A 67780-nucleotide genomic window follows, 5' to 3' on the forward strand; every position below is an offset into this window, starting at 1 on the left:
TCCAAACTCAGGTTGTCACGCTAGTGTAGCACTTTTCACATGAAGTCCTAACCAACCACCAGGTAACATTTTCCCTTGCTTTTCTTTTTTTTCTTTTTGGGAAGACAGGGTCTTGCTATGTAGCTCAGGCTGGCCTCAAATTTGTGGCAATCCTCCTGTCTTCGCCTCTAATTTTAGAGGGCTTACAAGTGTGAACCACCACAGACAATGTCCAGCAATCTATTTTTGTTTCTTGGAGACCGGGTCTTGCTAGAGACAGCCTGTACTAGCTGTGAAATCCTCTATTTGAAATTGCCGTTAGGCACGTGGCAGTGCGTAAGTACACACGAGTGCTTGTGGCCATGGAGTCCTTTGAAAGAGCAGCCAGTGAGAGCTCTTAACGGCTGAGCCATCTCTTCAGGTTTTTTGTTTGGTGGTTGTTTTTTGTTTGTTTTTTGAGACAGGGTTTCTCTGAGTAGCCCTGGCTGTCCTGGGACTCACTTTGTAGACCAGGCTGGCCTCGAACTCACAGAGATCTGCCTGCCTCTGCCTTGTGAGTGCTGGGGTTAAATGCGTGTGCCACCACTGCTGTGGGATGTTCTGTATGGCAAATGTGTTGCTGATTAGTCAATAAATAAAACACTGATTGGCCATTGGCTAGGCAGGAAGTGTAGGCGGGACAAGGAGGAGAATAAAGCTGGGAAGTGGAAGGCTGAGTCAGAGACACTGCCAGCCGCCACGATGACAACAGTATGTGAAGATGCCAGTAAGCCACGAGCCATGTGGCAAGGTATAGATTAATAGAAATGGATTAATTTAAGTTGTAAGAACAGTTAGCAAGAAGCCTCCATGGCCATACAGTTTGTAACCAATATAAGTCTCTGTGTTTACTTGGTCGGGTCTGAGCGGCTGTAGGACTGGCAGGTGAGAGAGATTTGCCCTGACCGTGGGCCAGGCAAGAAAATTCTAGCAACACACCACTGCCCAGCTCAGCTCCTCATTTTAACACAGAGCCTCACTGTGTAACCGTGGCTGGCCTGGAACTTGCTATGTAGACAAGGCTAGCCTCAAATTCAGACAGATCTACCTCTCTCTGCCTCCCAAGTGTGGACATTAAAGGCGTGCACTACCACACCTGCAAGCCTTTAATTCTGGATCTTCCTGCCTCAGCTTCCCCATGCTGGGACCACAGATGCATGTCAGCACACCAGACTCCAGGAATTCATATTTTGAGATAGGACCTGATATATTCCAGGCTGGCTTCAATTTATGTATACCAGATCTGCCTCTGTTCCTGTGCTGGGATTATAGATACATACTAAAATGCCCAATTAATTCTATGCTAGGGAATTGAACCCAGGGATTTGTGCATGCTAGGCAAGCACTCTAACTGAGCCACACCAGATTCCCCCAGTAACTTTCACTGGTCCTTTACTGTATGCCAACTCTTCTCCATAGAGCTGGATCTACAGCAGTGAATCAACTGGCCAATGTCCAGCCCTGCTGGAACTCACACTTGGGAAGCTGGACAGTCAACATTTGCAGATGATGTTATGCAGAAGAGTGAGTGATGGCAGTGAATCCGACAGAGGAAAAAGTCATGGCACCCTTGTCCTTTACACTGATAGAGCCACAGGAGGACCCTGGGCAGGGAGGGCCACACCCCAACTCAGATGCTCCCAGGGGGCAGAGACAAGGAGTCTTTTGTGAATATCCAGGTGGGAGACCAGAGTGGCCAGTTGAAGAATAGGGCTGAGGAAGGAGGAAGGAGCGGGCAACTGGCAGATCCTGGAACATTCTGAAGGTAAAACTGCAGGTTTGCTAACCCACCGAAGGTGGGAAAACACCGAGGATAGCCCGAAGGGTGGAGCCACTCAAGGTGCTGAGCAAAATCCACCGGGGGAGAGGGAGCAGAGAGCTAATGTTGGCAAAGGGCTTGGAGTGCCTGTGAAGGGTGAGGTGAGCGCAAAGGATTCTGGGGATCAGCTTCCACGAGTGTGACACTCTGGACAACACAGGAGTTGGGGACCATCGGCCAAAGTCACCCTGGGGATCCCCAAGCCACCCAGCATGGGAGCAGTCACCTAGCACCTCTCTCGCTCACAGATCCAGAAGACTCTGCTCTTGGGACCGTTTATTGTGGGTCTTCTGCTCAGTACCAAGGCGGGAGGAGGAAGACGGGATGGTGTCCTCCAGCTCTCTCCAGCTAGCCTTCTTCTTTTTTATTTTTTTTATTTTTTTAAAAGATTTATTTATTATACATACAGTGTTCTGTCTGCATGCCAGAAGAGGGCGCCAGATCTCATTAGAGATGGTTGTGAGCCACCATGTGGTTGCTGGGAATTGAACTCAGGACCTTCGGAAGAGCAAGCAGTCTGGCCTTCTTCTTATCACAGGCTGCGACATGCCTCTGGCTGACAGCCCAGTGACAGTAGGGCCACTGCCAATAATTCAGTGGCAGGGGAGGAAGAGCGGTAGACCAGGAGTTCGGGGGGAGGTGACAAGTACAAAGACTTCAGGGCTGGCTCCAGGGTAAAGGTTCTACGTGTCTGGGGTCTCCAGAGTGCCAATCTCTAGAGCAGACAGTTGTCAGCTGGCAGCAGGCCGGCCAGGGAGCCTGGGCTTCTGGGGCTGGTTGGGGCCGATGTACTGGAGAGGCACATGGGTAGGGGCTGTGATCCGGTCAGTGCCTAGGTAGGGCTGGAGGACAGCGGGCACGAGAACAGAACCATCCTGGGGACAGAGCAGTTATGAGGATGCTGGCCTTCCTCCAGCTCTCCCTCAGCTGCTGGGGGAGTCTCAAATTCTCACCACTCCCATCCATTTAGTACTGCCAGCTGAACCCAGGATCTGTCCCATGACAGGCAACTCTTAACCACTGAGCCACACCCCCAGCCCCTCACTGGGGGATTCTAGGCAGGGGCTCTACCACTGAGCCACAGGCTAGCCCCTCACTGGGGGATTCTAGGCAGGGGCTCTACTATTAAACCTGTTTTACTTTTTTTTTTTTTTTTTTTTGGTTTTTCAAGACAAGGTTTCTCTGTATAGCTTTGCGCCTTTCCTGGAACTCACTTGGTAGCCCAGGCTGGCCTCGAACTCACAGAGATCCGCCTGGCTCTGCCTCCCGAGTGCTGGGATTAAAGGCGTGCGCCACCACCGCTCCTGTTTTACTTTTAAACTGAGATAGTAAAGCTCCCCAGACAGGCCTTGAACCTGAGATTCCAGGCTTGGGGACCTCTCACCTTTTGCTGATTGCTTTCCAGGAGGGCAATGAGGACTCGGGGAACAGCACAAGCCGTGGCATTCACCTGGGAGAAGAGTGTGCTCAGGGCCAGGCTCTGACCCCGTCCTGGCCCTGGGATGGGGGTGAGGTGCTGCAGAGGATGGGAAGGTGGAGATGCAGTGTGGGCCTCACCGTATGTGCAAACTGCAGCTCCCCAGTCTCCGTCTCAAACATGATGAACAGACGGCGGCTCTGGAAGTCTGTGCAGTTGGAGGCGCTGGTGACCTGGAGCAGGGATGATTGAGAGGCTGTCTTGGGGACAGGCCCATCCTCCAGCGTCTTACTGCATGTCCCCACTAGGCCAGGGCTCTCACCTCTCCGTATCGGCCTCGGCCAGGCATCCAGGCCTCAATGTCAAACTTGCGATAGGCAGGAAGGCCCAGTTCCTGGGTGGGCATGTCCAGCACCCTAAGGCCAAGGTCAAAAACAGGGTAAAAATATTGGGCAAGGGTGAAGGATGGTCAGTGGAAGAGGAGGAGGACAAGGAGGACGACAAAAAGGCGGGAAAGAAGGGGATAAGAAGACACAGAGGATGAGGAGAACCCGGTGCTGGGGTGGTGGTACCCAGAGGAGACAGAAGGCAGAGGGTGGGAAGGAAGGACAGCCATGCAGCAGCCTATGGGCTACTCACCCAGCCACTCTTCTGGTCCAGCACAGCACCTCCAGTTTGGGAGTTCTCTCTAACTGCCTTTTTCTTTTTGTATGGCTTTTTGAGGTAGGGTCTCATGTAGCCCAGGCTGGCCTAGAATTCACTATATAGCTGAGAATGGCCTAGAACAGGGTCCTGATCACAAGCGCTGGGATTGTAGGTGTGCACCCCTAGGCCCTGTGTTTGTGTGTGCTCACTGACAGCGCTAGAGGCTGGGCAGAGCGCTCTAGGGATCCACTTGTCTCTGACTCTCCAGCACTGGCGTCACAGATGCACGCCTTCACCCCAGGGGTTATGTGGGTGCTGGAGATCAGAACTGAGGTTCTCTGTTTGCACAGCAGGCACTTTTCTGTTTCCTTTGAAACAGGGTCTCATAGTCCAGGCTGGCCTCAAACTCACAGCAATCCTCCTGCCTCAGACTCCCTAGTGCTAAGATTGTAAATATGAGCCTTTTCAGTTTTATTGACTTAGTTATTTTGAGACAGGACCACACTCTATAGTTCAGGTTGGTCTTGAACTCATGGAAATCCTGCCACAGCCTCTTAAGTGCTGAGATTACAGGCATGTGATTGTATATTCTGTTTTTGTTTTTGTTTTTTGTTTTTTGCAATGAGTCACCTGGGGAAGAGGTGGCCTTCTTCAGCCCTCTGGAAAGCTGTGTGTCCTAAAGGATGAGTGGGCCTTGTGATAGCTGGTGCCTCCCTTTCACATCCTGCTTCACCTTGGAGGACAATGAGGTCTCTTGGCCCTCACTCCAGGGATGAGGAACTGCCCCAGAGGGGTCACGGAACAGCTTTACTATGCATGCTTTTCATACTTCTACATAGCAAGATAAGGCAGACAGAGACTATACTGTCCAGAGGCCTCACCCAGGGAAGGAGGCAGGTGGCAGGACAGCCCAGTCAACCCCACTCCCTTCTTCAACCCCACCAACCCCACCCAGCTCCGCACCGGAAGTGCAAGCCCAGCTCAGTCAAGATCTCCACCTGCAGGGACAGGAACTCATCCAGCAGCTGCGAGCTCTGCTCCAGCCCAGGGGCTGTTACCCCAAACATCTCCACCTGGGACAGGGCAGGGGCACTGGGTCAGGAGGTCCTGGGGGGGGGTGGTGACCTGTGCATGGCCAGCTAGGTCTGCGCCACTCACTTTAGCAAAGTGATGAACTCGGTACAGTCCCCAAGGTTCCTTCCCGGTGTCTGTCTCAGCCCGGTAGCAGGTGCTGGCACAAACCATCCTAGGAGGAGCATGAGAGGTTGGGTCAGGGAGGGTAGGAGATATTACCAACAGGGTCCAGGATTAAAGGAACTGGGCATCACCTGACTGGCAGGTCCCTGAAAGCTACAGAATGGTCCATGAAGTATCCTGGGAGGAGAAAGGCAGGATGAGGTTAGCCAGGGTCGCGCCATCTCCCACAGGAAGTCGGAGAGAGATTTTGTCAGGGTACACGGCTGGCTAGTCACTGTACTTCTGAGCAGTCAACAACCTCCACAGCTGTACGCTTTAGCTCCAGGTTATGATCTGTCACCTGCAGGAAGCTGTCCCTCCACCACCTGGACAGATGCTCACCTGCCAGCCCCACCTCTGCCGTCCCAGCCAGGTTGAGATCTTCGAAGCGGGAGGGGTCGATATTGTAAATTTGGGATGGGTTGGCGTTTGGTGTCATTCCACAGCCTTCCTGGGGGAAGGGTGCAGGGGTCAGGTAACCTTGGCCTCCCCCGTACTGGGGTCACGACCCCAGCGGTTCCTCTAGAAGCATCTGGAAATGCTCCCCCCCGCCCCATTATGGCTGACTTCCATGACCCAGCCCAGGGCAGTCTCCTCAGGGAGAGAGGGCCTGTCACTCAGGCCTCACTCACAAACACAGCTCCTCGCAGAAGGTCTGGAACCGTCATGGGGGTGAAGCCCTGGGGACAGGAGAGGGCATAAGAGAGTCACATAACCCTAAGACAGGCCTGAGGATGGAGTCAGTGGCTGCACCGCCATTCCACAGTCCACCCCACAGCAGAGGCCTGAGCCCTGCGACCCTGTTATCGGGTTCTCCTGCTACAAGCACCCTGCTTTCCTTGCAGCTCATCCAGAGGGCAGCTGGAGATGCCACTGAATCGAACACATGTGAAATCTAACACATCCCTTCCCTGCTTGAAGCCTCCCGTGACTCCCAGTACCCACAGAACACCTTTTATCCCAGAACTTAAAAGGAGGCAGATAGGCAGATCTCTGAGTTTGAGGCCAGACTGGTCTACACATGGAGCTCTAGGCCATCAGCTAAGGTTAAACAGTGAGACCCTGTCTCAAAGAAGAAAGAAAACCTGAAAGCCCGTGATGTCCCCACCATGGCCAGGAATTCATGCTATCAGCTTACGGACTCCTTGCCTTAGTGGACACCGCTCTCCAAATGCCCCCAATGCTGCAGCAGGAAGTGAGGGGTGGCAATTACAAGCGCAGGCTCCTGGCCAAGCTCTGAGACCTTGTACTAGTTACCTCCCCCTCAAGCCTCAGTTTTCCCATCTCAAAGGGGGCATAATAACAGCACCCACTAGCTCAGATGACTTAGAAATTAATGTGTTGATAACATACACTGATGCTGAGAACTGCAACACACCACGCCCGGGGGTTTGAGACAGTTTCACTATGTTGCCTGGGTCAGTCTTGAAGTTTTGATCCTCCTGCCTCTGCTTCCCCAGTGCTGGATAAAGTGTGTGTTACCATCTCTCTGTGTGTGTATGATTCAGGGAATGGAACCCAGGGCCTTCTACATGCCAGGCAAGTGCTCTACCAGTTAACTGAGCTACATTCCTAGTGCTTAGTCACTCTGAGCTTGGTACCCATTCCACCCTGTCCAGGTAGTCCTCAGGTAGGCCATACCCTGCTGATAAGCTTGCTGAGGGTAAAGTTGACCAGGCCATGCTGTAAGAGGGCCCCAGCCCCGCGCAGGTAATAGGACCGGTGGCCAGACACGTGAGACAGACGCCTAGAGACAGACAGGCAGAAAAACTAGCAGTGCCTGTGGGCCAGGGTGGGTGGGGAGAGGACTCGAGTACCCAGGGGGCAGAGGCCCAGATGCTAGGCGGACCTGGCATCAAATATTCATCTTGGGCAGGCCCAGCCCTGGCATTCCAACTTGTACCCTAAGGCTGCAGGCCAGAGCTGGCTACCAGCTGTTAGTGTGGGGTGATGGGGTAAGGGGGGGTGAGACCCAGGGGGTGGGGGTGGGGGGCTCACTTCTGCCGGATAATGTCGAGTCTCTCGCCAATTTCCAGGTGGCCTCGGGGTCGGAAGGAGAAAACTGGTCGTACATAAAAAGCAATGGGGTAAGGAAGGAAGAAATATGAATTGGAGAGGGGGATTAGAGAGCAAGGAGGAAAGAGAGGACCATGGGGGAAGGGAAGAAGAGTGAGAGAGAGGTGAGGGAAGGAGAGAGCAGACAGAGAGAGAGACACAGGAGCTAGGAAGAAAAGCCCCAGAGAGTGGGGACCAAAGCAAAGCAAGTTAGAGAAGAGAGAGACGGCCAGACACACTGTACCCATGCCAGGGGCACCCAGTGAAGTAAGGGTAAAGAGACTCAGCCTCAGCCCAAGCCAGGTGGGCTGCTCCAGCCGCGCCCCAAGGCCCGTCCTGACCCAAGACCACCCATGCCCCACCCCCAGCCTGAGATCCAAGGACACTGATTTGGGCCCTGGGGTGTGACTCACCTGGCTTGTCTCCCACCACATGGAGCACCCTAGCCTGGCTCTCATCCCCAACAGGCTGCAAGAAGAAGAGCGTGTCAGAGGAAGGCAGCAGCTCGGATGCCGTCTCCTCTGCAGCTCCAACGGCCTTTACCGTGTCTGGGTGGGTCTGGTTGGGCAGCCTCAGAGCCTGCAAGTAGAACTGCTCCTCCAACTGGGTCTCTCTGGGGTACAACGGTGTGAGCTGTTTCCGGATTTCCCGGCCACGGGCCCGCAGGCCCTGATATTGGGGGTCCTGGACATGGCAGAGAGGGTTAGCCTTGGGGAGGGTCAGGGATCCCACCACCAGCCTGACTCATCCTTGCTGGCAGGACACCATGTAGACGCTCGCCACCTCTTTCCACCCAGCAACCTGAGTTTCTGCTCAATTGGCAAGTTCATGCAAACAAGGCTCAGGCCTGCCCAAATGGAACTTCTCTTGCTTTGGCTGTGAGGAGACAGGAACCAAGTTGAGCTACCCATAATCAGCCAGAGGATTCTAGAGGGAACTATCAGGAAGGTGTGCGTAGCTCTGACTTCCTCTGCCAGAAAGGAACAAAGCCAGGCTCAGAATAAACCTAGTAATGGAGTCAAGGAGCTGGCTGAAGCCAGTTTTATTTTTACAAAGAGACATGCTGCTTTTGTTTTTAATGTCTATGCGTGTGCCAGAGAGCAAATTTGGGTCCTCTGTAAGAGCAGCACACACTATGACCACTGAGTCATCTCTCCAGCCCCAATGGAAGCTGTTCTTTTTTGTTTTTGTTTTTTTCATTTATATTTTATGTATGAGTGCCCTGTATGCCAGAAGAGGGCATCAGATCTATTATAGATGGTTGTGAGCCACCATGTGGTTGTTGGGAATGGAACTCAGAACCTCTGGAAGAGCAGACAGTGCTCTTAACTGCTGAGCCATCTCTCCATGCCCGGAAGCTGTTCTTTTTATCTGACCTCCTGACCCTGTCTGAATGCTGTCATGGCAGTGGAAGAACTGGAACCGACATGGAACCCTACCTTCTGCACTTGGTCACTGTCTTGGTTTGCCTGGTGGAGAGGAGGAAAGGGGAAGGTGATTAGGTAATGAACTTGGGGATGCGGAGCAGAGACAGAAGTCACAGTTCAAACAGGACCACGGCATCTGAATCTGTCAGTGCTGGCTGGGTCCCTCCACCACTCTGCCTCGGTTTCTCTACTGGTACTCCAGTGGTGGTAACACAATACAACAGTAATGACACCCACCAGTGAGACACCTGCTCCCTCCTCCTGGGCTCTGTGGGGGAGACAGGCTTACCTCTACTTCAGTTATGTCTTTGTGCATCTGAGTTTAAACCTAGGGCTTTGCCCATGTAGACAACATTCTACCACTCAGCTACACTCTTGGCCCTGTTGTTTCTTTATTTTTTATTTATGAGTCTCTGTGTGTGTCTGTACGGTACATGTGTGGATGCCCTTGGAGTCCAGGTGTTAGAACTTCTGGTGCTGGAATTATAGGTTGTTGTGAGCCACCTGACTGGTGCTGAGAACCAAACTCAGACCCTCTGCAAGAATCACGGGGCCATCTCTCCGGCTCGGGTTTGTTTTTAAATGAGGGATCCGTAGGGCCGTCTGGCCTGGAACCTGATATGCAGCTGTGCTGTTTGAAAGAGAAGGGGGCCCCGAGAGGCTCCCGAGTTTACATGCTTAGTCCCCAGGTGACAGCTGTTGGGACGGATGAAGAGGCACAGCCTTTCTGGAGGAGATACGTCACTGTGGTTGGGCTGTGAGGTACCAAAATCGTACACCAGGCCTTGTGTCTTGCTCTCTGCCTGCTGCCTGCACATCACAAGGTAAAGCTCTCGGCTCCTGCTCCAGCACGATGCCTATCGGCTTCCCACCATGATGATAATGGACCATCCCCCGAAACTGTAAGCAAGTTCCCAATGAAATGCTTTCCTTTCTAGGAGTTGCCTTGGTCATGGTGTCTCTTCACAGCAGCTAAGGATGACACTGAACTCTTGGGCCTCCACCTGAGGGGCTGGGATTGCAGCTGTGTGCCACCACACCCTTTGTGACTTCTACTAAGCCATCAGTGCTGGTGCTACTGGTTGTCAAGCTCTATAAATGTTGGATTGTGACTCTTTATGGGGTGCTGTAACTGAATGATGGGGTTAGAAAATATTTGGCAATATAAGGGTTTCTTTCTGTATGCACAATGATGGAAATCAATTACAAATCAAACATGTAACAAATATGAGTGTTTCTGGCAAAAGGGGGCTGGTGAGTGGGAAAAGGTTAAGAAGCCAGGTCTAACCCAGTCCCTCTCCTCCCCACAGGCCTGATTCAGTCCCTCTCTAGGAAAGCCTTCAGTTCAGGACCTCCCTGGGGGCTGGCCCTAAACTAGCAATAGTGACTCTATCTGTCCTGATGACTCTTGTGAGGGTGGGTGTCCCAGCCCTGGCAACAAGAAGGGATTCTACTTAGGGAATGGTCTCTTTGCTCCTGGAAAAGATCTTGAGGCAGAAAAGCTCAATTTTCGTCTCCGATGCAGTGGTAGCCATCTTGGAACTGGGATGGGGTCCAATCTATGTGTTCAAGTTGGGCACACAGAAGAAAAGAATCTGGCTGGGGATGCTGAGGAGAGCTAATTCGGAGCATCAGGACTAGGTGGCTTGTATAACTAGGTAACAACTCTCTACATGATCCAAGCCCCTTTAATTAGATTTCCTGTTACTCCCAGCCAGAGGCATCCTTGTTGCCTCCAGCCGGCCCTGGCCCACAGAGCCCCCACGCTCCCATGCTCACCAGCAGGGCCCGCACCGCCTCTGTCACAGCCGCCTTCTCTGCCTCCAGGCTCCGGATCTGCTCCCGCAGCTGCCTCAACTCCTGCCACGTGGAGATCTGTGGGAGGACACCACGAGGGGGAAGTGAAATGGCCACCTGGATGGCAGCAGGTGAGGTCCAGCGTCCCCTCCCATTAGTGCCACAACACCCAGAAGCCTACCTGTGGGCACAGCTGTCCTGAACCAATCCATTTCCCAGCTCACCCTGCAGCCGCTTCTGTTGGTGTGATCAAAACCAACCAAGGGACAAGTGTGGATGTGCGACTTTTTATATTATTATTATTTTTGATTTTGTGAGACAGTGTATTGAAATGCAGCTCAGGGTAGCCTTGAACTTGTAATCCTCCTGTCCTCCGAGTGGTGGGACTATAGGGGTGCCAGCATGCTTGGCTAAGTCACTTCTTTAAGGTGACTAAACCTTCCTTTTTCTTTCTTGTTTATTTATTTTGTGTGTGGCCACAGCACGGAAGTGAGAAGACACTTTATAGGAGTTGGTTCTCTCCTTCCACTGCGTGGATCCCAGGGACTGAACTCAGGTTGTCAGCTTGGTAGTAAGTACCTTTATCTGCTGAGCCATCTCCCCTGGCTCTTCCTCTTTAAATACAAGGTCTCCTTAAGTATCCCTGGCTAGCCTGGAACTTGCTATGTAGACCAGGCTGGTCTCAAACTCATCACAGCCAGGCAGTGGTGGTGCACGCCTTTAATCCCAGCACTCAGGAGGCAGAGGCAGGTGGATCTCTGTGAGTTTCGAGGCCAGCCTGGTTTACAAATCGGTTCCAGGACAGGCACCAAAGCTACACAGAGAAACCGTGGGGGGGGGGGGGGGGGGCGGGGGAGTGTGCACCAACATGCCCAGAGATTGTTATTATTATTATTAAGCATTTACATTTGTTTGTGCTTGAAGGGAGATCAGAAGACAACACTCTCAGGAGCTGGTTTTCTCCTACCATCTGGGAATAGAACTCAGGTTGTCAGGCCTGGCAGCAAGTGTCCTTACTGGTTGGGCCACCTGGCCCACAGAAACTTAAATGAGGCCAAAGTGTACATGATTTACAGTGCCCGGTGTGAGAGGGTGTGGTGGTTTCAGTGAGAAATGTCCCCCACAGGCTCTGGCTCCTAGGCATCTGGTCAGTGCTGCTGATGTTTGGGGAGGTTTAGGGCCAGCCTGGTCTACAGAGCAAGATCCAGGTCAGGCACTAAAACTACACAGAGAAACCCTGTTTTTAAAAAAAAAAAAAAAAAAAGCCGGGCGGTGGTGGCGCACGCCTTTAATCCCAGCACTCGGGAGGCAGAGCCAGGAGGATCTCTGTGAGTTCGAGGCCAGCCTGGGCTACCAAGTGAGTCCCAGGAATGGCGCAAAGCTACACAGAGAAACCCTGTCTCGAAAAACCCCCAAAAAAAAAAAAATGTGAGCTCTCAGTTTACTGCTCTGCCACCCGCTGCCATTCTGTCCCTGCTAACCCCAAATAAATTCTTCCATAAGTTGGTTTGGTCATGGTGTTTTAGCACAGCAACAGAAACTAATACAGAAGGGTTCAGGACAGAGTTGTGAAGACTTGACTGATCCATTACATTCAGAACTCACTACAGACATGGTGACCCCCCAATTCTAGTTCCCCATAAGGTAGCACTACCTAAGCACTAACGATTTCATCATTCGCACCTAGTCTCAACATCTGGATCGTAAGTGCTGCTTAAATATCTGCTCAGCAGGTGTTTATTCACTCAACCCTGTTTATCAGCTTGCTATGACAGCAGGATACAGAGCTGTCTCCAAGAGTCCCTGTCCATCTGACTCGCACCTCACTCCTCAGTTTTCTTTGTGGCCTTGGGGCGAGCCTGGCATCAAGTTCGAGCACAGAAGACAATGGTATTTAAGTTCCAAGACTAGAGTAGATACCAAGTATCCAATTGCGAAATATATGCAAAAGGTCGTGCGGGCCACAAAAGGCATCCGTGACGATCAGTGGGGCCTTAGTTCTCAGTGGGCCACTGGCGCATAAGTGGGTGTCATGCACAAGACGTTGCCTAACGTGGGAAGGAACCCAAATTCCTGTAAGTAGTTCCTCCCATTCCTGGAATGCATAGGGCAAACCCAGTTAAGCTAGCAGCCCGCTCCCGCCGCCGGCGCAGGCGCACTCACAATCGCAGGCAGGTCGGCCGGCCGCAGCTCCCCCTTGCGGAGCTCCAGGGCGCGCGCGGTTGCTTCTGGGCATGCGCACACCGACTCCATGTCCAAGTAAGGAAGCTCGCTGTAGCCCTCACGTGCGTGTTCATACAGGAGGTTCCGCACTCGTTTCTCTGTAGCGAAACTTCTCCTTGGGTTCTGGTTGCACACGCAGCGTCCTCGGGACCGGAGCCCCTGGCGAGCCACGAAAGGCCGCAAGAACCGTGCCATGGACGCAGCCATCTTGGACTGGAAACAAGGAGTCACTCACCAGGGACGAGCCAATCAGACGCGGAAAGAGATTTCCCGCCCAGGCTTCAGAAACCCTTCCAATGAGGAAAGCCGAACCAAGATAGATCCTGTCATTATCCAATTGTCTCCTTTGTCCCGCCCCTTTCGTGACGTAAAAGAAGTGGCCAATCACTAAAGAGAATATCCGGAAGGGGCTGGAGGTAGACTTCAGCGTGTCTACGGCCCTGCTAGGTTGGGGAGGTGGGTGTACTTATCTGTTCTCCAAACACCTCTCTCTTCTCTCCTCACTTTCCCCGTCCAGTATCGGGCGAGGGCGAGTGGGTCCCGGGGGGCCTGCTCAGAGTGAGGCTGAATTTGCGGGGGGCACTTTCCATTGTGGTTAGCCTTGTAGAGGAGACTCAGGTCCCAACCTCCGCTCTGAGTATCTTATGTCCTAACACAGGGACGCACAGAAGGCGAGATGTCCTGGCCCGGCCTTCTCCGTGGCCTCACCACGTCCCTCAGTCGTGGTAAGTGAGCGTGGGCCGCAGGGACGAGGCTGGATGAGGGCTACTCACTGGGACTTGTGTGGCTTTTGCCAGATCTCGGGTGGTATCAGCTTTAAACACGGTGCTTTTTTTTGTTTTGGAGACAGGGTTTCACTGTAGTCCAGGCTAGCCTCTAATTCGCTTTGTAGACAGGATGGCCTTGAACTCCTGATCGATCACCCGCCTCAGCTTTCCAAGTATTACAGGGGTTTTCTACCACGCCCCCGGCTCAAGGGACAAGAAGTGAGTGGGAAGCTCCTGTGTCGAGCAGAGTTTAAGTCGATCATCGTCATGGCTCCCCCACGTAGATAGCGGTGAATCCTTAAGATTGTACTGGCTAATGATACTCTTAGTTTCTGTAAGTGCACTCTGATGTTCATGCAACAATACCAACGAATGTTCTTTTCTCAGCATGTCCCCCTGGTTAGGTGTCTCAGCAAGTATTTATTGATGACCTCCTATGGGTGAGAAATCCAAGCCAGGGATTTTAGTCATTCATTCAAGTGACATTTTTCTAATTCTAAGATGTGCCTCCCACTGGAGGGGAACCTTTTATGTTTTTAGACATACCCCAGACATCAAATGTTGTGCACAGTGTCCTGAGGGATTTCATTTACCTGAATATTTACTATCTAACCTGATCTACATAGAGAGTTGCAGGACAGGCAGAGCTACATAGTGAGACCTTGTTTTTGTTTGTTTGTTTGTTTTTAAGTGTTCAGTTTTGTGTGTGTAAGGTTTGCCTGTATATGTCTGTACATCTGTGCATCATGTTTGTGCAGGGCGTCAGATCCTCAGGAACTGGAGTTACAGATGATTGTGAGCTGTCTTGTGGGTGCTAGAAATTGAACCAGGGTCCTCTGTAAGAGTAGTCAGTGCTCTTAACCACGAAGCTACCTCTCTAGCTCCACAAATAAGTCTTACTGGTCTGCCTTGAAAACATCTCCTCCAGTATTTCCACCTGCCTCTCCTTACATTACATTGCAGCTGCAGTGGTCTGTTTGGGTTTTTGTTGTTTTTTTAAGGTACCTAGGCTGGAGCAGTTTGAAGAAGGAACCAACGGGGAGTGGGAGGTAATGGCGGGTTAGGTGGAGTCTTTGAGAAGGCTTGGCTTTGCCAGCATGCTCAGCTTATGTAAAAGATTTAAAATGTATAAGAACATAATTATGGGTATGACAATAAAGGTTAGCTGTTGTTAGTATTATTCCTAAATACCTCTACTTATTTATGTGTATGAATGTCTTACCTGCATGAATACTCGTACCACCTATGTGCAGTGTCCTAGGAGGCCAAAAGAGGCCATCGGATCCCAGGAACTGTTGCTAGCCACCATGTGGTGCCGAGGATTGAACCTGGGTCCTCTATAAGAGCAACCTGTGCTCTTAACCACTGAGGCATCTTTCCAGCCCCTGTATGAATGTTTTGCCTGCATGTATGTAAGTGCATTACAAGCATGTGTCAGATACCCTGGAACTAGAGTTACAAATGGTTGTGAGCTACCACCATGGGAGCTGGGAATCAAACCCCTGTCCTCCACAAGAGCAGCAAGTGCTTCCAACCACTGAGCCATCTGTGTGTCCCCACAAATACCTCTAGACATCAGCAGTTATGACCTTGTAAAGGGCTCGGATCCCTCCCTAGAATATGGAAACCAAGTAGACCCTGTTGTGTCTCTACAGGCCTGGCCCTAGGTCCCCAACTCTGGGCCACACGTTCCATGGCCACCCTGAACCAGATGCACCGCTTAGGCCGCCCGAAGGAACCCCCTAAGCGTCTGGGTCCCACAGAGGGCCGGCCACAGCTGAAGGGCGTGGTGTTACGCACATTCATCAGGAAGCCGAAGAAGCCCAACTCTGCCAACCGCAAGTGCTGCCGAGTGCGCCTCAGCACGGGCAGAGAGGCCGTCTGCTTCATCCCTGGGGAGGGCCACACCCTGCAGGAGCACCACGTGGTCCTGGTGGAGGGCGGTCGCACCCAAGACCTGCCTGGGGTCAAACTCAAAGTTGTGAGGGGCAAGTATGACTGTGGCCACGTGCAAAAGAAGAAGTGACCATAATTGACAGTGGTCAGGCACTGGGTCCTCGGAAACCAGTTCTTCCTGTTCCAGGGCGGCTAGTCTTGGGCTCAACTCTTCACTTGGCCTCATCAGGACTGCTATTAACCTGCAAGAGTTCTGGTGAATTGGGAGGAAGCTCCCCCTGCCCACTCCCTTGGCTTCCATGTGCAGTGTCCACAGATGGGACCTCATGCTGGGATGGGAGCTGTAATAAACACATCTGCAGGTTGTGATGTCACCCATCATGCTGTGTCTGTCCCCGGCTGTGATGGCAAATGCTCATCTCTGTGCACCTCAGTTCCCTGGCGGAGGAACTGTTCTAGGTGCTGAAGATGGTTAATCAGGTGCTCCACATGCTCGCACATGTGTGTGGTGGTGACGGTGTGGGTTCTTGCAGCACCAAGAGGGGTGAAGGCCCATCCCAAATGTGGCCATCTGCCAAGTATTAGTAAGCTTGATACTGGCAGGGTGTTGAAACGTTTAAATGGGCAATGAGTGGTGGTGCATGCCTGTGAGACCCTTTCTCAGAAGAGGGAGGGAAAAGGGGTTATATATGCCTCGGTTTGCTGATTCTTGCCTATGTGCTGTTATTTATTTTTTATTTCTGATCAATCTGTATGTATGTGGGTGCTTGTGGGGGCCCTTCTGGAGCTGGAGTTGCAGATTGTGAGCAGTTGATGCCGGTACTGGGATCAAACTGGGGTTGTCCTCTGGAGGCTGGAGAAACAGACAGCAAGTGCTCTTAACCACTGAGCCGTCTTCCTAGCCCCTGGGAGTCCCTGCCTCTGGCCTTCAGTTTCCTGCCTTGGATAGTGGCATCAATTGTAATGTGGCCTTTTATGATCACAGGTTTTAAGCTGTAGGAGTTACGCTCACATTATTGGACTCCGGAGTTCAACTGATTCCAGCCCTGAATAAGCACAGACACACACACACACACACACACACACACACACACACAGTGCCTGCCTGGTGACCTGGGGCAAGGCATTCTAATGTAACCTGGACTACTTGGCATTTATTGATAAAGAACCAGGGTTGAGGATTTAGCTCAGTGGTAGAGCCCTTGCCTAGCAAGTGCAATGCCCTGGGTTTGGTCCTCAGCTCTGGAAAATAAGAGAGAGAGAGAGAGAGAGAGAGAGAGAGAGAGAGAGAGAGAGAGAAAGAACCATGGCAAACCATGGCTCACATCTGTAGTCCCAGTACTTGGGAGATGAAAGCAAGAGGATCATGAGTTCAAATCTGTCCTTGGTGACAGCAGATTGGGGGGCAGCTATATGAGACCCTGTCTTAAATAGAAGGCCATTGGAGAAAGGACCCTTAAGAACTAGCCTGGAGCCAAGTGTAGTGGTGGCTCACACCTGTAACCCCAGTACTGTAGAGGCTGAGGTAGGAAGGTGCTTTAAGTTTGAGACCAGTCTGGGCTATGGAGTGAGAGTCTTATCTAAAACGGCCTGGGTCCTGGAAGCTTGCCTCCAATACATAGCACGGACACAGCCTCTTGATGGTCTCTGATTGTGCACACGTGGCCACATGTACTTTTGGATCGGGGCTGGAGGCAGACAGGAGCACAGCTTGCAGACGGACACCTGCAGTCTCATATGCTTGACAGAGCCTAAGTCTATATCCCAGGCCAGCCTGGAACTCCCTGTGCAGCTGAAGATGCCCCTTGAATGATCTCCTTCTCCACCTGAGTGCTGGGGTTACAGGCGTGAATCATCATGCCCAGGTTTGTGTGGTGCTGGGGATGGACACATGGGGCCTTTTTAATGCTGGGCAAGTGCTCCACTGTGACCTCTGTCTCAGCACCAGTTTCTGTTTGTTTGTCTTTAAGATTAAAAATTTAGGGGTGTGTGTGTGTGTGTGTGTGTGTGTGTGTGAGAGAGAGAGAGAGAGAGAGAGAGAGAGCGAGCAGCTGCCCTTGGAGTCCAGATGTGTTGAATCCCCCAGGAGCTGGAGTTACAGTAAGCTGCCCGGTGCAGTACTGGAAACCAAACTTAGTTCTTCTGTAAGAGCAGTTTGTGCTCCTAACCTCTGAGCCATCTGCCAGCCCCTTTAACACCTCTTTAATATTATTGTTTAAATAATATTATTTAAACAATATTTATTTATATTTTATGTGCATTGGTGTTTTGTCTGCATGTATGTCTGTGTGAGGGCATTGGATCCCTGGAGTCACAGACAGTCGTGAGCTGCCATGTGGGTCCTGGGAATTGAACCCAGGTCCTTTGGAAGAACAGCAGTGCTCTTAACCACTGAGCCATCTCTGCAGCCCCTTAACACCAGTTTTATTGGGCAGTTTGGGGGGAATTTAGAGCAGGTGTTAGGGGAGCTTCCCCCAGAGCCTGTCTGGTGCCAGGCAACTCGGTAGGAGAGAGGAGGATGTTACCTGGCATAGGGTGTGTGTGGCGGGGGGGGGGGGGGGGGGGGGCCTCTGAGGAACTGATGAGAAATGCTGCCAGCCTAGAAAGATGAGGTGCTGCTGGGGGCAGTAAAGACAGACATTGTCCCCAGGTGGATGGGCACAGGGGCCCACAGCTGGATCTGCGACTTCTCAGAACATCACGGCTGCAAGGATGAATGCCCTAGCTGCCCTCCGTTCCCTGCCCGCCATCAACCCATCCCCCAAATGTGCAGGTGAGACAGTGTCCAGGGCTGGGGAGACGGCTCGGTGAGTGAAGGCGGCTGCCAACAAGCCTGATGACCTGAACTTGACCCCCCGGATCCACATGGTAAAAGGAAAGAACCTACTCCTGCAAGTTGTACTCTGAGCTCCCCACATGCGGTTCTCAACCTGTGGTTTGTGACCCCTTTGAGGTCAAATGGCCCTTTTGCAGGAGTTGCTGAAGTCCATTGGAAAATACAGATATTTATATTACCGTTCATTACAGTAGCAAATGACAGTTATGAAGTAGCAACGAAATAATTTCATGGTTGGGGGTCACCACAGCATGAGGAACTGTATTAATGGGTCACAGTATTAGGAAGGTTGAGAACCACTGGTCTACACAAACTGCAGAAATCATTGTGAATGCCTCTTTCAGAGAACTCAGGTTCAGTTCCCAGCACCCATGTTGTGTGGCACACTATCATCTGTAACTCCAGTTCCCTCTGGATTCCCACACTCACATGTACATACCCACACACTGACACACAATTAAAATACTTTTTTTTAAAAAGTCACTGTCTCCTTATAAGTAGCTTTCTCCTTTTGTTATATTCTGACCTTGGTCTATTGGATGTTTTGTGTTTTTGACGTGGTCTCACATAGCTCAGGCTGGCCTGGAACTCAGTATATAGCTGAGGATAACTTTGAACTCATGATCTTCCTACCTCTACCGAGAGTGCTGGAATCAGAAGTGTGTGCTATCAGGTCTGGCTTGGACTGTTTTTGTTTTGACACAGTTTACCCACTGACATCCATACATGAAGCAGTTCTCAGGCTCAGTAACCTAGAGGTGCCTGTCACTTTAAGGTGGTCTCTGCTTGAGGAGAGAAGGAAGCTACAGACAAGCTGGTTAGGTCCCTGGTGTGTCACAACAGGAGGGCCATGATGCTGAAACAGCAAGTGTGTAGGGGAGCCGCACAGGACCCCCTTTTTTTGTTCAGCTGGGGGTGGGCTGCAAAGCCACCTTTGACTAACACCATCCGGGAGAAGGCAGTATGTCCTGGAAGTCCTGAAGGGCTGGTCAGCTAGGACAGACGGATCCTGAGCCGCACACTGGAGTGGGTCACAAGGGCACCGTAGTGTCCCACCCAGGAACGCGTGTCTCTCCCATACTGCTCAAAAGACACATATCGGATGCCTTTGCCAAAGTCAGTGAAGACGTGAGAGACCTGTGGGGAAGGAGTGACAGGCTGAGGCTGGTGGGCCCCTCTTCCTCCATCTCAGCAGACTCTTGAGCACAGCAGCGAAAGAAAGGACTAGATGCTGAAGACTGGTGTCAGGGAGACCAGTGGGCATGCTCCAGGAGGGAGGCGGGTATGAACAGGTAGGAGGAGGTGAAAGTGACCAGGAAGAGGCTTCATGGAGGTGATACTGGAGGAGATGAGGAGGGCTGGGAGCCACATGAGGTTCTGGAGAAAGTGTTGCAGACGATCAACTGTCAGTGCAGAGACCGTGAGCTAAGAGAGCCTGCCGCAGACTGAGAGAAGTAGGAGGTGGGCTAGGTAGGTGGGAGCCCATGTGGGGCTCTGTGGGGCATAATGAGCCACAAACTTGGCACCCTCCCCCAGTGTCTTCACCCGTTTGTTACTGATGGATTGAGAGAGGTCCTATATAGCCCTGGCTAGTCTCAGACTCAGAGATCCACCTGCCTCTGCTTCTCAAGTGCTGGAACTAAAGGCCTGCACCACCACTTATTTATTTTGAGACAGGGTTTCAGGTAGCCCAGGCTGGCCTTGAACTCACTAAACCTGAAGAAGTCCTTGAACTCCTGATCCTCCTGCCTCCATGCGTGCTTTTGGGACTTAAGGCCAGTCACCCTCCCCGTGGCTTAATTTCTCAACCCTAGGATAGTAACAGGGCAAGGACTTTGGTTCATGCATTACAGCACCATAAACAGTACCTTGAACACAGTAGGTGCTCAATAAATGCTCTAATAAAATGATTAATCAGTAAGCCTGTTAGAGCAGGGTCGAGATGTACTGTAGTAAGGGATTGATAATTGGCTGTTGTTTTCAGACTCCATCAATGAACCGGGAAACCCAGCAAGGTGATTGTTGGGCGCAGGCCTTGGAGCTAGTGGGCAGTCGGGACTTACTTGTCGGCAGCTACGCTCAGTCCACTGAAGTACTGGGTTAGGTGAGGCCGAGAACTTGACCACTTCATTTTCATACTCATCCAGCAGGCGGACCCGAAGCCTGTAGACACAGCCGCAGTTCTCACGGGCGCCCCACCTGCCAGGTGGTAGTGCGTTTTCAGGTCCCTGCCACCCAGCCAGCTCTCCGGGTTGGGAGGAGGGAGGCTGAGGGCCGAGCTTTGCTGCAGCTGAACCAAGGTCCTATCCACTTGCACAGCATTTAGTGCGTTTGGGCACTTATGAGAAGATGGGCCCCAGTGGTGGGCCAGAGCCAAATCATGGGGGCGGAGCCAAGCCTGGGAAAAGGGCCTGGAAGACGGTGTTGCTACTCTGAGCGGGTGGAACTACAGTGCTCTAGGGAGGAGCCACGCCCAGGCAGGAAGAGTTGACCTGAAGAAGAAACCAGAGGCCAAGAGAAGAGACCAAATGTCTCCAGCTAGGGTTCTTAGGCCAGTGTTGCCAACTCGTCAGAAGCCTTGACTAGCCACAAGGTTTTAGGGCCGGCGCTGAGTAGAATGATAGCATGGAGCCAGTCCGTGGGCTCGTGTGCGCAACCCATGCCTGCCTGCTTGGGAAGAGGGTGGAAAGGAGTGCAGGAACCGGCCTGGGATGCAGCAGGGCTCCTCCCCTCCTAGTTCTGCAGCTGTATCTCCCAGGAAAGGGAGCCCAACCCTGTGGGCTGATGGGGCGAGACTGAGCTATCCCTCCAGCCCACTCCAGTTACCATCGCTGTGGCTCTGGGCGCCCCGCCAGTCTCCGCTCACCAGTCAGCTACGCAGATCTCAATCTGGGCACTGTCCAGAAGCTCCTGCCACATTCCTTCCATCACCAGGTCCACCAGCTGCCTCTTGAAGCACCATCTGGGAGGGAGATGCCGGGGCTGAGACACAGTCTAAAACCACTTCCTCCACGAAGTCTCTCCTGATCACCCTGCTTTTCAGGACAGGAAGGTGTGTGGTGGACGATGTGTCTCCCGTCACACTATCCCCTCCCCCATTTCCACCTTGCTCCGCCCCCAGGAGGCTGATCTTCATGCTAGTCTCCTTACCCCTGATGTTGGGGGGGACCAGGATATATATATAAATAGGTCCACGCACTAGACAACTGAGCAGGGAGTTCTGGGGCCTCCCAAGATTCTGGGGCCCAAAAGATAACACAGGAGCTTGTTAGTGGAACAAGCTGTGTCAGGACAAACTTAGGTATGCGTGAGAACTTCGGAAATGATAGAGGAAGTGGGCATGGTGGTGTGGGCCTGTACTGCCAGTACGTGGGAAGCGGAGCAGGAGGATCAGGAATTCAAGGCCAGCCTCACCTACACAGAGTTCAAAGTCAGCCTGGTCTATATGAATGAGACCTTGTCTCAGGAAAAAAAAAAAATCAGAAATTCTGGAGCCAGATTATCTGGGTTCAAATCCTAACTCTATTATTTATTTATTTAGTATTTATTTCTTTACTTGAGACAGGATCTCACTATGTGGATCTGACTGTCCTGGAACTTATGTAGACTAGGCTGGCCTCAAACTCACAGAGATCTGCCTGCCTCTGCCTTGGGAGTGCTGGGATAAAGGTGTGCGCCACTATTCCCAGCCCACCAATTGACTAGATATTAGCTCTCCTCTGTGCTTTAGTTTGTCATAATCTGGGAAAAGAAAAAAAACCCATGTTGATGGACTTAACAGACTATAACAGTGGGGCCATGGCTCAGTGGAAGAGTGCTTTGCCTATCATTCCTGGAGACCTGGATTTCATTCCTAGTATCACAAAGACCACCACCACCACAAACAAAACAATGACAAATCAGATGTGATGTGGTAGCACACGCTTGGAATCCCAGCATGCTGGAGGTCAGAGGTTCAAGGTTATCCTCTGCTACAAATCAAGTTAGAGGCCACTCTGGCCTACCTAAGACCCTATCTCCAAACCAGGGTTAGGGAGACGGCTCAGTCGGTAAAACGCTTGCCTCACATGAAGACCTGAATTCCATCCCCAACAGCCACATAAACCACCAGAGTGCCGTCACCAAGGGCTCTGACGCCCTCTTCTGGTCTCTTTGGCACCTGCACTCACAAGCACAGCACACCTCTCCACATATACACAGGAAGCAGGGAAGGGGAGAGCAACAGTAGGATTAGCAGCCTGAAGTAGGTCCCTCCCCCTCTTTGGACCCTCACTCTAGGCATCAGGGGCCACTCACTCAAAAGAAGTCACAAAGCAGGTCTGGGAAGGAGCGCCTGACACCACCGTCAAATTCTTTTCCACGGCCCAGCCGTTCCCTCCGTGCTCCACTTCCCAGCCTCTGAAGCCCTCTGTAGAAAACAACGTGGCAGAATATAAAGCATTCGTCTGCCCCTCGAGGGGTAGGGGCCTCGCAGTTTGCCCTGAGAATAAGCTCCCCACCCAGTACATTTCAAATCTGGGGCGTCTTACTAAACCCATCTTCCAAGTTCCTGTATCCTGGCCCCACCGGCCCGGCCACCCAACCAGCTTCTGCTTTCAGCTTTCAGCCCCACTGAGTCTCAGAGCCCCTGAGTCCAATCTTTCTGCGCACGCCTCCAGCCTTCTGCCTTGCCCCGCCCACCCGCTCAGGTTGGCGCACTCTGATACGCTTAGAGTTTTATGCAAACCCCGCCTTCCACCCGCGCCCAATCCGCTTTGTCTTAGCCCGCCCCAGGCCCCTCCCTCTAGGCCACGCCCTCCGACCGGGATTTCCTTCCCTAGCTGTCCTTCAGCCCCGCCCCCTGCCTGGGTCTCCTCGGCTTTAGGTCCCGCCTTCTAAGCGTTAGAACTCGCTCTCTAGGGGTAGGCCCCGCCCACCAGCCAGAAGGCCCCGCCTCCAGGTGTTAGGCCCTGCCCCCGGGGACCCACGCTCTCCGCAGGAGTTGAAGATGAGGTTGCGACCGAGCGGTGCGCGCAGACAGAATCGGGCCAGAGCGCACAGCGGGAACTCGTCTTGATGGTCATCGTCGGGGGGCCAGCGCTGGGCCAAGGCGTAGAGGGCTCTGCCCTCCGCACTGCGGTCGCGGGCCAGCTGCAGCAGCCACACGCTCGGGCCATCCACCACGTCGCGCCAGGCTCGGCACACGGGCCGGCAGCGCGTCACTAACGCGCGGGGAGGCACGTGGCTCAGCACCTGCACCAGCAGCTCCGGGGGCAGCGCGGCCAGAGTCACGCGCGGAGCTCCCGGCAGCTGCCGTCGCGAGGGTCGGGCTCCCATGTCCCGCCACCGGCGTCCTCTGGGTGCAGGGGGGTTGGCGGCTCGACCCCCCCCCGGGTCACGAACCGGGTTCAGGATGCCTGGCTGCAGACAAGATAGAGCAAATCCGTTTGCCTGGGGCCAAAGACAAAAAATCTAACCCAGTCCTAGCAGGGTGTGGTGGAACATACCTGTAATCACAGCACTTTGGAGGCAGAGGCAGGAGGATTGCCATGAATTCGAGGCCAGCCTGTCTCACATAGTGAAACCTGTTAAAAACAATAAAGCTCCATGAGGGAAAGGCCGTATCTGCCCAGACCCCACCTTGTGCAGTCCACTTGGGCCGTGGAATTCACTGTGTATTTCCAGCAAAGTCACTTTCTTCTGAACATCTTTTCTAGAATCCGGTTCTCCTCTTATGCTCCTTCCAAACCAGTAGTGTCCTTGCTCCTTGGAGCTGTGTCCAGGCCATTCGGCCTCTCCCTCCCGAAGTCCCCACCTGCAGATCTCAGTTAGGGGCAGCAGGTCCACTGCTCCTTTTTCTCCTTCACTGTCTGCTTCAGTGTCTCGGAGTTCCACGCGCCTTCCAGCCCACTGTGGTCTCCAATTGTGTCCCTACTGCCCTTCCACTGCCCCCACCCCCTCGCTCTTGACCTAGCTTCAACTCCACCGCTGATCTTAAGGGTCTCACATGCACTCTTGACCCTTTGGCTTTCGTGCCTAGTAATGTCTGAACTCCAACTCCGGGCCCCCTGTGTCTGCACCCACAGGAAACATAGTCTTCCTCGGCAGCCTCTCGTGAGGCTGACCCCTCACTCTTCCAGCTGCCCGGGAGTCAGATTCTCATGTTCACTAATCAGCTCCCTCTCTCTCCCTTCCTCCTTCCCTTTCTCTTCCCTGTGAAGCCCATACTGTTATCCTTTAAACCAGGACCCCTCTCCACCCCCCAAGTGTGAGCCATGGCCATACCATTTTTGTAAAGCTCCTCCATCTCGGCTAAACAGTGACAATTCCCAAAACTGAAGTTATATGGTCCCTAGAACCAGAGTGATTTGTTTCCCTAAATTCTTTTTGTTTGTTTTGTGGGTTTTTTGTTTGGTTTTGGTTGTTTTGTGATAGGATCTCACTATGTAGCCCTGGCTGGCCTGGAATTCCCCATGTGGACCAGACTGGCCTTGAACTCACAGAGATCAACTTGCATCTGCTGGGATCCAAGGTGTGTGCCACCATGCCTGGCTATTTTTCTAGATTTTTGACTTCCCTGCTCATTGACAACCCACTCCATCCCTGATGGCTGGCCGTGAGATAATTTTTCAGATCACCTGGTTATTTCTAACTGACTCTGACTGGTTAGCCATAGCAATGCTAACAGCAGATCAAAAGGGAAAACTTTTACTCCACTTACCCTGTTTTCTAACTGTTTAACTACTCCAGCCTGGAAATGTACTTGGAGCTACCTGTTTCTTGAACTAGAGACTCGGCTCCATAGGCCTTTTCTTGAATACAGCCTTCCTTTCTCTGTGCTTCTTGCAGACTCTCCTATCTCTGTTCACATCCCCAACTCCCAATGCGAGGTTGTAATTCCGGGCTCTGTGCACACTGGCCATCACTCCATCATTGGGCTGCACTTCGGCTCCCCACTGCTGAGTTCTAGGTGGTTGCTCTACAATTGATCCAGGCCACACCTGGCTCCTCTTTATAGTAAAAACTGCCCCGGAGCCACACTTCGCTGTGCATGCCTGTAATCCCAGAATGTAGGGGTTGGAAGCAGGACATTCTAAGTCCCAGATCAGCCTGAACTATGCAGTGAAAATCTCAAAAATCCAAGGGCTAAGAACAAAAGGTCCACATGCACTACTTCTGTGGTTTCTGCCTGCGATAGCTCTTGAATCTTTCCTTCTCCCTCCTTTCTTTTGCTTTTTTTTTTTTTTTTTTTTTTTTTTTTTGGTTTTTCGAGACAGGGTTTCTCTGTGTAGTTTTGGTGCCTGTCCTGGATCTCGCTCTGTAGACCAGGTTGACCTCGAACTCACAGAGATCCACCTGGCTCTGCCTCCCGAATGCTGGGATTAAAGGCGTGCGCCACCACCGCCCGGCTTCTTTTGCTTTTTTGAGACAGGGTTTCATGTAGTCCAGGCTAGTCTCAAACTTGCTATGTAGGTAAGGCTGACCTTGAACTCCTAATTGAGCAGCCTTCTCCTCCCACATGCTGGCATTACAGGTGTGTGTCACCATGCCCAGCTGGTGAACTTTTTCTAAGCACCCTGAAATGTCAAGGTCATCAATGACTGTCGTGATGCAAAGCTGCTAGTTACTACCCTGCTGGCCCCTGGGGACAGCTCACTGTTGTCACCCACCTCATAGGAACATCTCCTCCTTCTAGTCTTCTGCCTAGGTCCTTTGTTACCCCCTCTTGGCTTCTCTGATGGCCTGTCAGAGATGACCTTTGAACCTTAGTTCCCAGGGACTCTCAGCATCCTCTGGCTCTGTGCTTCCTTCCTCACACACAGTCAGGTAGGGGAGGCAGCTGGGTCAGGGGTTGCCCTGTGCGGCTCAGAACACTCCACAACTCCATGTTTTCAAGCTAAGGAAGGAATCCTCCCTGGAGGTCACAAGGTCCCACACTATCTGCTATGTCTTTTTGTTCTCATCTCCTCCCTCCCTCTGCCTTGCTACACAGGCCTCCACACCTCAGGGCCTTTGGTCTGGCTGTCCCCTCTACTAGAAGCATGATGCTTACATTTGTTTTTGTTGTTGTTGTTGTTGTTGTTGTTGTTCTTTGAGACAGGGTTTCTCGGTGTAGTTTTGGTGCCTGTCCTGGAACTCACTCTGTAGCCCAGGCTGACCTCGAACTCACAGAGATCCGCCTGCCTCTGCCTCCCAGTGCTGGGATTAAAGGTGTGCACAACTGCCACCCGGCGATGCTTACATTTGTCCTTCAGGTCTTTGCTCAAAAGTCTCCACATATCGTCTTATAATTTTAGGGCCTCATTACCAAACCTGACCCCTCCTCCCTTTTCCTTAACTTTTCTCTTTAAAAAAACTTTATTTTTCTTGCCAGTCGTGGTGGCACACACCTTTAATCCCAGTGCTCTGGAGGCAGAGGCAGACAGAGCTCTGTGATTTGAGCCAGCCTGGTCTACATAGTAAGTTCCAGGGCAACCAGGGCTACACTGAGAAACCCTGTCTCAAGAAGAGAAGGAGGAGGAAGAGGAAAGAAAGACAGACAAATGGGGCTGGACCGATGGAGCAGTGGTCAAGAGCACTTGCTGCTCTTGCAGAGGCCTGGTTGAATTCCCTAGCACTACGTGCTGGCTCACAACTGCTGTAACTCCAGTTTCAGGGGATCTGATGCCCTCTCCTAGCCTCTGAGGGCACCAGGCATGCACGTGGCACATAGGTATACATGCAGGCAAAACACTGACACAATAAGATAAATAAATGTTTAAAAAAAATACAAGTAGATAAAAATAAAAACGAAGGGTTGAGGTCATTCCAAAAAGGACTATGATGGTACTTCCTATCTAACACGTGGCTCCATAATTCTGCTAGTCATAAGGCATGACATTGCCAAGGGATTTTCCAGGTGGCCTTCTAAAAATGTCTCTACTCCTGCTCTGGAGTCCTAGAGTATTGCTAAGTGGTTAACTGGCTGGTGGAGTGGGCAGACTGAAGTTGATAGTCTTGGCTGCTGTCTGGAGTGTGAATCACCCACATCTCCACTGCCCAGGTGAGGTCCCCAAGCTGTGAGGCTGGGGAGGGCTTTACACAGTTTATAGACTTGAGCCAGTGCGAGCCTGCTCTACCACATCCCTGCCAGGGTCAGCTGCTGACATGTCAGCTGCTTTGAGGGCAGGGGGCTGGAGAGACCACAGGGAGGCGTGGCCTAGACAGGCCAGCTGTTCCAGCCCAGCTGTCTTAGTGTTCCCAACACAGGTACCCGTGAGGAAGCCCTCCGGTGACGCAGCCTCCTCTTCCATCTGATGGCAATTACATGAGACCCCTGAGTGTGGGCCGCTGCCTGAGCCCAGTTAGTTCCCAGAGCACTGAAAGAAAACAAAACCATTGTTCATGCAACCGTCCATCGTTGTTCTTCTGAGACAAGGCAACTACACTCTCCCACTCTGAATCCAAGGTCTCTCTCCTCTCTCGGGTGAGTGTGTCTCACTATGTAGCCATGGATGATCTGTACTCGCTCTGTAGACCAGGCTTCTCTTGAACTCACAGAGATCCGCCTGCCTCTGCCTTGGGAGTGCTGGGATCAAAGGTGTGCACCACCACACTTGTCTTTTTAAAAGTTATCTTTTTTTTTTTTTTAAATAAGTTACATTAATGTGTGGGGACTGGAGAGATGGATCAGCAGTTAAGAGCACTGGCTGCTTTTCCAGAGGTCATGAGTTCAATTCCCAGCACCCACATGGCAGCTCACAACTGTCTGTAACTACAAGATCTGACACACTCCCACAGACATGCATACAGGCAGAATACCAATGCACGTAAAAATAAATAAAATATTTAAAAAATCATTAAAAAATTACATTAGTGTGTGTGTTCCACTGCTGTATGTGGAGGCCAGAAGACAACTCTATGGTCAGTTCTCTTCTTCCACCATGTGGATCTCGGGGGACTGAACCAGGTCGTCATGAATGCTGCCAAGCACCCTTACCCACTGCGTTTTCTCACCAGCCCTCCAGTTTTCTAGTATTTGGTGGTAGTTTTTATTTTTGCGGATGTTGTTATACAGGGGCTTACTCTAGTGCAAGCTGGCCTAGAATATGCGGTGGTCCTCCCGCCCCGGCCCTGCCGGGATTACAGCAGTAAACTACTGTAGTACCTGTCAATTACCTATTTACTGAATCGAAGTTGGGCCCTTCAGTACTTTCTCCTCTGAGCGCTGCCACGGGTCTCCAGTAGGGGGCGGAGGAGGAGCGTGGCAGACGGCAGGGTTGGCCTCCAGCTTTCGGGCTTCTCGGTGGCATGGGCCTGCAAGCTGCCATGTCTCCGTCTCCGGCATCAGGATTCCCCAGCACCGGGCTCCTGCCGCCACCTCACCCCAGACACTTCCCGTACGCGGTGTGTCTGTCATCCTACAGGACGTGCACTTCTGGCAAATTCCATCCAGCCTGGGGCTGCTGTCTGTTTATTCTCTTTTCATTTAAGATTTTATTTTATTTTATTTATTTATTTATTTTTTTTTTGGTTTTTCGAGACAGGGTTTCTCTGTGTAGCTTTGTGCCTTTCCTGGGACTCACTTGGTAGTCCAGGCTGGCCTCGAACTCACAGAGATCCACCTGGCTCTGCCTCCCGAGTGCTGGGATTAAAGGCGTGCGCCACCACCGCCCGGCTAAGATTTTATTTTTAACGTTTGTTTATTTAGTGCATGTTGTGTGTGTGTGGATGAACTTGTGTCACGGCACACATGTGGCAGTCAGAGAGCTGTTTGTAAGAGTCAGTTCTGTCCTGCTGAGTGGTTTCTGAGGACGAATTCAGGCTGTCAGGCTTGGTGGCAGGCGCCCCTCCCCCACCCCAGGTATCTCAGTGCCCGCCCCCCTTTTTGGCGTTTTTGAAACAGGGTTCAGACAGTCAAAGCTGAGGTCATCTCTGAAGTGATGGGATTACAGCTGTGTGACACCACACTCAATTCTGTGCACACTCATTCTTCTCTCCCTCCCTCCTTCCTCTTTCTTCCTTTCTTCCCCCATGTCTGAGTAATGATCTCCTTATGTTGCTCAGGCTAGCCTTGAACTACTGTGCTTAAATTATCCTCTTGACTCAATCTCCCAGGTGGCTGAGATTACAGACATGCACTCAGGCACACACAAATAAAATAAATATTAAAAAATACAAAATTTTCAAAAATTATTTTATGTTTATAAATGTTTTGCCTGCATGAATATAATAACTGTACCACTTTCATGCCTGGTGCCTGAGGAAGTTAGAGAGGGCACTGGATCCCCTAGAACTGGAGTTAAGGATGATTATGAAGCACGATGTGGGTGCTGGGAATTGAACCCAGGTTCTAGACAAGAGCAGTAAGTGCTATTAACTACCAAGCCATCTTTCCAGTTACCAAAATGATGTTTTAATTGTGTGTGTGCATGTGTAAGCAGAGGACAGCTTACAGGAGCTGGTTCTCTCTTTCTGCCTCATGGGCTCTAGGGATCGAACTAAGGTCCCCACACTTGGTGGCAAGCACCTTTACACACTGAGCCATTAAAAACAAAACAAAAGCCAGGCAGTGGTGACGCACGCCTTTAATCCCAGCACTCAGGGAGGCAGAGCTAGGCAGATCTCTGTGAGTTTAAGGCTAGCCTGGTCTACAGAGCGAGATCCAGGACAGGCACCAGAACTACACAGAGAAACCCTGTCTCGATAAAAACAAAACAAAACAACAACAACAAACAGCATTTCTCTATGTAGTCCTGTCCTGTCCTGGAACTCACTCTGTAGACAAGGCTGGCCTCGAACTCACAGAGATCTGCCTAGCTCTGCCTCCTGAGTGCTAGGCATATGCCACCACTGCCTGGCCGCTGTTACATTTAATAGCTGAGTCATCAACACTCGTGTTTCCAGTGACTATGTGGTTCCAGGATCCTGGTTAGTCTCTGATTGACATGTCTATCACATATTCCCAAACCTGGCTTCCTCCTTCAGGACAGCTCCTCCAGGACTCATCCACATTGCTGGATGCATCCGTCAGTGCCGAGTAATATACCAGTGACCAAATGAACCGAAATCTGTTGATCCACTCACCATGATGGAGACTTACTTGAGCTGTTTCCCACGTGGAGCTGTTAGGAATGGAGCTGATATGAGTGTTCATGTATGAAGGTCTGTGTGCACATAGGTTGCATTTCTCTTGAATAAATACCTAGGAATGGAATTATTGGGTCACAGGGTAAGTATGCATTTCACTGCACAATAAAATGATTAAGGGGCCTGGAGAGATGACTCAGTGACTAAGAGCACTAGCTGCTCTTTCAGAGGATCTGGGTTCAATTTCCATCACCCATGTGGCAATTCACAACCATCTGTAACTCCATTTCCAGGGGATCTGATACTCTTTTCTGGCCTATACAGGTGGTGCATGTACACACATGAAACTAAACACCCATACACTTAAAACTAACGTTAATTAAACTTAAACAAACATTAATTAAAAAAGTAAACTCTGAGCCAGGTGTGGTGGAGCCTGCCTTTTATCCCAGAACTGGGGAGGCAGAGGCAGGCAGATCTCTTTGAGTTTGAGACCAACCTGGTCTAACAAAGAGAGTTCCAGGACAGCTAGGGCTGTTACACAGAGAAACTCTGTCTCAAAAAAAAACAAAATAAATCAATACACAAACAGTGTGTGTGTGTGTGTGTGTGTGTGTCTGTCTGTCTGTGTGTGTCTGTGTCTATGTCTGTGTGTGTGTGCCTACCAGTGAGGGGCTGGGTCATGACTTGGTGGTAAGGCACCTGCCTAGAATCCCCCAGTGAGGGGCTGGGGTGTGGCTCAGTGGTAGAACCCCTGCCTAGAATCCCCCAGTGAGGGGTGGGGGTGTGGCTCAGTGGTTGAGTACTAGCCCAGCATGCCCACAGCGGTGGATTCATAAACAGCACCAGAAAGAAAGAAAGAAAGAAAGAAAGAAAGAAAGAAAGAAAGAAAGAAAGAAAGAAAGAAAGAAAGAAAGAAGAAAGAAAGAAAAGGAGAGATCAAAGCTATTAGTGATAAAAGAAAGATTAAGATGGCTGTAAATTTATTTACAAGGGCCACAAAATGAAGGGAAGGAGAGATAAGGAAATTTAATCAGTTAACAGCTGCAAGCCAAACCAACAGAAAAGTATTCTGTATTAAAAAATTATTTGTTTGTTTGTTTATTTATTATGTGAGTGTGCATGCTGTGGTGCAGGTGTGGGGGTTGTATGATAACTGTGGCAGTCCTTCTCTCCCTGTGGATTGTGGGTTCTGGGGATCTCACTTAACCCTTTACCTGCTGAGCCGTTTCTCTAACTCTGTTCTAAATTCTGGGTTTTTTTTGGGGGGGGGGAGGGGCGCGGGTTCAAGACAGGGTTTCTCTGTGTAGCCCCGGCTGTCCTGGAACTCACTCTGTGGACCAGACTGGCCTCCAACTCAGAGATCCACCTGCCTCTGCTTCCGGAGTGCCAGGATTAAAGGTGTGCACCAGGAAATAACACTTTTTAAAAATATATTTTTATTTTATGTGTATGGGTGTCCCTGCATGTATGTCTGGACACCATGTGAATTCAGTGCCCTTGGAGGCCAAAAGAGGGTGTCGTACCCGCAGGACTGGGATTACAGCTGGTTGTGAGCCACCATGTAGGAGCTGGAAGTTGAACCCAGGTCCTCTGGAAGAGTAGCCAGTGCTCTAACAGCCTTCTCCAGCCCTAAGGAACCTTTAGAAAACGCAGCCTTGCAGAAAGAAGAGCCTCACTGTGGGTGGGCTGCGAGATTTTACAGCTTTTCCCACTTCCTGTGCTCTCTGTTTCCTGTGTGTGGATGAAATGTGACCAGTTTCCTGCCTTTGTCAACCCCACCTTCCCACCACCCCCACCCCCACCCCCACCCCCACCCCCACCCACCCCGGTCACTATGTCTTGCCTGCCATCATGGCACATCTCTCCCTCTGGCACCCTGAGCTAAAATACACCCTCCCTTCCTTCAGTTGCTCTTAGTCATGGTGTTTATCGAAACCACAGAAAAGTAACTAATGCACCCCCGAAATCAATCAATCAATCAATAGAATGTAAAAAAGAAAAAATTTAAAAGGATGAATTTAGATCATTTTCTTACTGTCCGCTCATACTCACAATTACTTATCTAGACATTTAATTCAAAACATAAAACTAGAGGTGGACATGGCGGCCCACACCTACAATCCCAACAGTCTAGAGGCAAGAGGAGGGTGCATTCAAGGTCATCCTTGGTTATATAGTTAGTTAGAGGCCAGCCTGTTTCATAAGTAAATAAATAGACTTTAAAAATAAAGACTGTCTGGCTCCAGGAGGCGTGTGTTGGAGACCGTGGGTACCTAACACCCGCTGATCCTAACAGCTGTGGACAGAGCAAATGTGCTCGGGGCGGTTGACAAATGGCTCGCTGCGGCTGTGAATGTCTCACTATGATTATGGCCAGTGCCTGAATGTGGGCTCCCTATGGCAGCCTTGATGCTGGACAAGAGGAATGTGGGCGGGGCTGACACAGAGGGCGTGTCTTACAGTCCCACTGAGTCTCTGGCTGAACTCAGAAAATGCTCAGTTCAAAAAAAGATCTAGATTACCAAGTGACCAAGTGTGACTCTGTCTAAAAAAGAAAGGGAGGGAGGGAGGGAGGGAGGGAGGGAAGACGGGGGCAGGAGGGGCGGGGGGGGGGCGGCTACGGGGGTTGACAGAGTGCTCGCCTAGCAGTCACAAAGCTTCTGGAATCGATCCCCAGCATTTCATAAAGCAGATACGTCACTGCCACCTATAACCCTAGCGCTCAGAACTAGGAGGGTCAGAAGTTCAAGGTCATCCTTGGCTACATAGCCAATGCGAAGCCTGGGCTGCCGGAGATCAAGTTCTAACAGCAACAAAAGGAAAAAAGCTGTATTTAGAAACAAGGTGGAGCTGAGGCTGCAGCTCAGGGTTTGCCTCCCATGCATGCCCGAGACCCCTTGTTTAACCTGCAGCCTGGCAGAGAGAGAGGGGGAGAGAGAGAGAGATCTCAGAGAGGGCCCGTAGTAGTTAAGAAAATTTCTTTGGGGCTGGAGCAATGGCTCAGCGGTTAAGAGCACTGGCTGCTCTTCCAGAGGCCCCGGGTCCAATTCCCAGAATTTACACAGCCCCTCACAACTGTCTGTAACTCCAGTTCTAGGGGATCTGACACCTTCACATGCAAGTAAAATACCAATGCACATAAAATAAAAATAAATAAATTCAGAAAAATATTTCTTCATTAAGAGGAGCCATGTAGTCGGGCGGTGGTGGTGCACGCCTTTAATCCCAGCACTCGAGAGGCAGAGCCAGGCGGATCTCTGTGAGTTCGAGGCCAGCCTGGGCTACCAAGTGAGTTCCAGGAAAGGCGCAAAGCTACACAGAGAAACCCTGTCTCGAAAAACCAAAAAAAAAAAAAAAAGAGGAGCCATGTTCCACACACACACACACACAGGTCCTGGTGCATGGGTGACTCCAGAGTGATTGCCTGTACAACACACACACACAAACACACACACACACACACACACACACACACACGTCCTCATGCAGTGTGGCGCCATGTCCAGAGAACACAGTGACTGTCCTTTACCAAATCCTGCTGACGGCACATCTACTTTACTCCAGGTTTCTGGGAAGGGTTTGGGAACTCACTCAGAGCCCCACAGGAGGGAGATGCTGTTCTCCACCAAGGGAAACTGAGGTTTTGGAAGGCAGAAGACATGCTTAAGTTCCCTCAAGCAGTGAACTACAGAGCGAGGGCAGAGCACAAAACCACGGGAAGCTCACAGGTCCAGTGGATGGGTTTTCTTTTACTTCTCTTTCTTTTCATTTTGAGACAGGGTCTTTCAATAGTCCGAGCCCTTCCGAATTCACTCTGTAGACCAGGCTGGCCTCAAACAGATCCACCTGCCTCTGCCTCCCAAGCACTGGGATTGAAATCGTGTGCCACCAAGTCTGGCTCTGTTTTCATTTTGAGACAAGATCTTTTTTTTTTTTTTTTTAAGATTTATTTATTTATTATGTATACAGTGTTCTGCCTGCATGCCAGAAGAGGGCGCCAGATCTCATTACAGATGGTTGTGAGCCACCATGTGGTTGCTGGGAATTGAACTCATGATCTCTGGAAGAACAGCCTGTGCTCTTAACCGCTGAGCCATCTCTCCAGCCCTTGAGACAAGATCTTACGTGTAGCCCAGGCTGACCTTGAACTCATGACCCCCCCCTGCCCTAACCTCCAAGTGCCAAGATCACAGGCATGCATCACACCTGGTCTCAGATCTGATGTGTTTTGATGGAGGATTCTAAAATCAAGGCAGCAGGTATTTGGCAGGCATTGTAAAAGGCCATCACAAAAAACAGAATGGGGGGGAGGTTGATCAGTTAAAATCCAGTTTCATCTGGTTTCCTTCTGCAGGATAGAGGACTTCTGTTTTTCTTTTTTCTTTTGTTTGTTTGTTTTTCTCTGTGTAGCCCTGGCTATAATGGAATTCGCTCTATAGACCAGGCGGGCCTCGAACTCAGAGATCCACCTGCCTCTGCCTCCCCAGTGCTGGGATTAAAGGTGGGCACCACCACCAGTGAGAGAGAACTTCTTCAACGCTGACTCAGGTTGACCTGTTTCAGGAATTTGTCCTTTAGCGGCTTCCCCAATGTTTTCATTTGCTTATGTGGCCTCTGGCATGAATAGCTACAGACGCCTCCCATTACATCACTTAATAGCTTAGATGTGAAACCTGGTGCTCAAGACTCCAGGGTCTGTGCCACTGGACCAGTTCCACATTGTTTTATATCTAATCTTGCTTCGTTCTTCCCTATTTAAAAATACACTGGTGTGGGCTGGAAAGATGGCTCAGCGGTTAAGAGCACAGGCTGCTCTTCCTGAGGACCCTGGTTCAATTCCCAGCACCCACATGGCAGCTCACAACTGTCCTGGAACTCAAGTTCCAAGGGACATTCACACCAACACACATAAAATAAAGTTAACTAAATTATTTAAAAAAGGGGCTGGAGAGATGGCTCAGAGGTTAAGAGCACTGGCTGCTCCTCCAAAGGTTCTGAGTTCAATTCCCAGCAACCACATGGTGGCTCACAACCATCTGCAATGAGATCTGGTGCCCTCTTCTGGCCTGCAGGGATGTGTGCAGGCAGAACACTGTATACATAATAAATAAATAAATCTTAAAAAAAAATTATTTAAAAAAATACATTGGTGTGGTGTGGTGTGTGTGTGTGTGTGTGTGTGTGTGTGTGTGTGTGTGCTCGTGCTTGTGTGCACACAAGCTTCCTTTCTACTATGTGGGGCCCAGGGATTGAACCCAGGTCACCTGGTTTGGCAATGAAGAACTATCTTGCCTGCGTCTTAGGCCTAAGAGCCCACCTTATAGTAAAGACAAACTAGGTTCGTTCCTGTTTATGATTAAACCTCTGTTTTGCAAAGATTGGGCTATGCTCCACCTTAACTACAAATGGTTCTGCACTCCTGCTCCAGGAATGGCAATCATATCTTTGTTTCAAAAGGTTGTTTATAACCATCTTGAAACCATACTCTTGTTTGAACAGGTTATATGACCCCCATGACTACCTGTTGCTATGACTACCTTGTTCTGACTATGACACCTTGTTCTGACTATGTCTGTCTTGTCCTGACTATGACTGCCTTGTCATGACTATGACTGTTTTGTCCTGACTATGACTGCCTTGTCATGACTATGACTGTCTTGTCCTGACTATGACGGCCTTGTCCTGACTATGACTGTTTTGTTCTGACTATGACTGTCTTGTCATGACTATGACACCTTGTCATGACTATGACTGCCTTGTCCTGACTATGACTGCCTTGTTCTGACTATGACTGTCTTGTCATGACTATGATACCTTGTCATGACTATGATTGTCTTGTCCTGACTATGACTGCCTTGTCATGACTATGACTGCCTGTTGTCATGACTGTGACTGCCTGTTGTCATGACTATGACTGTCTTGTCATGACTATGACTGCCTGTTGTCATGACTATGACTGCCTGTTGTCATGACTATGACTGTCTTGTCATGACTATGACTGCCTTGTCATGACTATGAGTGCCTTGTCATGACTATGACTGTCTTGTCCTGACTATGACACCTTGTCATGACTATGACTGCCTGTTGTCATGACTATGACTGCCTGTTGTCATGACTATGACTGTCTTGTCATGACTATGACTGCCTTGTCCTGACTATGACTGTCTTGTTTTGCCCACCTTGCCACCATGTCTTTGTTTCAAGAGGCCATTAGGACTAACTTGTTTGTCCTGCTCTGGTAACTCCAACTATTTTGTCCACCAAATCCTCCCTTTGGAAACCCCCTATCCCTGAGTTATAAAAGCCTTGTCGTCTTCACATCCAGTGCTGACCTCTCAAACCCTGCCTTATTGAGAGGCAGCCCCTGTACACGAATAAGAAAAGATTGCTTTAGCCGGGCCGTGGTGGCAAACGCTTTAATCCCAGCACTCAGGAGGCAGAGGTAGGTGGATTTCTGAGTTTGAGGCCAGCCTGGTCTATAGTGAGTTCCAGAACAGCCAAGGAAGGCTACACAGGGAAACCTTATCTGGAAAAAAAAACAAAAAAAGCTTGCTTTAATTAAATTGGCCATGATAATTTGGGTTGGTATTCTTTCTGCTCCCATTTTTGGGATTAACAGCAGCAAGCATCATTACCCACTGAACTATTTATTACCCAACCCTCTTCCAAAATTTTAAAGCATACTCATATAGAAAAGTTGAGCTGAGCATGGTGACATGCTGTTCTAGTAAATATGTCCTCTTTATTTATTTTTATTGTGTTGAGGTTTGAACCTAGGTTCTCCCTGATGCAAGGCTAGCACTCTACTACCGAGCCACGCCCCCCCCACCCCTCACTGGGAGATTCTAGGCAGGTGCTCTACTTCGGATCCATTCTTCCAGTCCAGAAATGCAATTTTATTTATTTATTTATTTTTATTTTATGTGCATTGCTGTTTTGTCTACATGTATGTCTGTGTGAGGATGTCAGGTCCCCTAGAAGTGGAGCTACAGACAGTTGTGAGCTGCCATGTAGGTGCTGGGAATTGAACCCGGGTCCCCTGGAAGAGCAGTCAGTGCTCTTAACCACTGAGGCATCTCTCCAGCCCCCAGAAATACAATTTTTAAAAATTAGTAAAGTAGCCGGGCAGTGGTGGCGCACGCCTTTAATCCCAGCACTCGGGAGGCAGAGCCAGGTGAATCTCTGTGAGTTCGAGGCCAGCCTGAACTACCAAGTGAGTTCCAGGAAAGGCGCAAAGCTACACAGAGAAACCCTGTCTCGAAAAACCAAAAAAAAAAAAAAAAAATTAGTAAAGTAGCCAGACGATGGTGGCGCAGGCCTTTAATCCCAGCACTCGGGAGGCAGAGGCAGGCGGATCTCAGTGAGTTCGAGGCCAGCCTGGACTACAGAGTGAGTTCCAGGAAAGGCGCAAAGCTACACAGAGAAACCCTGTCTCGAAAAACCAAAAAAAAATATTTGTTAGTGGGACGGGAGAGTCGCCTTGGTGCTGATGAGTTCTTGTGGCCTCTGCAGAGGGCACTAGTTCAGTTCCTCGCTCCCACATTCAGCTGCCCACAAGTGCCTACAACTCCAGTTTCTGGACATCTGGTGCCCCTTTTAGTTCTTCATGAGCACCTGCATGGGTGTGCACTCCCCCAACACACATCCACATACATAAAAATAAAATATATCCCATCCACTTGAGACAGGGTTTCTTTGTGTAGCCCTGCTCTCCTGAAACCCACTTTGTAGGCCAGACTGACCTGGAACCCTGTCTCTGCCTCCCAAGTGCTGGGATTAAAGGCATGCATCACCTCACCTAGCTAATAAAAGAAATCTTAAAGAGATCTGAGAGTAAGCCTGGTATGGCAGTTTATACCTGTAATCTCAGCACCCAGGAGACTGAGGCAGGAGGATTTCAGTATATTAAGATCTTGGAGCCGCCTTTAATCCCAGCACTCGGGAGGCAGAGGCAGGCGGATCTCTGTGAGTTCGAGGTCAGCCTGGTCTACAGAGTGAGTTCCAGGAAAGGCGCAAAGCTACACAGAGAAACCCTGTCTCGAAAAACCAAAAAAAAAAAAAAAAAAGACCATGGTGGGGGTACATAGTAAGTTTTATGGGCTAACGGATGAGACCATATCTCAAAAAAACAAAACCCAAAACAAACAAAAAATATTTCTAATTAGCTACCCAAGAAATACAACGCAGAATAAGGTTAAAAAAAAAAAAAAGGCACACTGATCACAAATGAATTGTGCGTGCACACGCGCACGTGTGTGTCTCTGTGTGTGTGTGTGAGAGAGGGGGGGGGGTCTGGAAGTCCTGGTGAAGCTCCTTTCTCATGCTCTCCACTGCTTTTGTTTTGGAGCTCATGGATCGGGCTAGCTTGCAAAGCTGTTAAGGTCCAGAGCCCTCCTTTCCCAGGCTTCCTAGTGCTGGGATTACAGGTGTGCTCAGCTTGCTCTGGCTTTTTCTGTGGCTGCTGGGCATCTGAAGAAACTCAGGTCCCCGGGTTCGCCAGGCAAATGCTTTATGGGTTCAGCCATCTCCCTAGATGCACAAATTAGCCGTATTTTAAAAAATAGCTTAGTTGCAATTTAACTGGCTGCCTAGGAGGTGGGTGCTCCCTTGAAGAACACTTTGTCTTCATACAAACTCTTTCTGTCCTTCCAATTGGTTTTTTTGTTGCTTTTTCTCATGGGATATTTAGACAACTTATCTTAGTTAGGTTTTCTATAGCTAGGATGAAACGCTATGACCAAAAGCAATTTGGGGAGGAAAGGGTTTCTTTTTAGCTTACAGTTTATAGGCCTTCATCCAGGTAAGTCAAGACAGGAACCTGGAGGCAGGAGCTGATGCAGAGGCCATAGAGGGGTGCTGCTTACTGGCTTGCTCAGCCTGTTTTCTTATAGAACCCAGAACCACCAGCCCAGGGATGGCACCACCCACAGTGGGATGGGTGCTCTCCCAACAATCACTAATTAAGAAAATGCACTACGGGCCAGACTGGTAGGGGCATTTTTCAGTTGTGGTACCCTCTTCCCAAATTACATTAGCCTGTGTCAATGTGACAAAACTAATCAGCACAAAATCATTGCTTAAAGTCAGATTTGTGATAGTTTAGGTTTTCAATGTAGGGAGTTGAATAAACTGGGGGGGGGGGGGGGGTGAAAGCCCGACCATTGCAAAAGTAACTCCGCAGAACAGATTTTGAATTGGGAGGAGCAGCCACAGCTGAAAGGCACCATGTAGCTAAATCAGGAAACATTTTTGAGACTGAATCACAGATTCTGAGAAGGGGCCGCCAGCTGGAATGATCCAGACTCCTCTCAGGGCTGCTATGAGAACACCGTTGGTCTGGTCTGGGAGGGATTTTGTTGTTGTTGTTGTTGTTGTTGGATATTTTGGGATGGCATGGGCAGAGCTGCAAGAGCGGGTGTTGAAAGATCCGTTTCTTTTTTAATTTAAATAAAAAAACAGGTGTTATGGTTGCGTATGTGTTTGATGTGTATGTGTGTTGGGGTGTGGAGGTCAGAGGACATGTGGGAGTCGGTTCTCTCCTCTTCAGTTCTGAGTCTTGAGGGTCATCATCAGGATTGGTACCGGGCACTTTTATCTGCGTAACCACCTTCAGCCAGTAGACCCATTTCCATAAAAACAGAGCATGTACTAAACTTGGGAATGAAGCCCATTACTTTGTATGCTGCTTCTTCTCTTTTTTCTGTTTTGTTTGTTTGTTTTTGTGTTTTGGAGATAGGGTTTCTCTGTGTAGCCCTGAATGTCCTGGATCTCACTCCGTAGACCAGGCTGGCCTTGAACTCACAGAGATCCTCCCGGTGTATGCTATTCCAAAAATATGAAAAGTCCAGTGGCGGTGGTGGCGCACGCCTTCAATCCCAGCACTAGAGAGACAGAGGCAAATGGATCTCTGTGAGTTCAAGGCCAGCTTGGTCTACAGAGTGAGTTCCAGGACATCCAGGGCTACACAGAGAAACCATGTCTAAAAAAAAAAAAAAAAACAAAAAACCTAAAAATGACGACAAAAGAAAAAGAAAAACTAAAGACACAAAGTAAAGTCTTTCCATTGCGGCTTGTAGCTTTGTCACTTGCACGCGTACAGCAGAGTGTAAGCGAGCCCTGTAAGCCAGAGAGTCAGCCCAGGGAAGAAGGGACTCCAGGAGACCCCGCCCCCGGCATGGCGCCAGGGGAAGACTCCTCCATCCTCCGGATTGCCCCAGCTGCGGTGTGGCCGTGACCCTTTGGTCCCAATCTCAGTCCCTACCTGTCCCTGCGCTCACCTGGCGGCCTGCTCCGAGGTGGCGGAGGAGATCCAGTCCCCGCCTGGCGCTAGGAGCAGTCGAAGAGTTGGTTTCCCGCGGTCCAGGGGGCCCCGGGCCCCGGGATCCTGGCCGACCGTCTTCTCCCGCGCTCGGGATCCCCGGCAGGATGGGGCACACCGGGCAAGGTTCCAGTTCCAGGGAGCCCTGGCCAGGGCCGCCGAGCCACGTCCCTCCCGTCCCTCACGTGGCTCCCACCCTCCTGCTGCACACCCCGGGCACCTCCCCTGCTCCCCGCCCCCGCCCCACTCCGGCCTCCCCAGCCAGCCTTTCCTAACAGGGAGGCCAGGGTACGTCCTCCCGTCGCTAGGAAACGGCTCAGCTGTGGCTCTGACCTCCGCCGGATTTGAAACCCGAGGATGAAAGCCAAGCCAGGCTCGTCTCCTGTTGGCGCGGAAGTCCGGCTCAGTCCTTAGCAGAACTGCCCAGCACGTGGGCTGCGCCGCATCCATCGCCGCTCTGCTCATCAGCATTAGCGAACCCTCCCCGCCGTGAAGATCAGCATCCTCCAGGCCCGGACGTGACCACGATTTCTTTAATTCACACATATATCAATTAATTTTTATCATCATCTCATTATGTAGACATGACTGTCCTGGAACTTGCTATGTAGATCAGGCTGGCCTGGAACTCACAGAGATCCACCTGCCTCTGCCTTTTGAGTGATAGACTCCAAGGGAGATACCGCTACCTCTCGGCTATTATTAGTACTTTAGATTTATTGTTTATTTTTACTTTATGTGTATGAGTGTTTGACTCCCTGTGTCTGTGTGCACCACATGCATGCAATGCCCACAGACAGAGTCAGTAAGGGGAGCCTTCAACCCTGGAGTTACAGATGGCCGTGAGCCGGCGTCTGGGTCCTGTGTAAGAGCAGCCTGTGCCCTTAACCGCTGAGCCATCTCTCCAGCCCTTCCCGGTGACTTTCTGAATCGTTTTCCACCGTTTTATTTACTTACTTATTTATTTTTCACGTGTAGTTACTGTGTGTGATTGAGTGCAAACACGTGTGTGTCGTGTCGCTGCGCCCGTGGTCAGAGGACAGCTTGCAAAAGTCGATTCTTTCCTTTAACCAGTGGATTCCTGGGGTTGAGCGCACGCTTTGTCAGTCAGGCTCGGTGGCAAGCCGTTACACACTGAGCCGCCTTGCTAGACCTCCACCTTATTCTTTGGAGCTGTGTGGCTGAGTTAGACTGCTAGCAAGCTCCAGGGATCCTTCTGTCCTCCACCCTGTCAGGACTGTGGTCTTTTACATGCACGCTGGGAGCCAAATTCGGGTCCTCGGTCCAGAGCCCTTCACCTACAGAGCCACGGCCTCAGCCTCTCATTTATTTTATTTTGAAACACCACTCACCCTCTGTAGCCCAGGATGGCCTCAAACATATCACTCTCCTGCCTCTGTCTTCAGAGCGCTGTGATTTCAGGCTTGTGCCACCATGCCGGGCTGTGTGTGTGCTTCTAAGGATCGGAAGGGAGCTTGGGCCTGTGGCTCACTCACTGCCCCCTCCTGTGGTTCTACACCTGGCAATGGAATTGTCGCTGGGAACCTTTGGGGAGGAAAAGTCACAACTATCATTCCAAAGGTAGTTTTGGTGGCCCATGCGGGTTAAAATCCATTTGACTGCAATCTCGCTAGCGTAAGGGAGAAGAGGATCAGAGCTCAGCTTAAGGTAGGACGTTCTCAGCAGTGCAGGGGTGGTGCTTAACCCTCCGCGTGGGAGTTATAAATAGGCTAAGGCTGCTGGGTGTGGTGCTGCTTGCCTCAATCCCAGCACTGTGGAGGTGGAGGCAGGAGGATTGTGAAGCTGAGGCTGGCTGGGCTTACACAGTGAGTCTCAGGCCAGCCTGCGTTGTAGGAAGCCTTACCCTGTCAAACCAGTCAGGGCTGTGGATATGGCTCACTGCATGTTCCATAGTTCCAAGCTCTAGAGAGGGTGAGGCGGATGGTGTCTGTAGATGGAACTTTCCCCGCTCCAGGCCTCTTCCCCAGCCCACAGTCCTCTTCTCTGTGGAGAAAAGCGTGTGAACTTAGCGTAAGTAACAAATGAGTGAGACACTTTCTACCACGGTGGGCTGTGTGGGCTCTGGAGACAGTGGTCAGATACGTGGACACTGATCTGCAGAAACATCGAGAAATTCAAAAAGCTGATAAGGGGCAAAGTGAAGTGGTGGGGGAATGAGGAGGGAGCCAGCGAGGAGACATCTGGGCTGGGAGGGAAAAGTGCTGAGGTGGAAAGAGGAAAAGACACAGAAGGCTGCATGTGGCTCATTTGGAAGAGTTCCTGCTCCTCAGACACAAAACCCTGGCTTCCATCCCCAACACGGAAGAAACAGGCCCCGGCGGCGCCCACCTGTGATCTCCGATCTCAGCAGATCTGAGACAGGAGCATCACATCAAGTTTGAGGCCAGCCTAATACAGAAGACCCTGCCCCTCAAAGAGAAAGAAGAACAGGAAACAGGGAAATGGTACCTGCTGTGGGATGTTCTGTATGACAAATGTGTTGCTGATTGGTCAATAAAACACTGATTGGCCATTGGCCAGGCAGGAAGTATAGGCAGGACAAGGAGGAGAATAAAGCTGGGAAGTGGAAGGCTGAGTCAGAGACACTGCCAGCCACCACGATGACAAACAGCATGTGAAGATGCTGGTAAGCCACGAGCCACGTGGCAAGGTATAGATTTATGGAAATGGATTAATTTAAGTTGTAAGAACAGTTAGCAAGAAGCCTGCCATGGCCATACAGTTTGTAAGCAATATAAGTCTCTGTGTTTACTTGGTCAGGTCTGAGGCTGTGGGACTGGCAGGTGATAGAGATTTGTCCTGACTGTGGGCCAGGCAGGAAAACTCAAGCTACAGGTACCATTACCTGTTTGTCTTTGGCCTCCCTGTCTAACAGGAGACCACTGCAGAGGACAGACACCAACTCATTCAGGGTGGCCAGTGGCCACAATTGTGTCAACCTATATGCTTAAGTGGCCTTTACTTATTTATTGCCACTTCCAGAGCTTGAACCTAAAACCCACACATGCTAGTCAAGTGCTCTGCCTCTGAGCTATGTCCCCAAGCAGTTAGGTAGGTCTTTATAACTAAAATTTTTTTAATTATTATTATCATTATTTTGGTTTTTTTGAGACAGGGTTTCTCTGTGCAGCCCTGGCTGTCCTGAAACTCACTCTGTAGACCTGGATGGTCTGATTTATTTATGTGTCTGTGTGTATGTTCACATGTGTGTGTGTGTGCCTACAGAAGCCGGAAAGGAAGTCAGACAGACCATCTGGAGCTGCAGTCATGGGCAGTCAGGTGCTGGGAGCAAAGCCTTAGCTGGTTTGTTTGTTTGTTTGTTTTGTTTTTTTGTTTTTTTGAGACAGGGTTTCTCTGTGTAGTTTTGGTGCCTGTCCTGGATCTCGCTCTGTGGACCAGGCTGGCCTCGAACTCAGAGATCCGCCTGGCTCTGCCTCCCAAGTGCTGGGATTAAAGGCGTGCGCCACTACCACCCTGCCAAACCCTTGTTCTCTGCAAGCACAGCAGGTGCTCTTAACTGCTGAGGGTCTCTCCAGGCCCTACCCATTCCTTTGACCAGAAACCAGGAATTGGAGCAGATTAGAAAGAATTAAAAGAAAGAAAAATATAAAAGTAATCTATAAATAGACACAGTTAGGGGTTGTAGTCACTCAAAAAAGTTGGGGTTTTTTTTGTTTTTGTTTTTTTTTAAACACTTTTATTTGGGGGCCAGCACACCCCGTGGTTCTAGTGTGGAGACCAGAAGACGATGGTTGGTTCTCTCCTTTCACTGTGTAGTTGTTGGGAATCGAACTTGGGTCTTCAGCCTTGTCAGCAAGCACCCTTACCCACTGAGCCGTCTTGGTGGCCCTGAATTGGCCTTCTTTCGATGGCTCAAAAAAGCCCGGTTACCTCCACCTTCCTGCCTTTGTGTTAGCCAGTGGTTATCCTTTCTTCTTCCTCTACAACCGTTTTCTCCCCCCCCCCCCCTCCTCTTCTTTTCTCTTTTGAGACAGGGTCTCCAGTAACACAGACTGGCCTTGAACTTCCTGTTCAGGGAGTGATCTTCCTGCCTGCCCCTCCAACCAGGGAGGGTTGACATAACAGAGTGTCATCTGGTTGGAGCATGTTGTAAAGTGAAGAGATAAAAACAGCACTTCCCTGTAGCTAGAGTTTTCCTGCCTGGCCCACGTTAATTTTACTTTGTTAACCTTAACAAAGTAAAATTACATATAATTTGGGAATTTGGGCATAGCTTCTCTTACTACCTCCTGCTGGATGGGGGCGCTGTATCTTATGGGGACACAAAGAAAATTTTAGAATTATGGAGTAGTCCATGAGAGTGTATTGTCTAAGCCAGATGCCTTCAAACCATTCTGGATGTTGGATCATCTGGGCCATGGTGTCATCGGAGACCTTGCAGGCAGTCTTGGCTGGTCAAACCTGATGTATCTTAATCTGGAACAAATCCATAGCCTTTGGCTTTCTGTGGAAACAAAAGCAGAGTCTCCTTTCCAAAGCAACACATCCTTACATCCAAATTTTGAAGTCAAGGTATCTTTAAAATATACATATTGGTTTAACTCAACATCTTTTACGATCAAATGTTTTTCTGCAGTTAAAAATCCCAAAGACGGGGCTGGAGAGATGGCTCAGTGGTTAAGAGCATCAGCAGTTCTTCCAGAGGTCCTGAGTTCAATTCCCTGCAACCACAAGGTGGCTCACAACCATCTGTAATAGGATCTGATGCCCTCTTCTGGCGTGCAGGTGTATATGCAAATAGAGCACCATATAAATTAAATAAATAATTTAAAAAAAAAAAAAAAATCCCAAAGACAACACAATCCAGATTCTCTGTGTAATATTCATCTTTACGTGGCTTATTTTTTATATTAATTTTACTGTCTCTTTAAAGACTTTATTTTTTTAAAACTATGTATTTGTTTATATAACTGTATATATCACCTTTTTTGTCTCTTTCAAGCCTATGTATATTTTACACACATTGTAAACTATTACATCTGAATCTGTCTTATTGTGAATCTATTGCTTTAAACTACAGCATTTGTTAAGACTGAAACTGTGCTATGGCTGCTGGCTCCGCCCACCTCAGCTTCCCAACATGGTGGTGGTACGTTTTCCGCCAGCTCTGGGAGCTATCGTGGGTCTATGCTTTTATCCAAGCAGCGTGTAGCCCAGAAACCTCTTTTTTTGTTTTGTACTAGCAAAGGCTAAATCCACCACACAGCTTAATGTGTCACTTGCAGAGGCCTCATTCCCACCATACAGCAGGTTGAGCACGCATGCTAGGAACCTACCAGTAGCTCAAACCGGCAGCTGCCGCTCATTTGAGAGAGACAATTAGGAAGTTGTTTTTAGCTCTGTTTTAGAATCTTTTCTCAGGTTTTAGGTGGAAACTCTTGCCAACACGTTGGACGCCATTTGTAGCCAGAGTTTTCCTGCCTGGCCCACGGTCAGGGCAAATCTCTCTCACCTGTCAGTCCCACAGCCACTCAGACCCAACCAAGTAAACACAGAGACTTATATTGCTTACAAACTGTATGGCCATGGCAGGCTTCTTGCTAACTGTTCTTACAGCTTAAATTAATCTATTTCCATAAATCTATACCTTGCCACGTGGCTCGTGGCTTACCAGCATCTTCACATGCTGTTTGTCATCGTGGCGGCTGGCAGTGTCTCTGACTCAGCCTTCCACTTCCCAGCTTTATTCTCCTCCTTGTCCTGCCTATACTTCCTGCCTGATCACTGGCCAATCAGTGTTTTATTTATTGACCAATCAGAGCAACACATTTGTCATACAGAACATCCCACAGCACTTCCCCATAGTGATGGGCATGCAGTAACTCTCCAGGTCCTAGGAGCTCAGCATCGTAAAGTTCTCAAAGATCACCCTAGGGTACCCAGGTCCCAGGTGTCTACCAAGCCATCCCTAGGGATCAGGGAGATATTAGCCAATACACTTCTGGGTGAGCCAAGCCTTGTTGCATTACTGCCTTACCTTCAGTATTTCCATAAGTGCTTGGTGAAGGATCTTGTAACTTGTACTGACTGTGATGAGGACCACCCCACCCAGTGTGAGGGGCACCCAAGCTGGCGTTTGCAGCTCTTTAAGAAGCCCCTTTTTTTGTACAAACAATGTATTAGGAAGATGTTACTATGAAACACAATTGATGTTTGCTTTCTGTTTAATTTTATTCATTCCCCTATTGTTTTAGGATGCTGTGGATGCCACCCATGACTTTGTATTGGGAAAATAAAAGAGAATTACTGCTTTTCTTTTCCTTTTTCTTTTAGATGTACGTGTCTGCTGGGGCTGGAGAGATGGCTTGGTAGTTAATGGCACTGGTTGCTCTTCTGGAGGATCCATTCCCAGCATCCACACAACTGCCAAAATCTTAGCTCTAACTCCAGTTCCAGAGATCTGATGCCCTCTTCTGGACACAGTGGGCACTGCATGCTCATGGTGAACATACACACATACAGGTAAAACCCATAAAATAAATCTAAAATAATTTTTAAAAGAATGTATGAGTATATGTGTGTGGGTCTGTGCATTTGGGGGCAGGTGTCCTCAGAGGTGGGGAGGCCCAGAGTTTAAAGAAAGAAAAAGAAACGTTGTCTTTCTTAGTTACCAGAGTTCTTCAGTCTTCAGACATCCCAGTACCACAGACTCAGTTGGAAGCACTCCTTCATGTCCCGAGGTTCAGTGAAACATTTCAGGTCTGAAACAATAAATTACTCAATGACATAGTACATTTTTGCTGCCTGTCCTGGATCTGGCTCTGTAGACCAGGCTAGTCTCAAACTCACAGAGATCGACCTGGCTCTGTCTCCCTCCCCCCCAGTGCTGGGACTAAAGGCGTGCACCACCACTGCCCGGCTGTCACACTTTTTAAAGCAATTAGATGGGGCTGGAGAGATGGCTCAGCAGTTAACAGCATTTGCTGCTCTCACAGGGGACCTGAGTTCAGTTCCCAGTACTCACATCTGGTAGCTCACAACTGCCTGTAACCCAGCTCCAGGAGACACCCTCTTCTGGCCTACAAGGGCACCCATGTGCACATGGTCTAAACACACACACAAAAAAATTTAAAATGATGAAAATAGCTGGGCTTGGTAGTACACACCTTTAATCCCTGCACTCAGGAGAGAGAGACAAGTGGATTTCTGTGAATTCAAGGCCAGCCTGGTGTACATAGTGTGTTCTGGGCCAGCCAGAGTTGCATAGTGAGACTCTGAAAACAAAACAAAACAAACAAAACAAAGAAAAAAAATCTTAAAATACAAGTGTAAATGCTAACTACAATTATCCCCTCATGGTCCATTCTCTTCCTTTCTTCTTCTTCTCTCCTCTTCCCTCTTCCTCGTCTCTTGCTCTCTCTTTCTCTTAATATTTAATTAAAATGTAAGTACATAGTTTCCCTCTCTGCCCATGTATCTTCTCCTCCTACTCTCTCCCAAATCCATGGGGCTTCTCTTATTTCACCATTGCTGTTATATGTCCCTATAAATGAATAAACCTATAAATCCAACCCGCCCAGGCCCCGCAGTGTGGCTGCAGGCATATGTAACCAGAGCTGACCGTTTGCTATTGAGAACCAATCAGGGACCATCCCTGGGGAAGGCTAATTCTCTCTGCAGTTGTTGATTGGCTGTGGCTCTTCATAGGGGCCTATGAGATTTCCTATCTACTTCAGGATGTCATCTGGTGTTGGAATTATTCAGACTTTGTTTAGGCAGCCATGCTGTTGAGATATCATGGTGTCACTTCTCTGTCACAGCTAGAAGACACAATGTCACAGCAGATGTCCGGGTCCTCTGGCTATCACAGTCTTTCTGCTTCCACTTCCAGGACGCTGCGTGAGCCTCATGTGCAGGAGTTGTGTTGAGATTGTATCTATGGTGCCTGGGCACCCTGTAATCATCTGACTAGTAGTGGCTTTCTGTCTGTCTCTGTCTTTTCCTCTTTTCCTTTTTTCTTTCTTTCCTTTCCATTTTTTTTAAACAGGGTCTCACAATATAACTCTGACTGGCCTGAAACTCACAGAAATCTGCCTGCCTCTGCCTCCTGTGCTGGGATAAAAGGCATGCGCCACCATGCCTATTTTTTCTGCCTTTCCCCCTTTCTTTGTGTAATTAGGTAGGCTGCAAACTGGAATCCTCTTGCCTCCAGCTCCTGAGTTCTGGGCTTGTAGCCACATGCTACCCTGCCTGACTCCAGTTATTATTATTTAAGTATTTTGAAAAATATTTATTTATTTATTTATTTATTTATTTATTTATTTATTTATTTATGTACACATGTGCACATGCTATTGCATGCATGTGGTGGTCAGAAGACAGTTTTTAGGATTCTATTCTCTCCTTGTGCCATGTGGGTTCTGGGGGTCAAACTCAGCTCATCAGCTGTGACAGCGAGTGCCTTTACCCACTGAGGCCTCTCACCAGCCCTGCCTGGTGATTCTTAGATGTTACCCAGAAGTGTTAATTCTGTGGGGTTGGACCCTTTCATTCCACTGTTCACGTGTAGCCTTCCTGGCTTGACGTGAAGAGATGAATACAAAGACACGTGTTAAAAGGGCTGGGGGTGGAGTCCAGTTTGCAGAGTGCCTTCCCAGCGTCTCTGAAGCTTCAATTCCTAAGAGTGCAGAAACCCAAAGTGTGGTCATGCCTGTAATCTGAACATTCAGATGGTAGAGGCAGGAGGATCAGAAGGCCTGGGTCATTCTCAACTACATAGCCAGTTCAAAGTCAGCATGGGTGATGCGAGACCTTAATCCTCCTAGAATAAAAGAATCAAAGAAAACAATGTCACAGCTGGGCATGGCGGTGAACGTCTGGGATCACAGCGCTTAGGAAGAAGGAAAATTGCTAAGGGTTTGGCTAGCCTGGGCTACATGTCTCAAAGACAGACAGGCAGACAGGACACACACACACTCACACCACACTGGAGATGAGAGGAATCACACAGTGCCTAGCGAGCGGAAATTAGCCATCCTGGCTATGACTGTGAGGGTGGATGCTGTGATATCCAGTTATGAGCAACCCACTCTTGTAGCAGGAATCTTAAAAGTTCTTATTAATAAAATCAAACCTGAGGCCAGTTATTGGGGTAAATGCTGGAAGGTCAGAGTACCAGAACAAGCCACAGCTATCTCACCTTGCCAGTTCCTCAGCTGGTCCTGTTTCCTCAGACTGGAAGCCTCTGAGTCCTCATCCAGAATGAATCTCAGCTGAACAGTATTGCTCCAAAGCCTGAAGCTTAACCAGCTAAAAGCTTGACCAGGCTAAATGCTTAACCAGCCAAATGCTTAACCAGCCAAATGCTTAACCAGGCAAATGTTCCTAGTTTCTGGCCTGCCACCACTCCCTGGGATTAAAGGCTGCTTTCTGGGATTAAAGGCGTGAGTCACCATGCCTGGCTGTTTCCAATGCGGCCTTGAACTCACAGAGATCCAGAGAAATTTCTGTCTCTGGAATGCTAGAATTAAAGGCGTGTGCTAACATTTTCTAGCCTAAGTATCTTGTGGCTTTTCTGTTCTCTGACCCCAGATAAGTTTATTAAGGTACACAATATTTTGGGGAACACAATACCACCACACACCCTAAGCCCTTTATCAGCAGTCACCCCAACACACTGTGTCATGGGCTAAAAGGGCCTGCATGCACCTCAGGTTCTGGGGTACTAGCAGCTCATTTTTCGAACCAGTGACTAGTGTTGGGTGCTGCTGGTGCAGCCCGCATTGGCGTGGGCAGGTGTGACCACCACTCAGCACTCCTCTGCATTCCTGCCTGGCCAAAGCCCCAGCACACAGCAAAATGAAAGGCAGTGTGCTGATGGTGTGGCTCAAGAGCCTTTTCTCTGGCCTTGCCCCTGGTATGGCTGGAAGTGGAGATCATGATGGACAGGCAGGTCTTGGAGGGTCCCTTGGGGATGGTGGGGTTGTCCCCAGGATGGATCATTTTGCACCGTCACCAGAGTTCACAGTCTGAAATCCCCAGGCCAACATTTTCTTTTATCCTTCCACGCTGCAGATGAAAATTTGAGTCTGCCACATGCTTTATCAGCAGTCACTCCAACACAGGCAACCCTCTACCACTGAGCCGCACCCCCAGCCCCTCACTGGGAGATTCTAGGCAGGGGTCCTACTACTGAGCCACACCCCAGCCCCTCACTGGGGGATTCTAGGCAGGGGCTCTACCACTGAGCCACACCCCAGCCCCTCACTGGGGGATTCTAGGCAGGGGCTCTACCACTGAGCCACACCCCAGCCCCTCACTGGGGGATTCTAGGCAGGGGCTCTACCACTGAGCCACACCCCAGCCCCTCACTGGGGGATTCTAGGCAGGGGCTCTACCACTGAGCCACACCCCAGCCCCTCACTGGGGGATTCTAGGCAGGGATTCTACCACTGAGCCACACCCCAGCCCCTCAACTGGAGGATTCTAGGCAGGGGCTCTACCACTGAGCCACACCCCAGCCCCTCACTGGGGGATTCTAGGCAGGGGCTCTACCACTGAACCACACCCCAGCCCCTCACTGGGAGATTCTAGGCAGGGGCTCTACCACTGAGCCACACCCCAGCCCCTCACTGGGGGATTCTAGGCAGGGGCTCTACCACTGAGCCACACCCCAGCCCCTCACTGGGAGATTCTAAGCAGGGACTTTACCACTGAGTCATACCCCAGCCCCTCACTGGGGGATTCTAGGCAGGTACTCAACCAATGAACTCTACCACAATCATCTACTCACTTTTTGGGGTGTGTGTAGGGAAAAAGTTGTCACAATTTTCATGTACCCCATGCTAGCTTCAAGATCTCTGTATAGTAGAGGCCAACGACAAGCTCCCAATCCTCCTGTTTCCATAACTCAAGTGCTGAGATTACAGGTGTGCACTGCTATGCCTGACCCCTCCATCACTTAAAAACATTTCATTGTTTATTTTATCTTCTGTGTCTGTGTGCATGCATAATGTATGTGCAAGTGCCTGATGAGGCCAGAAGAGGGCACCAGATCTCCTGGAACTAGAGTTTTAGGAGGTTGTAAGCCGCCCAGTGTGAATGCTGGAAACCTAACCCAGGTCCTCTGTGAGAGCAAGTGCTTTTAATCTCTTCTGCCTCATCCATCATTTAAAAGAAAAAGATTTATTTGTATTTGTGTGTGTATGTGGGGGGGATACCACCAGGTGTGCATGTACCCATGATCACCAGAAGCAGATATCACATCCCCTAGAGCTACAGTTACAGGTAATTGTGAGCCATCTGATGTGGGTTCTGGGAACCAAACTTGTGTCCTCTGGAAAAGCATCAGGTGCTCTTACCCAGGGAGCTATCTCTCCATCACTTTAATATTCTCATCCATACTTTTTGGGAGGGCAGTTGAGACAGGGTTTCTCTGTGTTGCTCTGGCTGTCCTGGAACCCACTGTGTAGACCAGGGTGGTCACACACTCACAGAGATCCACCTCCCCCTGCCTCCCCAGTGCTGAGATTAAAGGCGTGCACCACCACCACCCAGCCTCATCCATACTTTTTGCCTCTAAGGTTTAGGCACAAAAGAGACAAAACCCACTTGGGTGGGAGGCACATTTCTCTAAGTTAAATAAAAACTCACACAGCATGAAGGGATGGGCCACAAGAGAATGGATTTTCATCCGTTTCGGAGTGCTGTGATGCCAGGCTGCACTTGAGCGTGCATCCCGCCAGCAGCCTGGAAAACATCACTCACTCCCGGGACAGTAGCACCTAGGAGTCAAAACATCTTTCTAAAGTGGCATCGTGGAGCAGGCTGAAGGAGGCCACTGTCATAAACCACAGCCAGCACACATGACTACAGCACCAGAGGTGAGAATAGCCCCTTGGGGCTCAGAGTACAGTCTGTCTGGTGTGGCCCGGGTGTCACAGTCCCTGGGATGTGCTTTGTCCCAACCTGCAAACCTGTAGATCTGGGCAAGTTGACAAGTTAGAAAGCATGAGAAGAGCCAAAGCTAGGTAGGTCCAGTAGCACACCCTTGTAATCCAAGCACGCAAAGGCTGAGGCTAGAGGATCAAAGCCAGACCTCCTCTCAAAACACCAAGGCCTGAGGTTGTACATCAATGGTGGAGTGAGACACTGGCTCTTCAAAAGAACTCTTACCTGGAATTCAGCAGACAGGGGCTGGGGTCATGACTTAGAGCACTGGCCTAGAATCTCCCAGACAGGGGCTGGGAGCCTCGATCAGTGGTGGGGCCCCTGCCTAGAATCCCCCAGTGAGGGGCTGGGGTGTGATTCAGTGGTAGAGCCCCTGCCTAGAATCCCCCAGTGAGGGGCTGGGGTGTGGCTCAGTGGTAGAGCATCTGCCTAGAATCCCCCAGTGAGGGGCTGGGGTGTGGCTCAGTGGTAGAGCCCCTGCCTAGAACCCCCCAGTGAGGGGCTGGGGTGTGGTTCAGTGATAGAGCCCCTGCCTAGAATCCCCCAGTGAGGGGCTGGGGTGTGGTTCAGTGGTAGAGCCCCTGCCTAGCATGAAGAGGTCCTATTCTAACCCCCAGTACCTCCCCTGTACTTCACAGGACATCTGCACCTCCTTATTAGAGGTAGACAGAAATGACTCCATTTTGTACCTGCAGCTTTTGCAGTGATATGAAAGTCTGACTGAGCCTCTGTCCTGCTGTTGGACGTAAGTGTGACGTAGAATTTACAGAGCTCAGCGAGAAGGGTAACACTTTCCATTCTTTCCTTTCTTACTGTGGAAGGAGATGACAAAGGCCCAGAAATCCCAAAAAGAGCGTGGTGGATCAAAAACAGCATTGTTTGTTTGTTGAGGTAGGGTCTGGCGGTGCAGTCCAGGCTACCTTGAACTCCTCATCCGTCTACAGCCCTCAGCCCCGAGTGCTGGGATAGCATGTGGGCTCCACCTTGTAGCTCCCCTGTGCCCCTGGTGGGAAAGAACCCCAACGTGCCAAGTGAGTTTCAGCTGAATTGGGCGTTGGCACTGCTTCTTCCTCAGACCAAAAAGAGACTCAGAGAGACATGGTTTTAAACAGATGGATTTGCTTGGAAGAGAACTACATTCATGATGCATGGTGCGGGTCACATCCAAGGAGTCCTCAGCATGGTTCATTCTGTTTCCAAGGAGCAAAGCCTCAGAGGGCAAAAAGGTCCTGTGCACACAGATAAGCACCGGAGAAGCCAGGAAAAGTTAGACACATGGAGAAGATGTGAAGACATTTGGCTGTTCTCCAGGAACACTGGGGGAAGTGCAGTTTACAACTTGGTAAACCTTTGTTACCTGATTTTCTAGGATTTTTTTATGTTTTACTTATCCCAGACCATTTCCCCCTAAAACCTTGAGCATTAATAAAACTCATTCTTGTGAGAGATGTCATTTGTACTTTACAGCAGCCTAGTGACTTCAATGTTATCTTAGGGCCTGGCCACTCCTGACACCCACAGGCATTGCATTTACCTTGGTCATTCTCCCTGGACCCTTATCTTGATCATTGTTTCTTTTTTTTTTAAACATTTTATTTATTGTGTATACAGTGTCCTGCAGGCCAGAAGAGGGCACCAGATCTCATTACAAGTGGTTGTGAACCACCATGTGGTTGCTGGGAATTGAACTCAGGACCTCTGGAAGAGCAGTCAATGCTCTTAACCACTGAGCCATCTCTCCAGCCCCTTGATCATTGTTTCTAAGTCAACAAGAACCCATCTTAGGGATGAAGCCGCATGCACTTTGTAAAGAGCATCAATGTAAACATGTCCTAAGCTTTGTTACAATCACAGGGCGGAGTTAATTGTTATCTGAAAACCTTCCCCCCAATACTGTGTTGTGTTTAATGTGGCAAAAATAACTGAGCAGATGTCAGACTCCAAGAGTCTTGGTCCAGCACCGGTCACCTAAATCATTCTTTCCTCATCCAGATCAGTTTTTTTTCCCTCCGGGCTGAAAAGCCTGCAAGGACCTCCCACACATAGCTTTAGGTGGGGTTGAAGGAACTCAGGAGCCAAGTACCAGCCTGAAGGCTGTGGCCACAGCCGCACCTTCTGCCGAATCTGTGAAGTTTACATTAGCTGAGTTTACTGCAGCATAGATTTTTTAAAAATTTATTTATTTTGGTTTTTTCGAGACAGGGTTTCTCTGTGTCATTTTGGAGCCTGTCCTGGATCTCACTCTGTAGACCAGGCTGGCCTCAAATTCACAGAGATCCGCCTGGCGCTGCCTCCCAAGTGCAGGGATTAAAGGCGTGCGCCACCACTGCCTGGCTAGATTTTTGTTTTATATTTATGGGTGTTTTGCCTACACCCATGTCTGTGAATCATGGTCAGAAGAGGGCATCAGACCTTCAAATTTCTTAGAACTGGAGTTATGGAGACTTGTGGATTCTGGGAATCAAATCCAGGTCCTTTGGAAGAGCAGCCAGTAATCTGGACTGCTGAGCCATCTCTCCAACCTTCTGAATTAAAAAACAAAAAAACTCCACCCCACCACCCCAAAAAAACACTTTGCAATGCTCATTAGAGACCATCTGCTCAGAGAAAGCTAAGAAATTACAACGTGTGTAAAAACTACCCTTGCTTTCTACCTCCACTGGTGCCAGAACGTTGCCTTTTGAAAGGTAGAAAGCACATCTCCATAAATGGGGCTTTTACTACGATTGTGTCTGGAGTGTCTGTGGGGCCAGGGAGACAGATGATCTCCATGTAAAAACTCACTTTGGGAGCTTTGAGGAGCAATATGGAGCTAGCTAATGAGTCAGGTAAAATCAGACGCCCGACCCTTCCCCTCCCAGGACGCTTGTTCTCCTGGCCCTTGAGTGCACTTTCTGTTTTTGTCTGAAAAAGTACTTTGCCTGTGCTGATCTTCACTCTAATGTTGTGTGTTAGACTCTATTGTTTTAGAGCAGTTTCGGGTTTGTCCTAAGTTCCCACCTACCCCTGCTGCCACACCAGTAACTGTCCCCATTATCAGTATGTCTCACCAGGATGCTGCATTTAGTGCAGTTATTGGGCTCACACAGATAAGAATTCCAACCACGCCCCATGGTCCTGCATGCCCAGCAGGACACTTAGTCATCTCCCTCTAGTCATTTCCAGGTCATATGTCCTGCATGACCCATGTCCCATGGTTACGAGGTCACGTAGTCACTCTGACGTGACCTAGTGATCTCTGCACGTTGACCTGTGTGCGCAGATGCGTCCTGGCCTTTGTAAGGCGGCGGCGCCATGTCCATCCCCCCCACCTCTCTCTCCACCTCTCTCTCTCTCTCTCTCTCTCTCTCTCTCTCTCTCTCTCTCTCTCTCTCTCTCTTTCTCTCTCTCTCTCTCTCTCTCTCTGTGCCTCTCTTTCTGCCAGGCCTGGCTTCATCAATCTATCCCCGCTTCTCTCTAATAAAGCCCATTCTAACACTGGTAACTATGGCTCGTGACTCTTCCACCGAACAACGCCGTTATCCTTTCACCCACTGACACATTATTATCAACAAAGGCCATAGTTAATCAGGGTTCATTCACTCTCCCACACCAATGCTAGGGATTGAACCTAGGGACCACTGAGCCACACCTCCAGCCCCTCACTGGGGGATTCTAGGCAGGGGCTCTACCACTGAGCCACACCTCCAGCCCCTCACTGGGGGATTCTAGGCAGGGGCTCTACCACTGAGCCACACCTCCAGCCCCTCACAGGGGGATTCTAGGCAGGGAACTACCACTGAGCCACACCCCAGGCCCTCACTGGGGAATTCTAGTCAAGTGCTCTAAGGAAAACCAACTCATAATTGTCCTCTGACCTCTGCACATGCCCAATAAGGTAAATAAGATATTCTAAGAGTTTACCTGAGGTTAAGCTTTGTCTTATTTCACACACACTCAAAACTAGTTCAAGCTGGACCAACTTTTCCCTTCTTCTACCCAAACATAATGAGAGTAAACTGAATAAAATTTGACTAGATTTGATGGTTAGGGGAGAACTTATCTCATTTTTCAGCGGGGTTTTCATGTAGCCGGATGCAGGTGGGAGTCCAAAACAGCTAGCTACATTTTTTGGAGATGGATATGTGAGCATAGTACATGCAGGTAAAGGAGACAGGCTCCCAAATACAGCATTAGAAAAAGAAGAGTGTGTGTGTTCAGGCCAGGTAGAGTCCTAGGTCTCTAAGCTATTCCCTATGCTTGCCAACCTCAGTCTGACTTGATGATGATGGGGAAAGAATATGCATTTAGTAGAAGTCAAATTTGGATTTAAAAAATATTTTTTGTTATTTGTGACAGGGCCTCAGTGTGTAGCCTTGGCGGACCTGAAACTCAGAGATCCACCTGTCTGTCTCTCACGTGCTAGGATTAAAGGCCTGTGTTTGCCACCATGCCCAGCCTATGCTTGGAATGGTTATTTTTTTATTTTTTCCTGGGTCACAATGTAAGAAATATCAAATACCAGTCTTTTCTATCAAGTACTATAGAACTTGTGTTCAGGATAAGGAATTCAAAAATGTGCCCCAACACCTTGTAAGACTTTTATGCTAATATTTTAATCCTGCCACCCAGGGAAACCGTTGTTTACACAAAAGCTCACTGCTGCATTCCAGGGATCTGATGATCAAGTGCAGATGAATTTCTAAATGGTCTCATTAAATAAAATATATAGTGAAGGCCTTAGAGATCAGGGAAATAGGCAAAGCCACAGCCAACCTCACCTCACCAACTCCGCAGCTTCCAAATGCACTTTAATTCCTGTCTACCCACACCTATATGCCTTGCTGTTCTGCCATCTGATTTGCTCTCTCTGTCCAGCTACATAATTTCCTCTTCCTACACAGCTCTGTCACTTCCTGTCTGTCTGTGCAGACCTCCAGACCTCCATGGTTAACCAGTGTTGGAATTAAGGCGTGTGCCACCACATCTAGCTCTGTTCCCTGTGTGGTCTTGAACACAGAGAGATCCCGCCTGCCAAGTGATAGGATTAAGGACGTGTGCTACCATTGCCTGACTTCTTTGTTTACTTATAATGGCTTGCTCTTTCCTCTGATCTCCAGGCAAGCTTTACTTATTAAAGCACAAATAAAATATCACCGCAGTCAGGTGACTCCTTTCTCCCTGGGGCAGTGATGCCTTTTCCATAGTTTTCTGCACACTGATTCTTTGCAGACTAGCCAGTTGATTAAGACTGTGAGTGGGACTCAGCCAATGGGGAAAAGACACAGCCACCACCGGATTAGAATAAAAACCAGATGTACTTCCTGTATGTCGACCTCCGGAGCACACTCTTGGTCAAGAGTGAAGGTTGCCTTGTCCAGCCCCTTCAGTTGGAGATGTGCTCTCTTACTTTGTGACCCCAAACTTATTTTTAACAACTAGAGATCAATAACCTCTCATGCTGGGTGGCGGAAACCGTGGGTCCTGAGTGAAACGTTTTGATATGTTTCAGATCTTTGTTTTTGAAGCAGGGTTTCACGTAGAGCAGACTCGCCCCAAACTCTCAAGCATGACCTTAGTTCTCATTCTCCTGTCTCTAAATGCTGGGATTATGTTCTCTAAATGCTCTTCCCCTCTGTGGTGTTCAGGGCTCCTGCAGATCCCACCTCATCTGAATTTTTGGGTGGGTGCTGCCTCAGCCACACTCTCCAAAACATGTACTCTTCAAATATTGTGATGAGGCTTTCTCCACAGCCCTGTAACCCATAGTATTCTAAAATATAATTCAAAATGCACTGATTTTAATGTACCGATGTCACAACTGAGCAACCCGGGGCCCTGTGCTGTAGACTGTAGTCATCTCCCTATAGACTGTGGACCTGACCACTGTTAGGCATGCAAGGTCCAAAGCAGGCCCCCAAAATGGCAGTGCTGGTGGCAAAGTCCTGAACAGAAGGACTCTGACTAGTAAACAGGGGGATTATGATTGAATAAAGAGAAGCCTAAAGATGGGTTTACCAGGACCTCCCTTACTCTGCCTGCCCTCAAAGGTCTGCCCAAGGCAAGGGCATCCAGTTCCGGGTCAATCTAGAAGGGCCGGTATCAACTCAGAGATCCCACCCTCGCTTTCCCACCTCCGCCACCCCACCCGGGGGGAAACCGCCTTGGCAGTTTGCTCTCCAATAAACATGGAGCGATCTGGTTCGGTGGTTTCCTTGTGACCTCTCTTACAAAGGGCAGGTATTCTGTAAAGCCTCTTCATTTGGTTGAAGTTTGATAGCTCCTGAAGCTATAATAGTTTGGCTTCCAGAACTAAGGTAACTCGTTCTTCCAGATTCTCTCCTGACCCACCTCACAGCTGATGCAGAGAGAGCCTGACTGACAACCCAGACTGTGGATCAATTACAAGGTCCAGAACTTCCCCTTTCCTCTGAAACCCATAAGAAGGAAGCCAAAGTTAGCCATGCAGGCCTGGACTGTCCTCAGAGCCCCCATCAGGCTGCTGTCTGTCTGTGGCATTAACAACTTCTGTAAGAAATCTGGGTTGCCGGGCGGTGGTGGCGCACGCCTTTAATCCCAGCACTCGGGAGGCAGAGCCAGGCGGATCTCTGTGAGTTCGAGGCCAGCCTGGGCTACCAAGTGAGTTCCAGGAAAGGCGCAAAGCTACACAGAGAAACCCTGTCTCAAAAAAAAAAAAAAAAAAAAAAAGAAAAAGAAAAGAAATCTGGGGTTGGAGAGATAGATCAGAGGCAAAGAGCACTGGCAGCTCTTCCAGAACACCCATATGGCGGCTCACAGCTGCTTCTAATTGCAGTTCTAGGAGATCTGATGCCCTCTTCTGGCCTCCACAGGTACTGCACACACAAGATGCACAGACATACTTGTAGACAAAACACTCATACACATAAAATAAAAAGCAAATGAGTTTGAGGCCAGCCTGGTCTACAGAGAGAGTTGCAGGACAGGCTTCAAAGCTACACAGAGAAACCCTGTCTTGGAAAACCAAAAAAAGCAAATAATTATTTATAAATTCATAAATCTCACCTGGCAGTTGTGGTGCACACCTTTAATCCCAGCACTCGGGAGGTAGAGGCAGGTATATGTCTATGAGTTCAAGGCCAGCCTGGTCTACAAAGTGAGCTCCAGGACAGCCAGGACTGTTACATATAGAAACCCTGTCTCAAAAAACAAAATAAAACAAGAACAACAACAAATTAAAACAAAAGTCTCTCACCCAGAAAGAATATTTAGGGGCTGCAGAGACGGTTCTGTGATTAAAACTGAGAGATGTTCTTACAGAGGACTTGAATTCAGTTCCTAGTACTTGGAAGGTGGAGGCAGGAGGATCAGAAGTCCAAAGTCATGGCTGGCTAGACAGAGGTTTGAGGCCAGCCTGAGCTACACAAGATCTTGCCTCAATGACAAACAAAGGGCTGAAGGAAGCTGGACGTGTGTTGTCTGTAACGCTACCACTTGGACACACAGGAAGCAGGACTGTCATGAGTTCCAGGCCAGCCGTACCATAGCAAGAGTCTGATAAAAAGATCAAAATTTGGCTGCCAAGATGGCTCAGTGGGTAAAGGTGCGTGCCATCCAGCCAGAGGGCCTGAGTTGGGTCCCTGGAGTCTACATTGTGGAAAGAACCGACTCCTTCAAGTTGTCCTCTGAGCTCTGCATGTCTACAGGGGCAAACATGCACCTTCTCCAAGCACAGAAAGCATGTACACACTGTACACACACACACACACACCACAAACATGCACACACATACCCACCACACACACACACCACACACATACATAGATACATATACACACCACACACATACATACATACACACCACACACATACATAGATACACATACACACCACACACATACATACATACACATACACACCACACACATACACACACATACACACACACATATACACATATACACACACATACATATACACATATACACACACACATATACACACACATACACACACACCATACACACACACACCACACACACACACACACACACACAAGCATTTGGCTGGGGTGGTGCATGAAGCAGAGCCAGGTGGAGGCAGTTGAGGCCAGCCTCATCTACACAGTGAGTTTCAGGTTAGCCAGGGCTACATAGTAAGAACCTGTATCAAAACCACAATAACAATAAAACAAACAAAGAAAAAGATATGAACCAGTTTAGGCAAAATAATTTATTACAGTGCAATTGGCAGACAGATATTGCCAGTATACTATTATTCTCTCTCTGTTTGAGAAAATGATAAATAACTTTAAATATTACACAATTCAGAGGTCCCTGAGGATCAGGGCCGGGGCTGTAGGCACTTCCTCATTGTTTGGAGAAAATCTGTGGGCAGACACACCCTTCAATGAGGAGACCTGGGTGTAGCCATGTGAGCTTGGTTCACACGGGAGTTGGGATTTTGCTAGCCATAAGTTCAGATATGAGTGGAGGGGCTTCAGTAAAGGGACAAAGGAAGTCCCTGAGGCGGAAACAGGAGGTGACAGGAAGACAATGCTGGGGACGCTGCTTAGCTGGTAAAATGTGTGCCTGGCTTGCTGAGTGCTGGGCTCATCCCAGCACCCCACAAACCTGGGTGGTGTTGGTGCACGCCTGTAATCCTAGCACCTGGGTGGCGAAGTCAGGTGTCTAAAGCTACCCTTGGCCTTTAGCCACCGGATACATGAGACCCTGTCTCAAAAAAGGCTGGGGGATCAATACTGAGGACAGGCAGTGCGGGATCACGCTGAAACAGAGGCAGCTTGTGACCTCTCTGAGATGAACATGCAGTCAGGCACCCGGGCACCCGGGCACCCTCGCTCTACCCAAGCAGCAGCAATGGGCAGATCTGATGGAGGAGTCCAGTGTTCAAGACTCTGCAAACAAGGCCAAGCAGGACCCTCCACTGGATCCTAGAGCTTCATGTTCCAGGAAGGTATGAATGCTTGATTCATGAAGAATTCCAGTCAACAGCCCCAGCTCCTGGAAGGCACAGTCAGGCTGTCTTGCCAAGATGGAGGCCTTTGACTAGGGCTGACAGACTTGCACGATCACACTAGAGTTGGTCACTCTGGCCCCATAGTGGCCAGCCCAGAACTGTGTGTCCTGGCCCCAGTGTTCAAAAGACACAAAACGGACGCCTCTCCTAATGTTGGAGAACACGTGGGTGACCTGGAGGTAGAAGGAGACAGTCTTGTGTCATAGCCCCCGTCAGACAGTGCTTCCCAGGACGGCGGCCACGTCACTGCCTACGTCCCTTCTTCTTCTGAAATCTTGCCATGTTCTCTAGGTGTGGTGACAAGCCCCTGTCATCACGGGTTGGGTGACTGAGGCAGGAGGATGGAAAGTCAGAGAGGACAGTCTAAGCTGCGTAGTGGGGTTCAGGACAGTTGAGTTATATAGTAAGAAACTATCTCAAAAAGAAAGAAAGGGGGCTGGAGAGATGGCTCAGAGGTTAAGAGCACTGACTGCTCTTCCAGAGGTCCTGAGTTCAATTCCCAGCAACCACATGGTGGCTCACAACCATCTGTAATGAGATCTGGCACCCTCCTCTGTATACATAATAAATAAAAAATCTCAAAAAAAAAAAAAAAAAAAAAAAAAAAAAAGCCGGGCGGTGGTGGCGCACGCCTTTAATTCCAGCACTCGGGAGGCAGAGCCAGGCGGATCTCTGTGAGTTCGAGGCCAGCCTGGGTTACCAAGTGAGTTCCAGGAAAGGCGCAAAGCTACACAGAGAAACCCTGTCTCGAAAAACCAAAAAAAAAAAAAAAAAAAAAAAGAAAGAAAGAAACAAAAACCCAACCAAATAATAGAGGTTATCAGCAAGAATGTGGTGGAGATTCTGAGCGTCGCTGTGCACATGTGCAATTATTCCCAGCATCTGGGTTAGCCTCAGTTACATAGTGAGTGTGAGACCAGCGTGGGCTACACAAGACCTTGTCTCAAATGAAAAAGAAGCAACAGAAATGAGCCTGAGCAGTCTTACTGAGTAACCTCCCAAGCTCGGTCAGGACAGGCCAAGCGGCTAAATCTTACATCTCTTGGCCCCTGACTCCTGACCACTATGGAAAAGTCTGCCTGCCCTGGGGCGGCCATGATGTAAGGAATCTCAGTGTAGACTGGACCAGAGACCTCATGGAGGAAATTTGAGACTAAATCAACAGTGATTCTTCACATCACGGCTGCTCCAGGGTCTGCAGACTGCCACTTGTCATGGTCACCCACCACTACCCAGCCTGCCCTTCAGCTCCTGCCACGATCTGAATGCTATTGTTAGAAGAGGAGAGAGTTCAGCTGGAATTGCCCAGTCCAGCTTTCTTCACGCCCTGATTCAGAAGACATGACAGGGCAGGGCTAGGGAAACGGTTCAGCTGATAAAAGGCCTGCACACAAGTATAATGGACCTGAGTTCGGATCCCCAGCACCCATGTACAAGCTGGCAGTGGTGGTACATCTGTAACTCTAGTGCTGGGGGCAGACAGGAGGAGCCTCAGAACTCACAGGCAGATCAGTCTAGCCAATCAATGAGCTCCTCGTGAGAGATACAGTCTCAAAAATGAAGGCGGAGGGTGATGGAAAGAAATGACATTGATCTCTCTGCCTTCTACATACACATGGACATGGACAGGTACAGCACCCCCCCCCCACACACACACTAAGAAACAAAGACAGAGCAGAGGGCTGGAGAGATGGCTCAGAGGTTAAGAGCACTGACTGCTCTTCCAGAGGTCCTGAGTTCAATTCCCAGCACCCACATGGTGGCTCACAACCACCTGTAATGAGATCTGGTGCCCTCTTTTGATCATACACGCTATATATATAATAAATAAATCTTAAAACAAAAACAAAAACAAAGACAGAGAGTTGGGGGTGATGAGACCATCACGGTCCCCACCCCACTTTCCTCTCCCAGTGAGAGGCTCCCCTTCAGTCAGAGGCTCACCTGCAGGTAGATGTTGTTGTTCCATTGTTCAATGGGGTCTGGCACAGCCGAGAACTCATCTAGGACATTCTGGTGAGCATCAAGAAGTTGGACAAGGAGACGGTACCTGCAGCCACAGTCATGACGAGCTCCCCACCTGTGAGAAGGGGAGGTCTAGATGTGTCACCTGTCTTTTGGGGTGTCTGGCCTCCTGTGGGTACAAATTAAGTTCCTCAAAAGGGCCTTCTGGGACTGGCAAGATGGCTAAGTCAGGAAAGTGCTTGCCACACGAGGATGAGGACTGGGATTTGAACCCCAGAACTCATGTAAGAGCTGCATGTTAAGCTGGGTGGTGGTGCATGCCCTTAAACTCAGCACTTCTTTAATCCCAGCACTTGGGAGGCAGAGGCAGGTGGATCTCCGAGTTCAAGGCCAGCCTGGTCTTCAGAGCAAGTTCCAGGACAGCCAGGGATACACAGGGAAACCCCGTCTTGAACCCTCTTACCCAGAAAAGCTGGGTGTTGCCAGATGTGGAGGCACATGCCTTTAATTTAAACTTTCTGGAGGCAGAGGCAAGTGGATCTCTGTGAGTTTGAGGCCAGCCTGGCCTTCAGAAAGTTCCAGGTCAGCCAGGGCTACACAGGGAGACCGTCTCAGAAGAAAATAAAAGGCTGAAAAGCCAGGAGCTGTGGAATAATCCTGTTGTTCATTGTAAATATGTATTGCTCTCATTGGTTAATAAAAAGCTGATTGGCCCATAGCTAGGCAGGATTTCGGGACAGAGAGAATGCTGGGAAGAAGAAGGGCGGAGTCTCAGGGGTCTGGAGCCAGAAGCAGAGGAAGCAAGACTTGTAGAAAATGAGGTAACAAGCCATGAGCCCTGTGGTAGAACTCAGACAAGAAGTATGGGTTAATTTAGGTTTAAGAACTGGTTAGTAACAAGCCTAAGCATCAGCTGAGCATTTATAATTAATATTAGGTCTCTGTATGTTTATTTGGGAGCTAGCTGGCATTCCCAACAAAAAACTGCTTACAGCCAGGGAGAATAACACATGCTTTTAACCCCAGCGCTGGGGAGGCAGGTGGGTGGACGGACTGCTTCTGAGGAATGATACTAGGCTGACCTCTCCCCTCCACCATAGGCACACACACTGAATCTGCCCTGATCCCCAGATCTTACGAGATGGGACTGCTGGCTTGGGCAAGTAAATCCCAGTTGTTACAGAGGCTGACATGGGAGTATCGCAAGAACAAGGCCAGCCTGGGCAACTTGGTGAGGCTACGCCTCAAAGTGAGACCAAAAAGAGACCCGGCATGTGTAGCTTAGTGTTGGAGGCTTTTCCTGGCATGCATGAGGCCCTAGGTTTGATCTCAAGTTCCTATGCTTGTCTCTGTCCCCAATAAAATGGTCTTGGGAAGATGATACCAGGCCTTTTCGAAGGCATGTCTGCCAGGAGTGTCTTTGTTGGAGATTCCAGTCATACCAAATAGTCTACCAGACTGAGAACAAGGGCTAGCCAAGCCCGCAGATAGGCTTAGGTAAGAGCTGGCCACTTTAGAAAGATCCACAATGCGCCGGGCGGTGGTGGCGCACGCCTTTAATCCCAGCACTAGGGAGGCAGAGCCAGGCGGATCTCTGTGAGTTCGAGGCCAGCCTGGGCTACCAAGTGAGTCCCAGGAAAGGCGCAAAGCTACATAGAGAAAGAAACCCTGTCTCGAAAAACCAAAAAAAAAAAAAAAAAAAAAAAAAAAAAAAAAAAAAAAGAAAGAAAGATCCACAATGCAATTTAGGGCTGTGAGTTAGCCTCACCCGGAGGCTGTGGTTAACCACGTGGGCAAGCAGCCAATTGGTCAGGCATTCCATGAAACGCCAATAAAAACTCTGTACAGAGAGCTGGTCCTGTTCCAGGCATATCCCCGTCCCCATCCCTGTCCCCCCCCCCCCACTTTTTTTTTTGGTTTTTCGAGACAGGGTTTTTCTGTGTAACTTTGCGCCTTTCCTGGATCTCGCTCTGTAGACCAGGCTGGCCTCGAACTCACAGAGATCCGCCTGCCTCTGCCTCCCAAGTGCTGGGATTAAAAGTGTGCGCTACCACCGCCTGGCCCCTTTTTTTTTTATTAAGAAAAATTTTTCATTCATTTTACACACCAATCAAAGATCGCCCTCCAGGCATCTTTGCGCGCGCGCACGCGCGCACACACACACACACACGACTCTCAGGCTGTTAACACTTCACCCCTGGGAGAGAGGCCGTGTGATCAAGGTTCCAAAAGTGTGGCCACACTTTCACACTTACAAAGCCCTAGCTGTGTTTCACGTGAACTCATTATATTTTAGGTTTTCCGTTTTGTTTTGTTTTGTTTAGACAAGGTGTTGCTATGTAGCCTTTGCTGGCCTTAAGCTCATTTACACTGTCCTGGGATTCCCCATGACCCAAGTGCTGGGATTACAGGAGTGTGCCATGGCCATGGTCCCCAGTGTTGAGCAAAGGACTTTTCCTGTCACCACACTCACCAGTCAGAGACTGCAATCTCCACACCACCACTGTCCAGCAGCTCTGGCCACAGACCCTTCTCCTCCAGGTCCACCACCTGCTTCTTGCAACACCAGCTAGGAGGGTGGGAGAGGGTCGTGAGAACAGGCAGGCCTTTCTCAACAAGGGCTCTGGCCTTTGGGGAGTGGGGCTGTCACCTGAAGGAGGTGACGAAGCAGGTCTGTGAGGGGGCCCCAGGCACAGGTCTCTTGTTGTTCTCCACTACCCAGCCATCTCCACCATGCTGCACCATCCACTTGCGCAGGCCTTCTGTAAATTGAAAACAAGGCTGAAGTGGGGTAACTGCACCAGGGAAACTGAGGCACTGGGGTTGCTGTCAAATTCAAGTGCTTCCCCCATTGGTCACAGTCTGCAAAGAATTAAGAATTTGTGTAAAAATAAGAGAATTGACTGCACAAGGTTGGCCTATGACCCCACCATCCACCTGTGCCATGACACTAGAGCCCTTTTGCATACACAATAATAATTTAAAAAAGTTAAAAATGTATGTCTAGGCTGGGCGGTGGTGGCGCACGCCTTTAATCCAGCACTCGGGAGGCAGAGCCAGGCGGATCTCTGTGAGTTCAAGGCCAGCCTGGGCTACCAAGTGAGTTCCAGGAAAGGCGCAAAGCCACACAGAGAAACCCTGTCTCGAAAAAACAAAAAAAAAACAAAAAATATGTACGTAGCAATCTTAACTGCTCATCGGTCGGCTCCCTAAAGCACCCTGTCTCTCAGGTAGAGGGTATGGAGTTCGGTTCCCTCCCAAGCTCCCTTGTGGTTGGTCAGGTCCTTCCAGTCACTCTTTCTGGGTCAAGTGTGACCCCACCTCTACCCCCTCCCTCTGCTTCATCTGAAGACCTGCTTCTCTTCCTGCTTGTCCCTTAGGCTCCGCCCCTCTCACAGGTTCCCTGGCGGCCCCTGCCCCTCCGCACTTCCCATCAGTTCTCTTGGGGCCCTGCCCCGCATACTCTCCCATGTGGTCCATTGTGATCCCGCCCCCATCCTTTTCCATTGGTTGCCTCACGGCCACGCCCTCACCCCGTCCATCAATTGTCTCGTGACTCCGCCCCTCCTCCTCTCTCATAGGTTCTCTTTCGTGAGCGCATCGATTATCTCGCGCCCCCCCCTTCATCCCTTCCGGTCGATGCTCTCGGGGCCCCCGCCCTCGCAGCACTTCTGGGGCTCCTCACCTTGGCCGCAGGGGTTGCTGATGAGGTTACGACCTAGTGGTCCGCGCAGGCAGAATTGGCCCAGCGGGCAGGGCCTGTCTTCGCGGGTCGGGGCAGGCAGCGGCGGGCTAGCGACAACAGGGCTCGGCCGGCAGCGCTGCGGTCGCGGGCCAGCTTTAGCAGCCACAAGGCCTGGCCATCCACCAGGGCGCGCCAGGGCGCGCACACCCGCCGGCAGTGCAACAGCAGCGTACGCGGGGGCACGTGGCTCAGCACCACCAGGAGCAGCTCCGGGGGTAGAACGGCTCAGGTCCAGCGTCTCCTGGGGGTCGGGCTCCCGCGTGGGGACCCGGGCCCCTGGAGGTCCAGGAACCCATGGTCCCCGCGCCCCTCTTGGTTCGGGGACTACGGGAGGGAAGGGGTTAGAGGTCAGTGACCAGAAGCCTCCGCGACGCGCAGCCTTCGCTGGCCTGCTTTGCAGCTGCTTGCGCACCCCGAGACTGTTAGCCCCAAAGCCACCCGCCGCCTCCTATGTCTCTCGCCGCTTTGCCGTCCCCAAGCCTCCCTCCCCATCCCCCGCAGCTGCCCACCCACACCGAGCCCTCCAGCGCTCACCAGCACCTCTGCCAGCTCCCCTCCGAGGCCTGGAGGACCTCATAGCCCTAGTCCTGCCTAATGCGGTTGTTCCCAGATGGGACTTGTCTGAGACTTGCTCGTT

General features: G+C 50.0%; 4 protein-coding genes and 1 long non-coding RNA gene across 5 annotated transcripts; 2 read left to right on the top strand and 3 right to left on the bottom strand.

Moving 5' to 3' along the window:
* Positions 1-2228: 2228 nt before the first annotated feature.
* Sars2 (seryl-tRNA synthetase 2, mitochondrial) lies at positions 2229-12936 on the bottom strand. Its single transcript, XM_059276666.1, has 16 exons — positions 12578-12936; positions 10397-10492; positions 8630-8659; positions 7734-7874; positions 7604-7658; positions 7134-7197; positions 6777-6882; positions 5768-5815; positions 5478-5586; positions 5228-5273; positions 5058-5145; positions 4863-4972; positions 3577-3670; positions 3395-3487; positions 3222-3287; positions 2229-2712 (listed from the first exon to the last, which is right to left on the bottom strand). Exons 1-16 carry the CDS (start codon positions 12842-12844, stop codon positions 2569-2571), a joined length of 1557 nt encoding a protein of 518 aa, XP_059132649.1. The 5' UTR covers positions 12845-12936; the 3' UTR covers positions 2229-2568.
* Positions 12937-13019: 83 nt separating this feature from the next.
* Mrps12 (mitochondrial ribosomal protein S12) lies at positions 13020-15674 on the top strand. Its single transcript, XM_059276673.1, has 3 exons — positions 13020-13093; positions 13296-13362; positions 15060-15674. Exons 2-3 carry the CDS (start codon positions 13314-13316, stop codon positions 15428-15430), a joined length of 420 nt encoding a protein of 139 aa, XP_059132656.1. The 5' UTR covers positions 13020-13093; positions 13296-13313; the 3' UTR covers positions 15431-15674.
* A 2611-nt stretch (positions 15675-18285) lies between these two features.
* On the bottom strand, positions 18286-40684 carry Fbxo17 (F-box protein 17). Its single transcript, XM_059253393.1, has 7 exons — positions 40465-40684; positions 30198-30299; positions 23104-23536; positions 22433-22544; positions 21003-21098; positions 20200-20335; positions 18286-19273 (listed from the first exon to the last, which is right to left on the bottom strand). The coding sequence occupies exons 2-7, from the start codon at positions 30249-30251 to the stop codon at positions 19130-19132; spliced, it is 975 nt and encodes a 324-aa protein (XP_059109376.1). The 5' UTR covers positions 30252-30299; positions 40465-40684; the 3' UTR covers positions 18286-19129.
* Positions 40685-42290: 1606 nt separating this feature from the next.
* LOC131902398 (uncharacterized) lies at positions 42291-47207 on the top strand. The gene is made up of 3 exons (XR_009377080.1): positions 42291-42536; positions 46821-47009; positions 47155-47207. It is a non-coding gene; the product is annotated as an uncharacterized LOC131902398 (long non-coding RNA).
* A 13404-nt stretch (positions 47208-60611) lies between these two features.
* On the bottom strand, positions 60612-67439 carry Fbxo27 (F-box protein 27). The gene is given in 8 exon segments (XM_059253394.1): positions 60612-61606; positions 63378-63513; positions 65872-65967; positions 66049-66160; positions 67084-67176; positions 67179-67362; positions 67364-67417; positions 67419-67439. Coding segments are annotated over 8 exon segments (840 nt in total). The 3' UTR covers positions 60612-61462.
* Positions 67440-67780: the final 341 nt, after the last annotated feature.

Source organism: Peromyscus eremicus, chromosome 1 (genome assembly GCF_949786415.1).
Source record: "Peromyscus eremicus chromosome 1, PerEre_H2_v1, whole genome shotgun sequence".
NCBI classification, from domain to species: Eukaryota; Metazoa; Chordata; class Mammalia; order Rodentia; family Cricetidae; genus Peromyscus; species Peromyscus eremicus.

Coding starts and splice junctions, on each gene's coding strand:
- Sars2 (XM_059276666.1), bottom strand. CDS start 12,844: ATGGCTGCGTCCATGGCACGGTTCTTGCGGCCTTTCGTGGCTCGCCAG. Junction 10,493..12,577: donor CGGCCGACCTGCCTGCGATT/GTGAGTGCGCCT, acceptor GTCCTCCCACAG/ATCTCCACGTGGCAGGAGTT. Junction 7,198..7,603: donor TGTGGTGGGAGACAAGCCAG/GTGAGTCACACC, acceptor ATGTACGACCAG/TTTTCTCCTTCCGACCCCGA.
- Mrps12 (XM_059276673.1), top strand. CDS start 13,314: ATGTCCTGGCCCGGCCTTCTCCGTGGCCTCACCACGTCCCTCAGTCGT. Junction 13,363..15,059: donor CACCACGTCCCTCAGTCGTG/GTAAGTGAGCGT, acceptor GTGTCTCTACAG/GCCTGGCCCTAGGTCCCCAA.
- Fbxo17 (XM_059253393.1), bottom strand. CDS start 30,251: ATGAACACTCATATCAGCTCCATTCCTAACAGCTCCACGTGGGAAACA. Junction 22,545..23,103: donor CTTCAACTCCTGCGGAGAGC/GTGGGTCCCCGG, acceptor TGTTTTCTACAG/AGGGCTTCAGAGGCTGGGAA. Junction 19,274..20,199: donor CTGAGCGTAGCTGCCGACAA/GTAAGTCCCGAC, acceptor CCTTCCCCACAG/GTCTCTCACGTCTTCACTGA.